Below are 72,089 nucleotides of genomic sequence, written 5' to 3'. Positions count from 1 at the left end.
TCCTTTGAGATATTTGTTTGACATGCCTGCTTTGGTCGGTCGCCTCATGAGATGGTTGGTACTTCTGACTGAGTTTGACATTCATTATGTCAATCAGAAGTCCATCAGAGGGAGCATTGTTGCAGATCACCTAGCTTCTTTACCAGTCTTCAATGGCAAAGCCATTGATGACGATTTCCCAGACGAGGATGTCGCTGTTGTGACTAGTCTATCAGGTTGGCGCATGTACTTTGATGGTGTAGCCAACCATTCTGGATACGGGATAGGCATTTTGTTGATATCCCCTCATGGTGATCACATTCCCAGATCTATTTGTTTGGCATTCTCGGATCGACATCCGGCCACGAACAACATTGTTGAGTATGAGGCATGTATCTTGGGATTAGAGACAACCCTTGAGCTCGGGATTAGACAGATGGAGGTGTTTGGTGACTCCAATCTAGTCTTGAGATAGATTCAGGGTGAGTGGAAGATTAGAGATGTGAAGCTTAGGCCATAACACGCATATTTAGAGCTACTGGTCGGGAGATTTGATGATTTGAGGTATACGCATCTGCCTAGAGCGCATAACCAGTTCGCTGATGCCTTAGCTACTCTAGCTTCCATGGTCGACATTCCTACTGATGCCACTATTCGCCCTTTATTGATCGAGTCAAGATCTATTCCTGCCTATTGTTGTTTGATTGATGATATAGAGTTAAATGATGGTTTGCCAAGGTATCATGACATATATCACTTTTTGAGACTTGGCGTATATCCTGAGGTTGCCATGGCCAAGGATAAGAGAGCATTGAGATAGTTGGGCGCACGATTCATGATTTGTGGCGAGACACTATATAGATGATCACCTAATGGGATGTTGCTATTATGCTTGGATTGTGTCTCTGTCGATTGAGTGATGAGAGAGGTTCATGCAGGAGTCTGCAAACCACATATGGGAGGACATATGTTGGCCCGTAAGATCATGAGGGCTGGCTATTTCTAGTTGACCATGGAGACGAATTGTTTCCTTGTTTAGAGATGTCCAGAGTGTCAGATACACAGAGACCTCATTCACGTGCCACCCTTCGAGTTACATGCATTGACTTCGCCATGGCCTTTTTCTGTATGGGGTATCGACATCATCGAGAAGATTTCACTGAGATCTTCTAGTGGTCATGAGTTTATCTTGGTCGCCATCGATTATTTCACTAAGTGGGTGGAGGCCACTTCGTATGCGAGATTGACATCAGCTGGGGTTGCTAGTTTCATCAGATTATACATTATTTGTCGCTATGGAGTCCCTCATGAGTTGATTTATGATAGAGGCGTACATTTCAAAGCAGAGGTTGACACCTTAGTATAGAGATACGACATCCGACATCATAGGTCGTCTACGTACAGGCCGTAGACGAATGGGGCAGTAGAGGCTGCAAACAAGAACATTAAGAGGATCTTGTGGAAGATGGTTGAGACTTCTCGGGATTGGTCAGAGAAGCTCCCTTTCGCATTGTGGGCATATCGGACTTCTTTTCGTAACTCTGCAGGAGCCACACCCTACTCATTGGTGTATGGCATGGAGGCAGTGCTACCGGTTGAGATTGAGATGGGTTCATTGAGAGTAGCACTAGAGTAGTAGATTTCAAAGGCAGATTGGGCTCAGACTCGATTTGATCAGCTCAATCTCCTAGATGAGAGGAGATTGAGGGCAACAGACCATGTTTGTGCATATCAGAGGAAGATGGCCCACGCTTTCAAAAAGCGAGTCAAGCCTAGACCATTACAGATAGGTGACTTAGTCTTGAGAGTCATCAGAGGGTTGATCAGAGATCCTAGAGGGAAGTTCAGACCTAGTTGGAGCGGATCTTATTTCATCAAGGAGTTGACCCTAGAGGACACTACATGGTTGATGGATTTAGATGCAAACCAATTCTCAAAGCCGACCAATGTGGATCAACTAAAGATGTATTATGTTTGAGACCATGGTTGCGGGATGGGTGGCCATCATTTTGGTTAGCCATTTACCCTTATTCCCTTTTGATATATAGACCGTTGCTAGCCCATTGAGCCTCACGTGCGTATTATAGCCTTTCTTTCTTATTACATTGCTCATACTTTCACTTCGGGATAGGGGCCTTTTAGTGTATGCATGCATTGTTTGGGAGTTTCATGAGCCTTGGACCTAGGGGCGTCTTCTTCTCATTATCCCTTCCTATCATTGCATCACTACATCCCATCTCATCTCATCTCATTGATTATGTTATTCGTTTCATCGTCTTTATCACATCTACTGCTCATTTTGCATCATTTTCTCCTACCCTGAGTGGGGATCCTCCTCAGTTTATCACATGGAGGGTAGTCATGTCATTTCCACTATCTATCCCACAGACATTGATCTAGGGATCCCTAGTTTGAGAGGGTCACTTCATCAGAGAGAGTTTATGCTACATTGGCATTTGAGAGTATGTTTATCCACATTTGACCTCATCTTTAGGGCTTCTTGCTTCGCGTTCAAAGCATGTACATTTTGCATATATGTATAAAAAATAAAATAAAAATAAAAATAAAAAATGGAAAAGAGAAAAAATAATAAATGCATATGTATGGTATTCTTTATCATTGTGTATATATCGATGTTTGAGGGTCATTTTATTGAGTATGTTTGTTGATGGGAGTTCGTATGTGAGCTTCCCGAGACCTTTCATTCTATGTATTCATTTTTTTTGTATGTTTTGAGAGTGAGACGAGTGACCTCCTCTTAGGAGCTCTGGGTCATTGTCCATCCCATCATTGCGTTCGTTATTGACGTGACTTCCCTTCATATTTGATTTGAGCAGATCATCCCTCATTCTCGTGTTCTGTGATTCGTCCCTAGCAGCGGCAGTGGCAATGGCACCATTTGATTCGGGGTTCGATCCCCGGCAACGGCGCCATTTGATTCGTCCCTAGCAGCGGCAGTGGCAATGACACCATTTGATTCGGGGTTCGATCCCCGGCAACGGCGCCATTTGATTCATGCCCAATTGGTGTCACAGCTGATTCATGTCCAACTGGTGCTCCTTGATTGAGGGAGTAATCAACAAAATTTATAACCTATTACACCATATACTAGGGTAGCAAAGACAAAGCTATTATAGCATAGTGGCTCTAGGATCGTTCACTGGGATGGGTTTTCACTTCACAAATGATGTTAATTCAAAGTTGAATTGGTGCCTTTTCATTTCAAGTTTAGCTTTAAAAGAAAACATAAAGATGTTTGAATGAAAAAGGATTGGTTTTAAGCTAACCAAAAATAGTAACTGATTTTACTTACAAAGAAAGATGTTTCTTGGAGTTCAGATCACTAGGCTCAGGTTCCTCATATAAAAAGGAGAGTTCCGGTCACTTGTTTCTTTTCCCCGCATTAGAGAATTAACATATAGTTCCTTCTCCAACCGGTATTGTACAGATGCTTCCCATTAATGGGTTCAAACACTAAATCCCTCTCACTAATGCAACTTGCAATGGTTCATGCCTCTCACGAGCACTTACCATTCAAGATGATCTTTAACCTTGAACTTCCCTTCAAAAGCTCGCAAGAGATAACTAATGGATGTCTCCTTGGAGTCCAAAAGCTTACCAAGTGTTGGCAATTCCAGAAAATCCTACCTACAAGTCACCTCCCAGAGGCTCGCAAGGGGTAAACTAGTGCATCTCTATGGTTGGAGATCACTTGCCTTACCAAGTGTTGGCCCAGGTGATTTAAAGGCGTTTTAAGTTAACTAAAAAGATAAAAACCATTAACGGGTCACACTTTCTCTTCATTAAAAACTAAAACAACAAAACTTCCAAATTATGCATGTGGAAACTTACCCGGCTTTCCTCACTCCAAGAGACAAAGAGCCTAGCCTCTCATCTTCTAAGGAAAAATCCTCAGAGAATGTTTGGCTAGCAAGAAAATGAAAATGAAAATGAAGGAAAAACAGAGCAAGGCTCTGTATATTCTATATATTTATCTATCTATTTCTATATTACATACTTCTCCGAGCGTCCTCTTTTTAGTGTTTACAAGAGAGTTTATATAGGAAGGTAATTTACCCTTCCTTGGATACTTCCTAGCTAAGGAATTACATGAGTGGTTGAATACAAGGAGAAAATGGAAATTTATACAAAAATATCTGAAGAAAAGATCTAAAAGAGTCGGTGCACAAATATCGGGAAGCACTAAGGACCATTTCGCAGGTGAAAACGAGGTCTGCGAGATTTCGCAGATGCACACAAAGGGCTGCGAAATCACTTCGCAGCAAAAGGCTATTCTCGCAGGGCTGCAAAGTTGGCTTCCACCTTGAGGTTCTGAGCTTCCAGCTTGCGGTATATATCGGGCAACTTCAGGAGGGAATCCTCAACACTGTACAAAAAGGCTGCGAAATCATTTCGCAACAAAAGGGTGATTCCGCAACACTTTTGCAAAATGCTTTCTTCAGCTTAGAGTGATTGACTTGCAGTGGCTGTAACTTCTTCGTTTCAACTCCAAATTGCACACCGCTTGAAGTATTGGATTCTTGACTTCCTGAGCTTTGAAATGGTATATAGCATGTACAAAATGGACTTCGGGAAGTGCTCCAAAAGTGTGCAAGAAGACTGCAGCTACTGTCCTCTGTTTTCTTCACTCTGTTTTTCCTTTCTCCAGTGCTCTTTCCTTGCATACTTTGAACGACTAAGGCAAAAGACTATGAGGCTCCAAAGCTTGGTTTCTTCATGAATTTGAGCTTCCATAAGCTTTGTCATAACTTGTCCAAGTAGCTCTTCCATCATTTGGCATGCTTGAATTGATTCATAAGCTGATAAAAACATGTAAACTTGCCACAAAATGGTTAAAACCAATTACTAAGGACCTTAATGAATTAATTGGGTTAAATGAATATGATTACTACTCAAAGGTGCTTAAAACCATTATAATTAGGTCTACAAAATAGCACTTTTTGGTAGTAATCATTCTGTGCTTCATCATCATCCTCATTTTCACTTCTGATTCATCATTTTCATTCCACCTCTTATTCTTTTCTTACAGTGACCTCGTTTCGGGTTTGATACCCTCTTTGCATCATCATTACACATCTCATTATCATTTTGGTTCTCCTCATTGACACCATGTTCACATTAGGCACTTTCAGGTCCATGGCTCACAGGATTTACTATACATGTTGCATTTTATACATGAGGGCATGGGTTTCTGTTCATTAGGTATTTGGGCCTAGTTTCCCTTCATTTCTATCACCCTATCACCCTAGCCTACGTTACGTCTCGTGTCTTAAGACCATCCTGAGGCCATGGGATCAGATGTCGTCTTCTATAACTTCTACTTGGATAGGTGCTTGAGATCTGGTTGATATTTGGATATAGTAATGCTTCTACTTCTGGGAGATGCCTCTCTGTGTTTAGATTCGTTTCAATTGTGTTTGGATTACCAGGATCACGCGTTTGATGAGGGATGATTCGATGTCGCTTGTTTTTCTAACCTATCATACATTCGATGCCATACTGGGGCATATTTCGTTTCGGATGATGTTTACGGATCTTCATGGAGTCACCTGATCATTCTTACTTGTGAGATGTGCACTGAGACAATGACCTATTCACAATTTTTATGATGATTCCTCAATAGAGACTCTTGGGAGCCATTTGATTAGGCCCGCACTTCTCGGCATTTTGATGTCACCATGATTTCCTCTATGAGATGTCTTTTGGACGCTTGGACCCGATTCTGTCATAAATTTGGATGACTGGGATCATACGTTTGATGAAAGATGATTTCATGTCACCTGTTCTTTTGACGTGTCACACATCTGATGCCATACTGAGGCATATTTCCGTTTCGGATTAGATTTACGGATCTTCACGGAGGTCACATGTTCATGATAAATGATTCCATATCACCCAATCTCCGACCTATCATACATTCAATGCCATACTGTGCCATATTTCCATTTTGGATGAGATTTATAGATTTTCACAGAGGTCACATGTTCGATGATAGATGATTTCATGTCGCTCGATCTTCGACCTATCATATATTCGATGCCATACTGGGGCATATTTCCATTTCGATTGAGATTTACCAATCTCGGTGGAGTTGCACGCTTATCCCCACTTGCGAGATGTATGACGAGACGATGATCTATTCGCTGTTTTATGATGATTCCTCGGTGGAGCCTCTCTTTGTGGGTCTGAGTCAATTACGGACATGGATGACTTGGGTCGCGCATTCGATGATGGATGATTTAAGCTCATCTAGTTTCCTGACCTATCACACATTTGATGCCACACTGGGGCATATTCCTCCATTTCGGTTGAGATTTGTAGATCCCCACTGATTTGCATGATCATTTCCAATTATGAGATACACGTCAGGTTGATATTTGATTTCATTTTGTCCTGATACTCTGGGGGAGCCTTTCTTGAGTCCTTTAACTGGACTCATACTTTCAGATATAGTAGTGATTCTTGGGCGGAGTTATCTCAGGTGCATTGCATCCCCATGGAGTTATTCTCGAGTTATCATGACAGATCGGATGCATATGATGTTATACTGGGGCATATTTCCCTCCTCTAGTTGTGGAGGTGATCGTTCTCTCATAGATCTGTTACAATTTTCATTACTCGGCCGAGAGATATTGTATTTGCTTTATTGGTCACTATTCCTGTGATTTTTGTCAAGATGAGCTTTCAATGGAGCATGATGTTCAGGTTTTGATCGCCCTACTAGCCATGAATTTTCAGTGGATTGTTACTTTGAGATTGTGGTATGTCTCTTAGCGGACTATTCCCTTAAGACTCTATTAGATTATTCATTTCAGATGACGATGGACTCTTCTAGCATAGTATATTGAGTTAGAGGCGTCTGACTCATTATGACATTTTGTTAAGCATCGTGATTTAGTTGGGCGAGTTTTGAGACTATGTTCACAATCGATCTGATCATTCTGACTTGCTAGTAGAGCATTTTTCGAGACTCGTAAAGTCTCTTTCAGACCTTTTCAGTGGATTGAGAGTTGTGGTGACATGTTACACTGGGGCATATTCCTCTTCTTCATCATTTCCTTGTAGTTTGGCGTTCAGATCCACTATTCATTCTTGGTTTACAACATTCAGAGTCACCCCTTTCTAGCTTGGCATTCAGAGCCACCATGTCTTTTCAGTCATGACGTCCAGAGTCGTCTTTCTCAGCTTGACATTCCTGGTTACCAGTTTAGCTGGGCATTCAAAGTCGTTGTTTCAGTTTGGCATTCATCGATGTTTTTTTTAGTTTGGCGCTTAGAGCCAGCGTCTTTTTTCATTTTGATGTTCAGATTCGTATTTTCATTTTGGCGTTCGATGACACCATCCTTCTTCAGTTTGGCGTTCAGAGCCGTTGTTTCATTTTGGTGTTCAGAGCCGTTGATCATTTTTTAGCTTGGCGTTCAGAGCCACCATGTCTTCTCATTTATGACGCTCAGGGTCATCTTTCTTAGCTTGACGCTCATAGTTATCAGTTTTAGTTTGGCTTTCAGAGCCGTTGTTTCTGCATGGCATTCACAAATATTATTTTCTTTTTGGCGTTCAAAGCCACATTTTCATTTTAGCGTTCAGAGCCTCTATTTTAGTTTGGCGTTCAGGTCGTTGTTTTCTTTTGGCGTTCAGAGCCATTGTTTAATTTTAGTTTAGTATTCATAGCCATCATTTTTTTCATTCAGAGCCGCATCTTCACCTTGACGTTCAGAGCCGTGTTTTCATTTTGGCGTTTAGAGCTGTTGTTTTAGTTTGGCATTCAGAGCCATGGTTTTGGGTCAACGTTTAGAGTTATTACATAGTTCATTTCCCGTTTGGTGTTTAGAGCCATTACTCGTCTTCGTTCCAGCGTTCAGAGCCATGTTTTGATTCATTTCGGTGTTCAGAGCCAGCACATCTTTGTCTTGGCGTTCAGAGCCACTACTTATCTTCATTCGGCGTTTAGAGCCACTACTTGCCTTCATTCGGCGTTCAGAGCCATGTTTTGCTTCGTTTTGGCTGTTAGAGCCACTACTTATCTTCGTTCGGCATCCAGAGCCATTACTGGCCTACAGTTTGGCATTCAGAGCCGTTTATTTAGTTTGACGTTTGGAGTTGATGTCTTTTATTTGGCATTCATAGCCACATTCTCAGTTCGACACTCGGAGTCCTCACGTTTATCTTTCGTTCGATCCATCACCATTTTCCTCCATTCTGGCGTTTAGAGCCATTGGGCACACTCCTTCAGGCCTTTTTGAGTCATTTCTTTCCTTTAGTTTTAGCGTTCAGAGTCGTTTTTCATACCCATTCATGCATCTTGAGTTATTTCTTTCCTTAGTTTTGCCGTTCAGAGCCACTGTTATGTTTGACATTCAGTGCCACTATCATCTTTTTCTTAGTTTTGGCGTTCAGAGCCGTTGTACAGACCTATTCAGGCATTCCGAGTCACCACTTTCTTTCCTCTTTTTGGCATTCAGAGTCATTTCTTCTCAGTCGTATCATTCAGAGTCACAATCCTTGACATTCATATTCACTGGCATTGCGTATATTGCCTTCATGGGTTTGCATTCACCCTCACTTACCTCACCTTGTTACCTTGTGCTTATCGCTTATTCATCATTGCTCGTCTAAATTCTTGTTCCACTGCACATGACACAGTCCCTTGAGTTCACGACACATACTTCGATCGTGTTGTTAGGCACCCTACACTTGTCATTTTCGTGTAGTTCAGATAGGGTAGTCTTCTTTGGGCGTAGTCTATTCCGTTCTTTAGAGTGGTTCGACTGTTACTCATATTTTATTTGGTCTTTCAAGTCACTTTTGGAAATGTCTTAGAGGGAGCTTAGGTCCTTAGTGCGGCTTCAGAGGCATTTTGAGACATCCTTTTCTTTCAAGATTAGAGCCTTTGTGTTCGTCTGTTAGTCTGAGTGAGTTCGTGTTTCATTAGTGTCCCTGTGGGGGTCTCCTTATTCTTTGGTAGAGTTCATTTCGTTCCACTTATTATTCACACTTACTTTTCACTCTAGTGTATATATTCCTTACACTCGTGAATTCTACCAAAGAGGGGCATATTTGTAGACCCCTATATGGGGCTCATTTTTTCTCACATTTCTGCAGTTCAAAGATGACAGGTGGTGGGCTCTCAAGGAGCCATGTGCTGTCTCCCGTCTGGCTGGTGAGGAATCAGATGGTGGTTTGCATACACCAATTAGAGAGCGACACCTGTAAAAATGATTTTGGAAAAAGTTGATTTCCGTTATGAAGGAGCGTATCATGCTGGCAGAGGTAGAGGTGGTTTTCATGTTTTACTGGAGATATTTCTGGAGGGATATCATTTTCTTGTAAGGGAAGCTAGACAAGCTATGAGGGGGGAAGTTTTGACAGAGGGGAGTGTGGGTATCTTTTCTTAGAGAGGAGAAAAATAGACGAGAGAGAGAGGATATTTTGGGAGAGATGGAGGTGCGTTTTGGGGATGTGTTGGCTGGAGATGTTTTTGGACTGAGGAGATCCTTTTCTTAAAAAAAAAGAAAAAAGAAAGCTACTATGAAGTTGAGGTTATAGAGCATGGTTTTGAGGGGAGAACCATAGATAATATAAGGAGGAGAGAAGTGAAGTTTTTGAACTTCGGGTGAGGAGCTTTTTTGGTTAGCTGGGGAGCAAGCTTAGGGGAGGAAGGAGTTTTACTGGTCTGAGAGGAAGAGAAAATACGGGAAGCTGAGTAAGCATTACCTGAGAAGCTCAGGTATGGCCAATATGGATTTCTTTACTTTGGATTTTTTCAATTTCCTTCTCTATTATTGTTGATTTTGAGTATAATTTGTTGTTGGTTTGGGTGTGGTTGATCATAGGCCATAGACTTGTTGATCTCTTGGTTGCTGTGATTTTGTTATAGTTGATTCTTGTCACATTTCCTTTAGTTCTGTTTGAGCATGATTTGTTTTTGCTGCAACTTTCCTATAAAATGTCTAAATCATACTTATGTTTTTGTTTAAAATCTGTTGATCTCACTCACCTAAATCTAAGCCCATTGATTGTAACATGAAACGTGGCTTTTTGATGGTTCATTTTATTTCGTTCTTTTGTGCTCTGTTTTCAATGTCTTCCTTTGTTTCTGGTATGTTCAGAGTGCTGAGTATCTCAGTTGGGTTGGCCATCTTGGTTGGGGTGTTTGTGGGAGAGCCCCATGTGTACAAGTTTTCATATAAACGAGAATTTTTGGATGCCTGTAAGACGTGTGAACCACATTCATGAAATGTTGAGAGATGCAAAAGGGAGAGCCTAGATGATGATGGAGAAGCTATTATTGATGCTCTATTCATAGATGAGGTCACCATGGAGGTTGGAGCTGTTGCGGTCATAAGGCGAACAATAAGTTACTGAGTCTTAAGAGGAATTGAATTTGCTCTTTGGAAAAGACATATAGAATATGGCCCAGTTCTTGGTAAATCTAAAATTCGGTGAACAAATTGCCAGGAATTGTCTCAAGTGATTTTGTGGTCCTATTTACGCAAAGGAAATGTTGTATCTCAGATTGCTGCAGCAGCCGTCATGGCAAGCTATAGTTCTATTTCAGAATAATTTTATGGCTTCCGAGATACTTCTCTTCATGGTGGAGAACGTAGTCATCATGTTATGAGACCCTTACAACACAACAAGTGGTACAAGGGGACATATGGTTTTCTTGTTACTGACATCTAGGGTCTAGAAGTTGGTAGTATGATTTTTGCCACTCCAACAGTTTTGCTGCAGTAGACAGATGAGAGAATGTATCTCTGTGTTTATCAGCATAAAAGCCTCACTTTCATTCTTCTCTTTCCCGTTAATTCAATTCTGAATGGGGAGCAAGGAATTTCCATGGTCAAGCAACAAATTATGGAAAACACATCACTAAAGATGTTGAAAATTGAAAAGAAACTATCAAAAGGACAGGACAACAAAGATTGAATATGTTGAGCAACGTATGACAACTCTGAATCTAGAGTTAAAGGTTGCTGAATAAAAAAATGAAGAGTTATGATGTGAAAATCTCATCCTTGAAGCTTGAAATCAAGGGATTGGGTGAGAAGTGAGAGGCATATTACAGATTTGGAGAGACAGAAAACTGAACCGAGTCATCATGGCACCTTCACCACAGCGCCCTTGCTGTTCATCAACAATCCACTTTCTCTCTTACCATCCTTCATATACATTTGTCAACAACCCATACCCATTCTTTTAAATATTCATACTCACTGCCAGTTGCCCATACCTCCTTCATTCACTCTCTATTCATTTCCTTTCTATTCTTCCATCTGCATGGAATTTACGTGCATGACTCCCTAACCCTTTTCCAACACCTGAAGATCCACTTTCCACCAAGCTCATTCCCCATTACCACCAACCATCCATGCTATCAATAATACCCACACTCATAATTCCATCATATCCAAGGCTATGCACCATTTATCAATACCTCGTGCATACCAAACCCATTTCCCTTCCACCACATTCCTTCATACCCACCTCTCTCTTTACATCTTCATACCCCCGCATGCCCATGTCTTCGCATCATGCACACCAAAACCATACCCGTGGCCATCTTTCTATGTTCATTAACCCCTCATCTCACTCAAATTGATCCATTCTCTTCCTCGTTTTCTATACCTAACATCATAGTTTCAGAGTTGGTTCGTGCTGTGGGTTGTTCGGGTTGTCTGGAAGTGGTAATGATGAACATGGAAGACCTGCATGAATGGCTCTGGAGTCAGCATAAACCTTTGATGACTGTCACTGTGTTTGATGCGTTTTCATTCTAGGTATTGAGAATAGATACTCAGAGAAGGCGATGATGGAAGGAGAGGAAGAAGCCTTTCTCTTATTCTCGCTTTAAGTCTGCATGGTGGAGTTATTCACTTCCTTATCTAAGATCATTGCAATTCCTTGGGAAATTAGGCGGCCGTAACAAACGTTTTCTCAAGGAGCCCTTTGCCCTTGAGTGTAAAGAGAACCCTGGATGGGAGGCTCAGTCTAAATCATGCTTTTGAGCCCTTTACCCCTCTTTTGGTGCCTCTGGGTCGTTGCATCAACCTTGCTTTAACAGTAGTCATGCCCAAAAATGGAAGTATGGATGTCTTCTACCGAAGAGGCATTTATACAGAGACGATTGTCAACTTCGTTAGCTTCCTCTGTGGATACTTCTTGGTGTTGGACCGACACATCAGATATAAAGGCTAACTTGAGTGTAAAGATAAAAACTCAGCTTATGGCGAAGAAATTTGTTTTCAAGATTCTTTTGATAACAATAATTGCTGCTAGTGCAGAACTAGCTCTCCTTTATCCTAAGGACAACTTTGTTGTGAAGGCATTTCGCCATTTTGCAATGGTATTTCATATAGATTATTCAGCTAATACTTCAATTCTGAGTGCTTCTGGCGGGGGTCCTGTGCATTCATCTAGTGCCAACAATCTCTTTTGTCCCTTGCTCGGTCAAAACGCGCTGATGCGTTAGTTGTCAAGAGGTGGTCCTGGCACTCCTATGATTGTCTCTAGTCCATCAATGAATCCCAAATATTTATCACCTCCAAGTGTTTGCATCCTTGTTTTTGAGCAGCTTTTGCCTCTGCCCCGTCTTCTACATTGTTGCTATGGAAGTACATGACAAGTACAAATAGGTGGTGTTATAGGACTCACCATGAGGTTGACTTAGGAAGAGTAGTGACTGATGATCTCTTTAAGATCGAATATGGCAATGTGGGGAACTATGTAATGAGGTCTAACCTATATGCAGCAGATGCTAGATGGGATGGCATCATGGAGATATGGAGGCTAATGTGGACCAGAGAGTTGAAAAAGCCTGTTGAATGCAGTTGGATTGAAGTGGAGAGGAGGAAGAATGTATTCTGCAGCTGGGGTATGAATGAAGACCGATGAGGAGAAAGTAGGATCCTTCAGAGTAGGATTCATCTGAAGAAGAAAGTGATGAGGAAGAGCCTTCCAAGACCCCAAAGAAGAATGATAATGATAGGAAAATGGTAGATGTTGAAGTAAACTGATTCAAAATCTAGGAAGAAAGCTCCCAATACCCCTGCCACTCCTCAGATGCAGACGAGAGGTCCAAGAGCTTTGGTCATGTTGAGTTTGCTACTCTAAAAGCAGCACAGAAAGCTCTCAACATGAATGACAAAGACTTGCTGGGTTATGCTGTCAGACTTTATTTGTCCTATGAAAGGGGGCATGTATACTCCATGTAGCGGAAGAGAAATCAATTCATTCCAGAAGATCAGGACCAAGGCAGCTAACTATTCTCTCGGGGTTTGAATCCAATAAAAACAACGGGGGTTAGATTTGGTTGGAATAATGCATGACCACCTTTGGCATGCAAATCTTGGTGGCCACGTGTCACTTTTCTTTTTTCTTTTCCGTTTCACCATCATTGGTTTTAAAAATAATTTCCTAAATCCCTTTATTCAAATCACTTTTGGATTTTTTTTTTAATAATCACAACTCCATATTTTTTTCATTCTTAGAGTTTTAGGTTCCCAAAATCTCATTTTCAATAAGTAGATTGCTATTTTCTCTTCGGCAAGTTTTTTACACATTTTTCTCGTTTTTAAAGCGTTTTGAAATAAGCATGAACTTAATCCTGTAATTTCGAATAATGGAGTTATTGGAATTGATTCATGCCAAATAAAACGGGCTTTGGTTGGGGCTCAACATCAAATAAATTTTCATCAAAATAAAAGTGAATTTGAATGAAATGCCATGTGTGCTATTGATGGTTTTTTATCTGTTTAGTGACAAGCGAGTTATATTTTGTATTCATTAATTGTGCACTAACCCCATTTCTTGATAGCGCATTGCGGTTCGTTGCCCAGGTACGTATTTACTCGCATCTTGATCATTCTCTTTGCATGTTCTGATTCTCATATGTGCATGATCATTCAAGGTATTCATTGATTTACTTATCAATTGCCATGTCAGTTTCATTTTATTAGTAGAGACCCGATTTTAGGGACTTAGAGGGGTGCTATGGTCTCTACCATACCTTCCCGATAAGTAACCTGACCCCCGAACCTGATCTGGTTTTTCATAGACTACCTTTTCCAAAATAAGGAGTCACACTTAGGGTTTTCTTTTTTATTTTGTTTACCCTTTAAAAATAAAACAAAAATAGGTGGCGACTCCAAGTCATTTTCTAATAAATAAAAATCAAGCTTGTCATCGAGTGAAAGCGCATGAGCCGAAATACAGGGTCCACAAATATATATTGTTATTATATGAAATAAAAAATCATGAAATTGTTTAAAAAATAATTTTAATATTTTCATTTTAAATTGTATTTTAAAAAATAATTTAAAATTATGTATTGAAATAAACTTTTCAAATCAAGATTTTACTTTGCCCGCTTTATTTATTTATTTTTATTGTTTTAAAAAAGAAATCATTAGATAATTAAAAACTTAAAGAAAAAAAAAACAAGTATGGTGCATTGTAAATGATACAACATAGTTGCACAATGTAAATTCATTTTATACAATTTTCATGTCTTTTGAGTATTTTTGACATTATAAGAAAATTATATCATTTTTAACTCAATTATAAATGTTTGTTAATCTTTAAACTAAATTTAACACCTTTTGCACGTTACGCCCAATATCGTTTATATATTCCTAAAGTATAATTGTCTGTTTCTTTTTCTCTCTGCTATAGAATAAAGTGTCAAGGCAATGAATAACAAGAAAGGAACAATAGGTCATTGATTTGTGAACTTTGCAAGGGGCTATATTGGGGCTGGTGGCCATCTGTTCCAAGCTTGGAATTTTTATTTCTCTCATGGAAGTATAGAATAAAGTGGTGTGACAAAGAACAAGAAGCAAGAAAAAAAGTTCATTGATTTGTGACCTTGCAGGAGCGATGTTGGGGGAGGTAGCCATGTGTTCCAAGCTGGAATGTGGGAGGTGTTGAGGAAGCAAACTGTCATTTTTGGCAGTTGCAGTGTTGAGTTCATTGGTTTGAGGGCCATGTTTGGGTAATTTCAGAAGATAGAAGCTTCGATACAATGGTCAGTCATCTGATATGAGCTAACGCAATCGTTGTTCACTGACCTTCTCAAAGGGGGCAAAAGAAGGAGAAATGGCGGAGATTGCAGTCATCATCGTCATGGACAAGTTGATCCCATTACTAGATCAAGAAGCCAGACTATTGGGAGGCGTCCACACACAAGTTGAAGACATTAAAACAGAGCTACTATATTTTCAAGCTTTCCTAAAGGATGCAGATGCAAAGGGGGAGAAAGTAGATGTCAGCCAAGGCCTTAAAACTTGGATTCAAGACTTAAGGGAGACTGCTTATTCCATAGAAGATGTCATCGATGAATACTTGCTTCACTTGGGAAATCCAAGTCGACAGCATGGTTTCATTGATTTCATCTACAAAGTTGCTCGCTTGATAAAAAAATTGAAACCACGCCATGAGATAGCCTCCAAGATCCATGATATCCAGAAAAAGGTTCATAAGCTCAGAGAAATAAGTTCAATTTATGGCTTTAATAAATCATTTGAATCAGGTTCAACCAGTTGCAAAGGAAGTGCTCCACGGCCTGATCTTCTAGTGACTTCTCTTTTCATCGAAGACTCCGAAATTGTTGGTGTCGAATCTCAAAAAAAAAGAACGGATAAGTTGGATGGTGGAGGGAACTCTAAAACGAACTGTGATTTCGGTTGTCGGAATGGGTGGACTTGGCAAAACCACTCTTGCCAAGAAGGTTTATGAAAATATGAGAGTGGTGAAACACTTTGATTGCCATGCTTGGATCACTGTGTCTCAATCTTTCTAGATGGAGGAGCTGCTGTGCAATATGATAGAGAAATTCTATCAAGCAAGGAAGGAAAAAGTTCCTGAGGATATCAACAAAATGGACAACGTGCGGCTGATTACCCGAGTCAGGGAATATTTACAAGATAAAAGGTACGTGGTTGTTTTTGACGATGTATGGGAAGTAGGATTTTGGGAACGTATTATAACAGAAAAGATAATGCTTAGCCACTAAGTGATAATGCCCATCTGTTAAGTGATAATATCTATCTGTTGTAAATGTTTATCCTTTTAGTTAAACTGGGAATAGGAGTGTTTATCCTTTTAGTTAAACTTGGAGTAGGACTCTTTATGTAAATATCCACCTCTCTTCCTATATAAATTGTACGTGTTTCACATTCTGAATAATAAGAAATTTTCAGCCTTTATTCCACAACTTCTGTCATGGTATCAGAGCCAGATACCTGAAGAAAATATATCATGGCAGAAAAACCTTCGACTTACACAAAGATGATAGAACCATCTTCACCTCTTTACCTACATCCATCTGATAATCCAGGGGCAACCATCACGACATGTGTGTTCAATGGTGAAAATTATGATATGTGGGAGAAGGCTGTTAAAAATGCATTGAGAGCGAAAAACAAGCTTGGGATCATTGATGGGACAGTAAACAAGCCAAAAGGAGAAAATGGAAACAAATTGAATGCATGGGAAGCATGTAACTCAATGATTATATCATGGATGTTTAATGTGATCGACAAGAGTTTACATTCGAGTGTAGCCTATGCGCAGACTGCAAAAGACATGTGGGAGGATCTTAAAGAAAGATATGCTGTTGGAAATGCTCCGAGGGTTCATCAACTCAGAAGTGAAATCGTGAACTTGAAACAAGAAGGAATGACAGTTGCTGCATATTATGCCAAAATAAAAGGCATGTGGGATGAATTAAATCAATACATTGAGATACTTGAGTGCACTTGTGGAGTAGCTCAAGCAATAGTGAAAAGCAGAGAAGATGAGAAGGCACATCAGTTTCTCATGGGTCTAGATGACACTACATTCGGGACTGTGAGATCGTCTATCTTAGCCCTTGATCCCTTACCTACTTTGGGAAAAATATATGCAATGGTTACACAAGAAGAACGCCATCGTAGCATGGCCAGAGGAGTTGATCGTGCTGAAATAACAGTTTTTGTAGCGAAGACAGAGAAACCTGGGGGACAAACAAATAAAAGTGGGAGCCGTACACATTGCGGAAAGATGGGACATGATGTTGCAGATTGCTTTCAACTAAAAGGATATCCTGATTGGTGGCCAACACGCCAGATGGGACGAGGAAGGGGACATGGACGTGGCCGCAACAGTTATGCTGGAAGAGGAGCAACTTCAGGACGCGTTCATTATACAAATGCAGTTGCTGAAGCAGATACGCAAGAAAAAGGACAGTACGTTGGACATGATGTGGAACGTAGTATAATCCCAGGACTGAATGATGACAACTTCCAAAAACTCATGGCTCTACTCAGAAATGGAAGCAGTAATGCAGAAAAACTGATCGGTAAGAATAAAATTGTGGAAGAATGGATATTGGATAGTGGTGCATCCATGCATATGACAGGAAGGAGAGATTTGTTCGATTGGCTACGTAAATGGGAGACAACATGCGTGGGACTACCTGATGGAACAAAAACAGTAGCAAATGAAATGGGATATGTGAAGCTCTCTAAATATTTATGCTTAAAAAATGTTTTATATGTCCCTTCCTTGAAATGCAATTTAATCTTTATAGGCCAATTATTAAAAGAAAAAGATTATATAGTCACATTTACTGATTCGTTTTGTGTGATACAGGACCGCACTTCGAGGGATCCGATTGGCGTGGGTGAGCTAAGGAATGGAGTGTACTACTACAAGCCATTACAAGGAGAGAAGGTGAACGTAGTGAAAGTAGAAGAAAAGTACGAATTGTGGCACAGGAGGTTAGGGCATCCTTCAGATCGTGTTTTAGCTTCCATTCATAGTTTAGGAAATAATGTGATGAAGGGAATTGAGGACTATGTTTGTGATTCATGTTGTCGTGGAAAACAAGTACGAAATTCTTTTCAGTTAAGTAATAAAAGAGCATTTGAAAATTTTAATCTCATGCATGTAGACATATGGGGTCCATATCGAACTCCCACTACTTCAGGGGCACATTATTTTCTTACCATTGTAGATGATCATAGTAGAGGAGTGTGGATATATCTCATGAAAGAAAAGAGCGAAACCAAAGATATTTTACAAAATTTTTGTTTTATGACCAAAACACAATTTGATAAACCGGTTAAATGCATCAGAAGTGATAATGGATTAGAATTTTTGATTGCTGTGTTGCTTGACTTCCCAGCCGGATCTTTTAATCAAAAACATTTATAAAACCTATGACCTTATACTGGCGTAGCAAAGCTACTATAGTATAGTGGTTCTAGGGTCGAACTCAGGGATGGGTTTTCACTCTACCAATGATAGACTCTAAATTAGAAATTGATTCTGATGATTTCCTTTAGCACAAACTTGAAATTTAAAAGAAAATAAAATTGTTTTGAAAGTGGTAATTTAAACTAAACTCACATAGAACTATGTAAAAAGGTAGAAGAAAGAAAGTCTCCCAGAGCTAAAGGTTGCTAGGTTTAAGTTCCAGATGCAAAGTGGAAAATTCCGGATTTTTCTCCTCGCATTGGGGATTTAACCTATAGTTATTTCCCGAACCGGTATAGGTTTGACAATGAAGTTTTAATCCATAAAAAGTCACTAGAGATGGTAGTCAAGGTCCATTAATGGCTTAAGACACTATGGGCTATCACCTTGAATCACTTTCCAATGGCTCGTACATGATAACTAATGGACTGATATGGATCTAGCAATAAGCATCCACAGAGACCTTAAGCTTACCATGTATTGGCCAGTCAAAGTGATCCTAAGGGATTTAAGGCAAAACCTTGGCTTTAAAAGCCATTTATGGACTCCAACCACCTGAATTCAATGCGCGGAAACTTTCCACCTTTTAATCTGGACTTTTCACCTAGCTTCCTTCACTCCAAGAAACTAAATGTTTAGCCTCTCATCCTCTGGGAAAACATCCTCAGAGGGTGTTTGGCTTGCAAGAAAATAGAAAATAGAAGAGAAAAGAAAGTAAAAGAGATCTCTGTATTTCACTAAGTAACAAATTTACAATAGTTGGTCTCCTGGAGAAAGCTCCCCGAAAGATATATTTTCAGTGATTACAAGAGAATTTATATAGGAAGGTAGTTTTACCCTTCCTTGGATACTTCCTAGCTAAGGAATTACATGGTTGGTTGAATACAAGGAGAAAATGGAACTTTAAACACAAAAATATCAGAAGAAAAAGAGTCGGCAAAAAATATCCAATTTTCGCACGCTGAGTTCCAATTTCGCATGTTGGTTTGAGGTGTGCGAAATTCTCGCACAGTGGACTGAGGATTTCGCACCTTAAACAGTGGTGTGCGAAATTGTCCCTCAGCTTGATGCTGTTGTCTTCCGAAGTCCATAACTTCCTCATTTCAGCTCCAAATCATACGTGGTTTGAACCATTGGATTCTTGACTTTCTGAGCTTCGAAATGGTATATAGAATGTAAAGAATGGACTTTGGGAAGTGCTCCAAAAGTGCACTAAAAGACTGCAGTTGTGTCCCCTGTTTTCATCCCCTGTTTTCTTCTTCTCCATTGTTTCTCCCTTGTAAACTTTGAACGATTAAGGCAAAGGATTATGAGGCTCCATAGCTTGATTTCTTCATAAATTTAAGCTTTCAAAAGCTTTGCCCTGAACTACAAATAGCTCTCCCTCATTCTTAAATTGCTTTGGTGAGCATAAAGCTATCAAAAAGCACCAAAACTTAACACAATTGTTAGAAACGATTGCAAGGGCTCCTAACATGCTAATTGGGTTAAAAGGTAATAATTACTACTCAATGGTGTTTAAAAGAGCTAATTACAAGCTACAAAATAGCATGTTTTGAGTAGTAATCAATTTTGCTCAGGACAAATGATGAGTTTCTATAAGAGAGAAGGAATATTAAGGGAGAGCAGCCTGGTAAACACCCCACAACAAAATTTGAGAGTGGAGAGAAAACACCAACACATATTAAATATTGCTAGGACATTGCGATTTCAAGCTTGTCTACTAATAGATTTTTGGGGAGAATGTGTTTTAACGGCAGCATACTTGATAAATCGAACACCCACACATATTTTAGATGGAAAGACACCTTATGAAATATTATTTGGCGAGAAACCGAATTATGAGCACATGAGAGTCTTTGGTAGTTTGTGTTATGCCCATAAAAAGTCACGTAGTAATGATAAGTTTGATGCTAGAAGCCGGCGATGTGTATTTGTAGGTTATCCCTATGGAAAGAAAGGATGGAAACTTCACGATCTAGAAACCAAAGAACAATTTGAGAGTAGGGATGTAATATTTCATGAAACAATTTTTCCTTTTTGTCAAAGCAGCAAGGGAGATAAGGAACAAAAATTCCAGAACAATGGGAACATAGAATCTTACATTGAAGATGATGATGTCATAGTAAAGAAAACATGTGAAAGAGAGAGTGAGAAAAATAGTGAAAGGGAGAAAGGGGAAGAAAATATGGAGACAGGAGAGGATCAAAGCCAGGGGGAGATGCTTGGTAGGGGACATAGACAACACAAAGAACCGAGACATCTCCAAGATTATATATGTTATTCGGCTAGAAGCTTAAGTACACTTTGTTCCAAGGCAAGCTCAATCCAAAAGGTACCCTTAGGTGAGCCTTATCCTATTACGAATTATGTGACTTATACAAAATTTTCTGTTGGCCATCGAGCTTTTCTTGCAGCAATAAATATTGAAAAGGAACCAAGAACTTACAAAGAAGCGGTTACAGACAACAGATGGAGAGAAGCCATGGCAAAGGAAATTGAAGCATTGGAGACCAATCAGACGTGGAAAGTAGTTGACCTACCGCCAGAAAAGAAAACAATAGGATGCAAGTGGATATACAAAATAAAATACAACGCAAATGGATCAATCGAGCGGTACAAAGCGAGGTTAGTGGCGCAGGGATTTACACAGATTGAAGGAATAGACTATCAAGAGACGTTTTCTCCAGTGGCAAAAATGACAAGTGTAAGGTGCTTTCTAGCTGTAGCAGTGGCGAAAAGATGGGAATTACACCAAATGGACGTAAACAACGCATTTCTACACGGAGACCTTGAAGAAGAAGTATATATGAAGCTGACAGAAGGGTTCAAGGCCACTGGAAAGAACAAAGTTTGCAAGTTACAAAAATCGTTGTATGGATTGAAACAGGCATCAAGACAATGGTTTGCAAAACTCACGACAGCTTTGAAAGAATATGGTTTTCAACAATCATTGGCTGATTATTCACTCTTTACTTATCGACGTGGAAACATAATGATGAACCTATTGGTATATGTGGGTGATTTAATATTGGCTGGGAATGACAACAAAGTATGCGAAGCTTTCAAAAACTTTCTTGACAGAAAATTTGGAATCAAGAATCTGGGACAATTGAAATACATTCTTGGAATCGAGGTGGCAAGAGGCAAGGATGGATTATTTTTATCACAACGAAAATATGCTTTAAACGTTATAGAGGAATGTGGGCTGTTAGGAGCGAGACCAGTGGAATTTCCAATGGAAGAAAACCACAAACTAGCACTTGCTAATGGGAGATTGCTAAATGACCCAGGAATGTACAGGCGACTCATGGGACGATTGATATACTTGACTGTAACAAGGCTAGACCTGACGTATGTTGTTCATGTTTTGTCACAATTCATGCAAAACCCACAGGTAGAACACCTAGATGCAGCTTATAGAGTTGTTCGATATCTGAAGAAAGGACCAGGTTAAGGAATAGTTTTGAAAGCAGAAAATGATCTTCAACTTTATTGTTATTTAGATTCGGACTGGGCAAGTTGTCTTTTAACAAGATGATCAATTAGCGGATGTTGCGTTAAACTTGGGACATCACCAATTTCGTGGAGGTGCAAAAATCAAGGAACTATGTCAAGATCTTCAGCAGAAGCAGAGTACCGTTCCATGGCAATGGCAGCAAGCGAGTTAACGTGGCTAAAATCACTTCTTGCATCATTGGGAGTGCTTCATGATAAGCCAATGAAATTATACTGTGATAATAAGGTTGCCACATTGCAGCAAATCCCGTATTCCATGAGAGGACCAAACACATCGAAATAGATTGTCATTTTGTTCGAGAGAAGGTGCAATCTGGTGAGATAGTGACAACATATCTTCCTTCAAAGCTGCAAGTAGCAGACATGTTCACCAAAGCCCTTGGAAGACAACAATTCCTTTTCTTATCAAGCAAGTTGGGCATTCGAGATCTTCATGCACCAACTTGAGGGGGAGTAACAGAAAAGATAATGCTTAGCCACTAAGTGATAATGCCCATCTGTTAAGTGATAATATCTATATGTTGTAAATGTTTATCCTTTTAGTTAAACTAGGAATAGGAATGTTTATCCTTTTAGTTAAACTTGGAGTAGGACTCTTTATGTAAATATCCACCTCTCTTCCTATATAAATTGTACGTGTTTCACATTCTGAATAATAAGAAATTTTCAGCCTTTATTCCACAACTTCTGTCATATTACACCTACGTTACCAGAAAATAAAAAAGGCAGCAGGATAATAATCACTACCCGTAATGATGACGTAGTCGCTGGTTGTAAGGATGATTACATCCACAGGCTGCCACATCTTTCACCTGATAGTTCCTGGGAACTCTTTTGCAAGAAGGCATTTCAGGGTAGTTGTCCCCCAGAATTAAAGAAATTATCTGATGATATTGTCAAAAGATGTGGAGGACTGCCACTAGCAATTGTAGCAATTGGTGGTCTTTTGTCAAGAAAAGAGAAGATTGTGTCAGAATGGAGAAAATTCAGTGACAGCCTTGGGTTTGAGTTGGAAAGTAATTCCCATCTTGAAAGTATCAATACCATTCTCTCTCTCAGTTATTATGATCTGCCTTACCAACTCAAGTCCTGTTTCTTGTATTTGGCAATCTTTCCAAAGGACTACACAATTAAATGTGGGATCCTTACTCGGCTGTGGATTGCTGAGGGCTTTGTAAAGGCGAAGAGAGGTGTGACGCTAGAAGACACTGCAGAAGAATTCTTGACTGAGCTCATACACAGGAGCTTAGTTCAAGTGTCACAGGTATATATTGATGGAAATATTAAAAGATGCCACATTCATGACTTGATGCGTGAGATTATTCTCAAAAAGGCTGAGGAGTTGAGTTTTTGTTCTGTAATGGCTGGAGAAGCCTCGTGTTTTGATGGAAGATTTAGGCGCCTATCAATTCAGAATAGCTCAAATAATGTTTTAGACATTACCAGTAAAAAGTCTCACATCCGCTCCATTTTTCTTTACAACTCTGAGATGTTTTCTCTGGAGACATTGGCTTCAAAATTTAAGCTTCTGAAAGTATTGGATCTTGGTGGTGCTCCTTTGGACAGAATTCCTGAAGATTTGGGAAATCTGTTTCATTTGAGATACTTAAGCCTGAGAAAGACAAAAGTCAAGATGCTTCCAAGGTCCATAGGTAAACTACAAAACCTACAGACTTTGGATTTGAAATATTCCTTTGTGGAAGATCTTCCTGTTGAGATCAATAGGCTTCAAAAACTGCGCAATATTCTATGCTTTGATTTTTCATATAATGCTGATTTGAGAGTGGATTTTGTTAGAGGAGTGCATGTAAAGGAGGGTATTGGGGGTTTGGAAGACTTACAGAAACTAGATTCTGTTGACGTAACTTATGGGGTGCCGATAATAACAGAGTTGGGAAAGCTGAGGCAGTTGAGGAAGCTGGGTATTACAAAACTTTCTAGAGGAAATGGGCAGCGTTTATGTGCCTCCATTTCAGACATGGTCCACATTAAATATTTGTCTGTTTGTTCGTTGAGTGAAGATGAGATTCTGGATTTACAGTATATATCAAATCCACCTCTGCTTCTTTCAACTGTCTACTTAATGGGGCGTTTGGAGAAGTTACCTGACTGGCACTACTACAAAAAATGTAATTTATGACGCTTTTTTTCTTGACGCTTATATAAAGTGCCATTATTTATTCTCAAAAATTGGTATTAATGACGCTTGCATTATCTTGGCGCTTTATTGGGAGAAATAATGACATTTTTAAATAATGGCGCTTTTTTAAGCGTCATTGTACAATGAATTTCAAATAATGACGCTTTTTTAAGTGCCATTGTAGGAGAACCTCAACCTTGGCGCTTTTAAAAGCGTTATTTTCTGTTCATTTTATAATTACTCACATTTTTCAATTAAAAAAAAAGAGATAAATGTAATAAAGACTTTTCCATACCCGATGCCCACACTCAAGTTTCATTACCAAATCTGTCTCTAACTGAACAAGCAAGCTCTAGCCAATTTCGATTGAGAAAATGAAGTTCTTACTCCAAATCAAGAAGATAGCATTCATGGATGTTCCACCGATTTGACTATTTGGGTGCTGGATTGAGAGAAAGGAAATGAATGGAGATATGGGAGAAAGCTAGGGTTTTTTTAGATTCATAGGTTGGGAGAGGCAAGAGGCAGCAAAGGCAGGTGCCTTTGGTTGAAGAGGTAAGCAAGGAGAAAAGGTCGAAGAACCAGAGGAATAGAGGAAAGAAAAGAAGGGAGAAGAAAAAACCCAGAAGAGAGAGTTGTCGGGTACGAGCCCGTATGTTCTCGTTTTCCCATGGATTCACATTCTTCACTATTGATTTCTGGGATTTGAGTGTGAATGCTTGTAAATCTGTTGTGATTTTTGTTTATTATCAGTTATTTTCTTGGTTTGCATCTCCGATAAAAAGATATTATACCTCTGTTTTTAGGCTCAGTTGTGTCTCTCCTCTGTTTTTGTTCTCTGGTTCTTATGTTCTCTGGAAGATTTGGAACTGGTTATGGTGTTGTTCCATTTGTGTACAATGGTTCATGCCGAAAGGAGCTTGCTTTCCATGGAGTTGTAAGTACTGCCTATAACTTGTTTGATGAAATGCCATTTCGAGATATGGGCTCTTGGAATGCATAGAAAGTTTTTCAACAATTTTTATTAAGGGATGTAGTGTCATGGAACTCAATAATTGCTGCCTATGAGCAGAATCATGTGGCTTTCGAATTAAATAAAAAAAATTTCTTTAGGGGGCACTACCCCCTTCAACCCCCGCAAGCTGACCGGGCAGCTCGACCCCCGACATCCCGAGAGAAGTGCAACATTTACTACTAATTTAAGCTTCACAATTTGACATAGGCTTCATTGCTTATGTTACAAAAGATGCTATTCAACTTCATTTTTAAATGGGTTACACAACATGTTATCTAATTAATAATAACATCATGTTTGGTTCATCTATTCAATAAACTAATTGAGATTTGACACCCCACTTATGACCACAAACTAGAATGGTCACCCCCAACATAAGTAGAACACATGTCAAGGTGCGGCTTAGCTTTACTTTAACCTTACTTGGGAAATCTACCCAAGTCTAAGCCTAAAAACAAAATGAAAAAAATATCATGATATTATATTAATACAAATTATATGTATCTATATTGATTATCTAATTAATCAAGACTCTAAAAAATGAGTAACTTTGATAAATCATTTTGGGGGTTGGAGATGAAACAATTTTAACATGAACTTTATGTAGTGGGCCTTTAATGGATTTAACCAAGTTTGTGAACTTAGGCCTAAAATGTGATGCTTACAAACAATATTTTCCTATTCTCACCATTGCAATTGATATGAATAATTTATAATACATAACTAGATGTAATATTTTAATAAGTATTTATGTTTTAGTTTTAATCAACTATGCATGCATGAAACCTTAGAATTCCCATTCAAGTATCATTGTGAGACAAAAGTTTCTCTTATTACATACTAAGACAATAAGTTGTCAAAATGTGAAATGTGGGTATATTTAAGCCAATTTCAAGTTGACAACTACTAAATTTGTCTTCCATGTGATAAAGATCTTTTCTCTGCAAATGATGTTTGAATTGTCCAGTTGGACAGTATAGGAAAACATGATATCTATGAAGTTAATTGCTTGTTCTTAATTCAATTTTTAGAAAATTTGGTAGTCTTTCTTCTTGTTCTCTGGGTGCATATTTGGACAAGGTCACATATTGTGCCTTATCCATTTTGTGTACTTGGAGAACTATAGGGAAATGCTGTCGAAATTTCTTTAAAATGAATTTAAGTATATTGGCAATTGACACATAGGGATTATGTATTCCTATATGGGATAGGAACCACCACCTAATTAAGGATGTTGGAGATGTTAGAATGCCTAAATCATGTATAAATCACTTGCTTCTATTCATTCGAATCTTAGTTCCATTCGTTAATTGTTTTTAGTTCATGGTATCATTGTCTCATGTGGTTATGTGTTTTTAAAATTTTCAAACTTGGTGTATTCAATAATATAAGAGAAAACGAAAAGTTAGATCTTGCTTTTCATTCCTATTCATGAATAAAGCAAACATCATGAATGAACTAAGATCCATTTTTTATGCTAATATTGAATAACCTAATATACTAATTATGCTTCTTGTCATATTGCTTATTGTTAGATGACTTGCACATTGTCGTTTTTTGGATTGGTCTAAGTTTTGTGACAATGTGGGAAATTTTAATTTGGTAGATTATATATTTTAAGCCTATTAATAGGATTTTATTAATAACTTTAGTTGTTGGTGGTATCTAGGAGTTGTGTTTATCTCTTGTACATCAAATGGATCATTCTTGGATGTCAAAGGATAGGAGATCAAAGGATTATGCAGATGGGGTAGAAAGCTTTATCGCATTTGCATTACAATATTCCACATATAAAAACTCCATTAAATGTCCATGCTTTCAGTGTGGTAATATGATATTCCACACTCCTCAAAAAATTAGAGAACATTTATTCTTCTATGGAATTGATCAGAGTTACCATACATGGTATTGGCATGGAGACGCTGCTCCAAGTGGACCACCAACTAGTAGGGCAGAATGGCATCATACAGTTGAATTTAACGATGTGGATAGTACAATAGAAATGGTTCAAGTTGCATATGATGATCGTAAGAATGACCCAAAATTGTTTGAAACATTACTTGAAGATGCTCAAAAACCTTTATATCCTGGTTGTAGAAACTTTACAAAGTTATCTGCATTGGTCAAATTATACAACCTGAAAGCACGATATGGATGGTCTGATAAAAGCTTTTCAGAGCTTTTAAGTATTCTTGGAGATATGTTGCCTCTAAACAATGAGTTGCCTCTGTCTATGTATGAAGCAAAAAAAACATTGAATACATTGGGAATGGAATATGAGAAAATACATGCATGTCCCAATGATTGCATATTGTATAGAAATGAGTTGAAGGATGCAACTTCTTGTCCTACTTGTGGAACTTCAAGGTGGAAGTTAGATGGAACAGGTACTAAAAAGAGGAAGGGAGTCCCTGCAAAAGTAATGTGGTATTTTCCTCCTATTCCAAGATTTAGAAGATTGTTTCAGTCCCCAAAAATTGCAAAAGACCTCATATGGTATGCTCAAGAAAGAGAATTTGATGGTAAAATGCGTCATCCATCTGACTCCCCATCATGGAAGCTAGTTGATCACAGATGGCTTGATTTTGCTTCAGAACCTAGAAACGTTAGACTTGCCATTTCAGTAGATGGTATAAATCCTCATAGTTCAATGAGCAGTAGACATAGTTGTTAGCCTATTATAGTGGTCATTTACAACCTTCCTCCTTGGTTGTGCATGAAAAGGAAGTTTATGATGCTATCTTTATTAATATAAGGTCCACGACAACCTGGAAATGACATTGATGTTTATTTAGCACCATTATTGGATGACTTAAAAATGTTGTGGGATATAGGGGTTGAATGTTATGATGTGCATCAGCAAGAGGTCTTTACATTAAGAGCTGTTCTACTATGGACAATCAATGATTTTCCTGCATATGGAAACTTATCTAGTTGTGTAGTTAAAGGATATTTTGCATGTCCCATATGTGGGGAAGATACATTCTCTCACAGATTGAAGCATGGGAAAAAGAACTCATATACAGGTCACAGAAGATTTCTTCCTTGCAACCATCCTTTTAGGAAACAAAAGAAGGCATTTAATGGTAAACAAGAGTTTAGCTCACCTCCGCAACCATTGAGTGGAGAGGAAATCCTAAGGAAAATTGATGTCATTTCTAATTCATGGGGAAAAAAATAAAACTCTCGAGGCAAGTTGAATGTCAATACTACAAATTGTTGGAAAAAGAAGTCCATATTCTTTGATCTTGAGTATTGGAAATACCTACATGTTCGTCATAGCTTGGATGTAATGCACATAGAGAAGAATGTTTGTGAAAGCATCATTGGTACCTTACTCAACATTCCAGGTAAGACGAAAGATGGACTTAATTCTCGCCTAGACCTGCTAGAGATGGGCTTAAGGTGTGAATTGGGGCCAAGGTTTGAATCAAATCGAACTTATCTCCCACCTTCATGTTATACGTTATCTAAAGTGGAGAAAAAGGTTTTTTGCCAAACTTTATCACAATTAAAGGTTCCTGAAGGTTATTGCTCTAACATGAGAAACCTTGTGTCAATGGAAGACTTGAAGCTTTATGGTCTTAAATCGCATGACTATCATACATTAATGCAATAGTTATTGCCAATGTCATTACGATCCCTTTTGCCAAAGCATGTAAGGCATGATATTTGCAGATTGAGTTTTTTTTTCAATGCTCTGTGTAGCAAAGTGGTTGATGTGTCTGCATTGGATAAGTTACAAAATGATTTGGTGGTGACATTATGCTTGCTTGAGAAGTACTTTCCACCTTCCTTATTTGATATCATGCTTCATCTTACTATACATCTTGTAAGGGAGGTGAGACTTTGTTGACCAGTTTACCTAAGGTGGATGTACCCATTTGAAAGATTCATGAAAGTTTTGAAAGGGTATGTACGAAATCGTAATCGGCCCGAAGGTTGTATCGTTGAATACTATATTGCAGAGGAAGCTATTGAATTTTGTACAGAGTATTTATCAAATGTAGATGCGATTGGGATTCCTATTAGTGCAAACATTGACCAAAAAGTTGGGGCACCAATACCAGGAGGTCAAGTTGTGACAATTGATTCCAATTTGTGGTTACATGCACATCATTATGTTTTAGAGAATACAACTATTGTTCAACCTTATATTGAGTAAGAACCACTAACACTTAATATTTGTGTCTGATACTTAAAATAACTTTAAGACATTAACTTTGAATTTCTTATAAATAATTACATAGAGAGCACATGGAATGGTTGAAATTGAAAAATCCTCGTCAATCAAAAAGACAAAAGTGGCTCCAGGATGAACACCTGCGGACTTTTACTTATTGGTTGAGAAAAAAGGTATTGGAATGGTGTTAAAATGTGAAGTATTCTTTTTACTAATGTTTAACATACATAATAACTATTATTTATAATTACAGATTGAAGCTGCAATTGGTAATAATGAACCTATATCTGAAACCCTTAAGTGGATAGCTCATGGTCCTAGCCATTATGTCTCTAAATATCATGGATATGTCATTAATGGGTGTCGATACCATACCAAGGAACGAGATGACTTACGAGATACCCAAAATAGTGGAGTTAGTATTGTAGCTTCAACAATGCAAATCGCAAGTGCAAAGGATCAAAATCCAGTGTTTGGTGAGCTTTGTTTCTATGGCATTATTATTGAGATCTAGGACCTTGATTATACCATGTTTAGGATACCGGTTTTCAAGTGTGATTGGGTTGATAATAAAAATGGCATAAAAGTTGATGATCTTGGCTTTACATTAGTTGACTTTAGCAAAATTGCTCATAAATCAGATCCTTTCATTTTGGCATCCCAAGCTAAGCAAGTATTTTATGTGCAAGACCAACTTGATCCAAGATGGCCGGTTGTTTTGTCAACTCCTCAAAAAGGTTTCTTGGATATGGAAGGAGGTGAAGACTTTGTTGACAATTCGATTGAACACCATCCCTTTATAGGGGCATTGCCACAAATTGAAGCGTTTGATGTAATGGATGACTCAGATGCAACATGTATGCGAGGCGATTGTGAGGGGATTTGGATTGAGAACAAATCCTCTATGTAGCTGTATTTTAATGCTAATGTATGAATAAAGGCCATGGAATGGGTTGCAACAGCCACAAAATAGGTAATTTTTATCATTTCTTTATTTTTTTGCACAAAATATTGACCATTCTTTAACATCTCCCAATAACATATTTACTAGAACCTTTTCCCTAAATTGTGCATGGAAGATACTAAATTAGTTATGTTTGTGAGTAAAAAAATTATGAAATTTTTTATTATCAATATGCATGTTGTGTTTTCCAAACTTAATGTAACACAAACCGATAGTCCAAAAGCTTTCATAAGTTCTTATGGAATTGATGAACTTGTTGAAACCACGTGCTCCTTCCATGTTGATTCTTATAGGAAATTCCTACTGCAAATTTAGCTTTCTTATACAAAGGCCCTTGGGTTGCTTAAAATAAATGAAATGTTAAACAAAGCGGGACAAAAAAAAGTTTAAATGAAGTGTTATCCTTGTTATATGATGAACAATTTTAAAAAGATCTATTGAATTCATGATCTATTTCATTTCATTATGCAATGATTATGGATTTGTTTCTTTGAAAAGTTATGTTTTACAATTATTCTTTGACTAGGTTATATGCAATATAATTTTAACTAATCTTTATCATTTTTTATTTTTTTTGTTATAAGAATGGAGACAAAGGAAGGAGAAAACCCCATAAAAAGGAAGTACAGAGGGATGACACAGAAGCATATGATTATAAAAAATAGAAGCAAGAGGGTTAAGTTGCCGGTTAAGTACAATCTTGATGGCATTTTCATAGGAGAATCAGCAGTTCATCTAACAAGCTACTTAGGCGTGTTAGCACGCACTATGGTGCCAATAAGATATAAAACTTGGCATGTTGTACCTAAACAGTTGAAGGATAAGTTATGGGACAGCATTGAGGTAACCATTTCTTATTTAAATCACTTTGATGCAAAATGTCTATCATTCTTAACCTCTTGAAATTACTAAAGTTTGGTATTAATGTGCAGACTGTTTTTTCATTAAATCATAAAAGCAGGAGGAATTGTATGTTAACAATGGGAAAATGCTTTCGGTCCTTTAAGAACTTGCTAACAGTGAAGTACATTCTTCCTTTCGAAGACCAACCGGAGCTCCTCAAAAGACCACCAATTCAATATACTTTTATTGAGGATGAAGATTGGACAATATTTGTCAAAGATAGATTGTCTGACAACTTTAAGGTATAATTAAGACTCTTTACATACCTCTTATTCACATTCATTAATTATAAAATTTTAATTTATAGGAATATCGAGAAATTCAAAAAGAAAGAAGAAAGAGAAACATTTATAATCACCATCTAAGTAGGAAAGGATATGCCGGTCTTGAGGAAGAGATGGTAAGTGTAAGCTTATTAATTGTTTTTTATTTATTTTATGCATAATACATAATAGGGTTATATGATAATTATATTATACATTGTCCTATTTTGAAAGATGGTTGCAAGTGGATCAACTGAAACTATTGATCGAAGCATATTGTGGAAGAAAGCAAGGGAAAAAAAGGACGACACCTTTGATGAAGTGGCCATACCAGTAATTGAGAAAATAGTAAGTGAATATTTTTCAATTTTAATTACATATATTTATAATAAGTTATTTACAATAACAAATTTGCAATTTAACTTTATAATTAATATTTTTTAAGGACAAACTATTGAAAGAGTCTCAAGAGAATGGTAGAAGTGTTAGTGGAAGTAATGATATACTTGTGGAAGCATTGGGTACTCCTGAGTATAGTGGTCGAGTTAGGGCCAAAGGGAAGCACTACACACCTCGCCAATATTTCAATAGTGCTGCAGATCGTGCTGTCAGGGATTTCATAGCAGCATCTAAAGAAGAACAAAGAATATTTCAGGCAGAAGTGCTAGTAAAACTGTCTCAAGTAGGAGTTGTTACTCCCCAATCTGATGTTAGCAGTTTAAACATGAAGCAAAAACAACTTCTCCTACCAGAAGCAGTGGATAAGCCAATCCGTAAAGTTGAAGATGTGACCCCACCAGAAGCAATAGAACCACAGAAGAAGGTATTTATTCAGTTAAGCTAATTTGATGACAAAGTTTCCTCTAATACGAGAAATAATTTAATTTAATTTTGTTGTTTGAATTGACTTCAAATGTTGGTGGCAACATATATGGTCTTCTTTGATGTGACAACATATAATAGGATATGTCTAAATTATGGGTTGAGTTATATGCAATGGACTGAAATGTTATCATGCAAGTTTGTTGCAATTGAATGTAAATGAAATTGCATTTATCATTGTAATAGGAGCTATAAGGTGATTGATGATGATAATGCATTTATGTTAGTTTTGTATAAACCCACTAATATTGAAGTGATTATTGTGAATTGAGTTTTGTAGGTTAGAAAATGTGAGCTGGCCATAGGCACCAAGGAAAATATAGTGGCAGGTGGAACAATTATACTTGAATGTGGTCCCAACTATTTAGTAGTTGTTGATGCTCCTTATGATTCAAGTGCACCCCTTCCCATTCCTATTCCTGGACAAACTACTACTGTTGGGGCTGCAATTGGTTACCAAGTTTTGTGGCCAACTGATTTGGTCATCATCCGTACTCCCATCTTAGTAAGTAAATTTAATTACCAAACTTTATAGTGACTTTCTATATATATATATATATATATATATATATAAACTAGTTAATTTGATTTGTACCATGGTTCTTAATTGTAAAGGCATCTAAGAAAGCAAAGAAACAAAAAGTAAATGAAGTTGAAGTCAAATCCAAGGGTGAAAAACCACAAGATATGAAAATTTTTGAGACATTGGTTGGCCTCATGCTGAGTACATCAAGAACACACCCTATAAACTTCCCAGATGATGTTTTTGGTGAGAGTTTCAAGACCTTCATGATGAAAGAAGATATGGAAATGATAATATCATCAAAAGAAGTGTCCTCCAATTGTATTTTATACTACATCTGGTAAGGGATTTTATAATTTTTGAATGACTTTTCACAAGATTATGAGATAGAAGGTTATTTTCTAATGACCTATAATGATTGTTGATAACTTGTCATGTGGGTTATAATCAAGCATTTGCATAGAAAGTTGATTGATGCAAAGCAGGCCGAACGATATGTTTTTGTCAATCCAACATTGGTCTCAAAAGCTGGAATGGGAGAGGGAAGCAAGGAAAACAGGTCAAGGGTTATTGCAGATCGACTAAAGAATACAAAGCATGCTGAATATATGCTTATTCCATACAACCCAGAGTAACCTTTTATCCTAAATATCAATATGGTGTTTGTAAGTTAGTTTGTGATGTTTGAATTTGTGGATACTATATTACAATTTTCATTTCTTTTCTTTAGTTTCCATTGGGTGTTAGTGGCATTGGAGATGAAGAAAATGATTGCATCTTACCTTGATCCAATGGCCTGTCAACCATGTGATGATCTTAAGGACATAGTTAACATGTAAGTATATATTTTCTCCTATTTTAATACAATTGATAGTGTCTAAATAACATCTTTTTAATTCTTTTTGTAGGGCAATGAAAATCAACCCACCCGAAAAACAGAAAACATCAAAGAGGGAGCCAACTTGGGTGAAAGTGGTTGTAAGTACTTATTTGTTTAGATTAAAATATATTGCTTCACCACTTAATTTATGACAAAATTAGAAAATGGATGGTTATTAATATGATCATCAATAAGATGCTAAAGAAGTAAGAACATCATTCTAGTGTTTATTGCACTTGTTGATACTTTTCCCATAGTGCCCAAGACAACCAGGTAGTATGGAATGTGGGTATTACGTGGTGAGATATATGAAGGAAATCATTGCTAATCCAAACCAACTAACATCAAAGGTTTGCACTCAATTCAATTCATATGGTTGGTCATTTTACTATAGCATTTTTTTTTTTTTGGTCAATTGAACATAGTGAATTGTATATGTCACTCCAATTCAGTTTTGCAGGAAGAAATCATATAGTGAAATGGAAATTAATGAAGTTCGATTAGATTGGGTTATGTTAGTGACTCAGTTAATCATTACTCATGTTTGAAGGTACCTCTTATAACTTATAGTCTAATACAACTTCATTTTCTTTTAAAGATGTAGTCAATATTTTGTTAATGTTAATTTTATAATGGATTTATTCACAATGATAATTTGTTAATGTATATCTTTGTACTCCTAGTTGGCAGTGTTTCCAATATGGATCATTTTGGGGGTTGCTCTATTATGATTGATGTATAGTTGGCATATTGAGAGGTGAAGCCAAGTAGACATGGTAGGTGTAACAAATTTTGTATATTTCCTCTACAAATTATTATCAGTTAGATTTGGAGAAATCCTACAATAGCATAGCTACAAAAATTCCTGCATGTCCAAGCTTATTTTCGTAGAGCCTTTAGTTTCATTACATGTGCATGAATTAGGAATTTGTCTATTCTCTACAAAAGCATTTTTGGTGTTTAAGATTACTAGCTTTATAAACTTCTTTAATCTAAATTTATAAAGGTCTCCTACTATACTAATGGGCTTAAAGTCTATAATATCTTGTACTTCCATTTTCTTTTGCATAAAAAATAAGAAGTTAGTTTAAGACTTCTTACAAATAAGCCTATGGAAGGAAATAACACCTCTTACTAATTGGTTGTTAAATTATTTATTATATATTCTTCAGGTTGTACAAAAAGGCATAGGTCATTCTATTAACAACGTCACTACTGCTCTTGATGAAGGACACCCACAAACAATTCAAAATATATCATCAAAAGAATTTTGAGGTAACATGTTGTGGTTATTGTAAGTTTTATGAATCAATTCCATGTTTAGAGATCATTTCATGCAAGTTCCATATTTAGATAATAGATATCCTCATATGATTAAATGTTGATATACTAATACAATAAGAAGAACATAGATATTTTAACACAATTTTATAATTTTACATAAATATGTTAATTTACAATTTTATAATTTTTCGGACTACTAGTTTTTTTTGTTTTTTTTTTTTCATTCCTTAGTTCATTCTCATGCAAAACATCTAATGTCTTGTACAACCTATAAGAAGAATGAGAAGATGTTAATGGTTGAAGTTTCATAAATAAGATAAAAATCATACCAAAATAGTCAATGAGATAAAAACTTTTTTTTTTTCTGTTTTTAAAAAAAAAAATAGAATAAGAGTTCTAAAATATTTAGAAATTTGGTGTAATAAAATTATTGGAGTTTGTTGAGTTCTTTTGATATTTTGAAATTTATTGCAATGGAAGAAAGATATTTTGGAAATTTAAAAATTGGCATATACACATTTCATTTACAAAGTTGCTTCTTAACTATTTGTTAATACTAATAAATATGTAACCCTCTCAATTATTTTGCAGATTGAGCATCTAGAAAGTGAGTTACAACCATCCTTTTGCACTTGGAAGAAAAATGATGTAAAACTAGATGTAGTGAAGGTTATGAAGAATTCAAAGTTGAAGAAGAAGCTGTAAAATTGTTGGTTTTAGTTGTTGATTATGTATGATGTTTATGGATAAATTGTAATAGTGAAAAAGGAAGACCATATTTGATACTTTTTGTCAATGGAGATTCTTAAATTAAGTTTTCATTATTAATTTAATTGTTGATAGAAAATTATAAAACAGGGCATAATTAGGACATTTTAATTTATGGGCTATTAAAATTTTATATGAGATAAGATGACGTTTTTTTAAAGCGTCATGCTTTACTTGAATAAACAGAAGATGACACTTCTCAAAAGCGTCAAGGTTGATGTAAAAAAAACATGGCATTTTTTTTAGTGTCAAGGTATAAAATGCTATACGATGACACTTATTATGAGTGTCAATGTTGCTCCTACAAATAAAAAAGACTATAAGATGACACTTATATTTAGTGTCAATGTTGCTTCTACTTATACAATGACGCTTTATTAAGTGTCAACGTTGCTCCTACAAATAAAAAGTTATAAGATGACACTTATATTGAGTGTCAATGTTGCTTCTACCTATACAATGACGCTTCATTGAATGTCAATATTGACATGAATGAAATTATTAACATATGATGACACTTATAAAGCGTCAATGTTTCAAATAATGACACTTACTATGAGCGTCATGGTTGACGTGCAAAGAAGATGATGCTTCTAAAAAGTGTCAACGTATGCAATTTAAAAAGATGATAGTCTAATATATGACGCTTTTAAAAAGCGTCATCTTTTGACATTTTCCTTGTAGTGTGGATTTCTAAACTTCCGAATTTAGTAAGAGTAGGCTTAGCTCATTCTAACTTAGCGAATGATCCAATGCAAGTCTTTCAAGCCCTGCCTAGCCTGCAGGATCTTTCCCTATTTGTAACCTCTGTCGTTGAGCAATTGTGTTTTGGGGCAACAGGGTTTCAGAAACTTAAGAGGCTCCGTCTCATTGACTTGATAGGACTGAAGAGGGTGAAAATAGAAGATGGAACATTGCCCCTTCTGGAGGAGCTTATGATTGGGCTTTGCCCACAACTGGAGGAGCTGCCCTCTGGCATCCGCCACCTTAGTAAGCTCACAACTCTTACATTTATTGATTTGCAGGAAGAATTGAAACTTAGTATGATACCCGACCAAGGCCGAAATTTTGAGATTGTTAAGCATATTCCATACATCCATTTCTTGGAGAGCTAGCTAATGAAATCTTTCCAAGCAGAGGTAAGTCTTTAACATGTATTTCTAGGGCTATCACTCCTAATAAGTTCAGTTCATTTTAGATCAAGGAAAGGGCAAATTTCGGTGGAAATAGAAAAAAAAGGGAGCAGAAGTCATCCAAAATTGAGTTCAACCTAAATTTGATTTCTATACACACATATATTATTATTTTATATATGTGAGACTGAATTACCTAATTTTCTAGAATGTAAAATTGCAATTATTTTAGTTACACATTTATAGCAAGATTTTCCCCCCATTATTTCTATGACTTATTACAATCTCCATCCATATATTTTAGTTAAATATTTGTGCAATTTATTTATTTATTTATTTTTGTTGGTTTCTACAACTCAAGTCTAGTAGTGTCCATTGATTTAGGTTTTGTAAAACCCACAGCTCACATTTGGTTCACATTTGTTGGTCTGAACCATTTCTTTGTTTCTCCTTCTTGGGAGATGTGAATGTTTTACAATAATGCTCAACCAATGCTTTGTGTGTATCATTAAGAATTTATGTGAATCATTTAAGAACTAATTATCATATGTATTAAGATGGAGAATTATTCAAAATTGATGGCCTGTAGGCGATAAGTCTTTTTCATGGTCACCAAATCTATAATTTTAATTTCTTAAAAGCCCATAACTAATATTTTTAAAATTTGACCATCCCACAATTCCAAATATAAATATCTCTACTTTTCTTTTCCTCCTTATCTCATTTAATTTTACTTTTCTAATTTTTTTTTTGTCTTTTATGTTTTATATACTATATTAAGACTAATTATATTATTATTATTAAATATTAATAATGTTAAAATAGTATATTTATGATATTAGTATATATATATTATATTATTCATATTATTAATAAAAATAATATTATTATGATTATTACTAACATTATTATTCATATTATTAATATTAATATTGTTTTATTTTTATTTTTATTATTATGATGCCATCTCCTATAAACTACAATTTTTTTTTTTTAATTATTAAGGCTTGTAAGCTTTATTATTAAAATCATGCTTTTATTTATTTATTTTTCTTTTTTGCCTTTAATGCATTATATACTCCAATAAGACTAATTGTATTATTATTATTATTATATTATAGTCATTATTAATAATAACACATTCTTAATATTATTGTTAGAATATTAGTGTTATATTATTCATATTATTAGTAGAAATAATATTATTTTTATTAATATTATACCAATTGTAATGATTATTGTTAACATTATTATTCATATTTTTATTGTTAGTATAAACTGATCCTAAAAGACTTTTTTTTTTCTACTTCATAAGGTGTCATCTATTATAAACCAAATCAATTGTTGTTCAATGAGGTAGACTAAGCCTATAATGGCAATGGACTACCATCATTTGAGGCATCATTGCATCCCAATAATCCCAAACAACCCCTTCACCAACATGATGTGCTTGTGGTTCAATTCATGATCTTTGGGTCGGATACTAATTCTTGGATTAGGCATTGACTATCTCATCTAAAACTCAATTAATGTCCAATGAGGGTAAGCTAAGTCTTTTATGGTATTTGACCACCAATATCATTTGGGTGACCCATCTCGGGCTTAAGAACAACATCGTTTCTCCCCAATAGTTTTATTATAAAAATTATTTATACTTTTAATTCACAAAGTATAAAATGCTAATGCACCAATATTATACATTAATATAGAAGCCAATGTATAGGTATAACAAAAATATATTGATCTTACGACACTAACAAACCTTCTTCTTAGCTGAAAACCTTGTAAAGAATTATAAACATGATCAGTGACCTTGGAATCTATCCACCTTGAGTTGGTGAAATCCACTACCACTAAACAAAATTCAACAACAAGAAAATGATTTGTACCTTCCTTTTTCTTTAGGTATTTAGGGCACTCTTTTCTAAGTGATCCTTCTTACCACAAAGGAAACACTTACCCTTTCCTAACTATTTTCATTCCTAGACTTGGACTTTCCTAGGTGTTACCCTCTTTATTGTTCTTCTACTTCTTGTTAGAAGAACTTAAAGAACGTTTAACTACTATGTGAAGACCTTTCTCTAATATTTGAGAACCCCCTCAACCATTTGGAGTTCCTTCATCAAGTCTACCTAGTTTAACAATATCTTATTCATACCATAGTTGAGCTTAAACTACTTGAAGAAATCTGATAAGTCTCTAAAATAATGTTCTCACCATCAATTTTGGCTCCAAGGATCTTCATCTCATTAAAGAGTTTGATCATACAAACCATATGATTTCTAATGAGAGTTCCTTTTGTCATCTTAGTGTTCATAATAGTCCTAAGGGTAGTTTGTTTAGGTAGCCTACCCTTATCACCAAACATCTCTTATAAGTTAAAAAGAATATCATCAGTGGTGGCATAAGACATGTGCTACTATTGCAACACATTATCCAAAGACTTAAGTATGGTATACTTAGCCTTTTCATGCGCCTTATGCCTCCTTTGATGAGCTTCTCTATCCTCTTGCAAGGAAAATGAGTATATTTCTATGTCACCCACTTTAACTCTTTTAATGTGAGTACTATATCCAAATTTATTTTCTAGTCCACATAATTAGACACACTTAATTTATTTGATGAGAGAATGAGAATGATAGGATTGTGAGATAAATTTCATGTAACAATAAAATTGATATGCATTAATAAATTGCTAAGTTAGTAAGGATATAGTGCTCTTGAATTACTAAATTTATTCCATGCAAGATATCTTAGTATCATAAGAATCAAACCTACTTTAAGTAGATCATGATCTTATTACTAGGTAGAGACCTTCTTTAATAAATTTTTTTGCCTTATAATTGGAGAATTTCTAAGGCAAGATTAATATACATTTTTCATTTAGCCCTTAGACTATGGAAGTGAGACCATTTTAGGTGATTCTACCACTTTCCATCTTTAGGATTGGTCACTTGCACTATTAACACATATAGTTTAGTACTTAAAAAGAAATTCATATCCTTTGATTCATCAGCTTAACTCATCTTTAGGATGAGGATGGATTAAAATTAAGATAATTTTGATCTTAGAACCTATAGGCTTGCTAAGGGTCCTTTTTGCTCCATTTTTCTTTACAACTCTCAGAAGTTTTTTCTAAGGTCACTGGCTTCAAAATTTAGGCTTCTAAAAGTATTGGATTTTACTTGTGCTAGCTTAGATAGTGTTCCTGAAGATTTGGGAAATTTGTTGCATTTGAGGTATTTAAGCCTGAGAAAGACAAGAGTGAGGATGCTTTGAAGGTCCATAGGTAAACTACAAAACCTATAGACTTCAGATCTAAAATATTCCCTTGTGGAAGACCTTATTGAGATCAATAAACTTCAAAAGTTGCGCAATATGTTGATTTGAGTTGGGGTTATATTAGAGGAGTGCATGTAAAGGAGGGTATTGAGGTTTTGGATGACCTGCAGAAGCTAACTTCTGTGGACATTAACTCATGGGATTATGTATTACAAAAATTAAGAAAGCTTGTATTACAAAAATTTCTAAAGAAAATGGGCAGTCTTTATGTTCCTCCATTACTAACATGAAGCATCTTAAATATTTGTCTATTTGTTCATTGAGTGAATATGAGAGTTGGATTTACAATACATGTCTCATCCACCTTCATTTCTTTCAACTCTCTACTTGCATGGGTGTTTGGAGGAGTTGTTTAACTAGATTTCTAAACTTCAAAATTTAGTCGAAGTAGCCTTACTTGGTTCAAAATTAATGAGTAATCCAATGCAAGTTCTTGAAGCCTTACCTAGCTTGTAGAAGCCTTCCCTATCCCAAACCTCTATCGATGAGCAAATATGCTTTGTTGCAATGGTTTCAAAAACTTAAGAGGCTCAATCTCAATTATTGGATGGGATTGAAGAAGGTGAAAATAGAGGATGGAACATTGCCCCTATTGGAGAAGCTTATGATTGGGCTTTGTGATTACTACTCAAAACTTGCTATTTTGTAGCTTGTAATTAGCTCTTTTAAACACCCTTGAGTAGTAATTATTACCATTTAACTTAATTAACATGTTAGGGACCCTTGCAATCGTTTCTAACAATTGTGTTAAGTTTTGGTGCTTTTTGATAGCTATATGCTCACCAAAGCAATTTAAGAATGAGGGAGAGCTATGTATAGTTCATGGCAAAGCTTTTGAAGAGCTCAAATTTATGAAGAAACCAAGCTTTGGAGTCTCATAATCCTTTGCCTTAGTCGTTTAAAGTTTACAAGGAAAGAACAATGGAGAAGAAGAAAAACAGGGTAAGGAAAATAGGGGACACAGCTGCAGTCTTCCTTCGCATTTTTGGAGCACTTCCCGAAGTCCATTTTCTACATTCTATATACCATTTCAAAGCTCAGAAAGTCAAGAATTCAACGATTCAAACCATGTACGATTTGGAGCTGAAATGATGAAGATATGGCCTTCGGAAGACAACTGCATCAAGCTGAGGAACAATTTCGTACGATGAAAATCAAGGTGCGAATTCCTCAGTCCAAAGTGTGGGAATTTCGCACACCTCAGAACCAAGTGCGAAATTGGAACTCCAACGTGCGAAAATTGGATATTTTTGCCGACTCTTTTCTTCTAATATTTTTGTGTCTAAATTTCCATTTTCTCCTTGTATTCAGCCACTCATATATTTCCTTAGCTAGGAAGTATCGAAGGAAGGGTAAAATTACCTTCCTATATAAATTCTCCTGTAAACACTGAAAAAAACCACTCTCGGGGAGCTTTCTCCAGGAGACCAACTGATGTAAATTCTACACTTAGTGAAATACAGAGATTTCTTTTGCTTTCTTTTTCTCTCTACTATTTTCTATTTTCTTGGAAGCCAAACAGCCTCTGAGGATGTTTTCCCAGAGGATGAGAGGCTAAACGTATAGTTTCTTGGAGTGAAGGAAGCTAGGTGTAAAGTCCAGATTAAAAGGTGGAAAGTTTCCGTGCATTAAATTCAGGTAGTTGGAGTCCATAAATGGCTTCTAAATCCAAAGTTTTGCTTTAAATCCCTTAGAATAACTTTGACTGGCCAATACATGGTAAGCTTCAGGTCTCTGTGGATGCTTATTGCTAGATCCATATCAGTCCATTAGTTATCATGTACGAGCCATTGGAAAGTGATTCAAGGTGATAACCCATAGTGTCTTAAGCCATTAATGGACCTTGACTACCATCTCTATTGACTTTTTATGGATTAAATCTTCATTGTCAAACCTATACCGGTTCGGGAAATAACTATAGGTTAAATCCCCAATGCGAGGAGAAAAATCCGGAATTTTCCACTTTGCATTCTGAACTTGAACCTAGCAACCTTTAGCTCCGGGAGACTTTCTTTCTTCTATTTTTACTTAGTTCTATGTGAGTTTAGTTTTAATCACCACTTTCAAAACAATTTTATTTTCTTTTAAACTTCAAGTTTGTGTTAAAGGAAATCATCAGAATCAATTTCGAATTTAGAGTCTGTCACTGATAGAGTGAAAACCCATCCCTGAGTTCGACCCTAGAACTGCTATACTATAGTAGCTTTGCTACGCCAGTATAAGGTCATAGGATTTATAAATATTTTTGATTAAAAAACCGGCTGGGCACGAATCAAAATGGCACCGTTGCCGGGGACGGTGCCACAATACAGTGATGCAACTTTTTAGAGGCTACTTGTGAATTCATCACAAGTTTGGTGAATTCCTTTTTCATTAACTTCTTTTCCTTTCATTTAATTTTTGTTGGTTTATTTTCATTTTTTTTTTCTAACCTTAACTTTTTTCTAGGTTTCTTTTGTTTTTGTTGTTTTTGTTTTGTTTCAGGTATTGTAACTTGTGCATGCCCTATTGGATTAGGGACCAAGAGGGAAAATTAGTAAGGATTGAGAATCCTCAAGACACAGAGTTGGATATCTGTGTAAACATCATAGACCCTCCACCAGAGGATCAGAATTCTCAACAAGGTCAAGGGGGTAATCCCAATGCATATCTATCCATGAGGGATAGAATGCATCCACCAAGGATGAGTGCACTCTCATGCATCCTACCCCCTCTTGAGTAGTTGGTTATAAGGCCCCATATTGTGCCCCTCCTACCAAATTTCCATGGAATGGAGAGTGAGAATCCATATGCTCACATCAAGGAGTTTGAGGAGGTGTGTAATACCTTTAGAGAGGAAGGAGCTTCAATAAACTTGATGAGACTCAAGCTATTCCCTTTTACTTTGAAGGACAAGGCAAAAATATGGCTTAATTCTTTAAGGCCAAGGAGCATAAGGAATTGGGTTGATCTTCAGGCTGAATTTTTGAAAAAAATTTTCCCCACCCATAGGACCAATGGGTTGAAGAGACAAATCTCAAACTTTTCTGCAAAAGAAAATGAGAAGTTCCATGAGTGTTGGGAAAGGTATATGGAGGCCATCAATGCTTGTCCTCATCATGGTTTTGATACATGGCTCTTAGTGAGCTATTTTTATGATGGAATGTCTTCTTCCATGAAGCAAATTCTTGAAACCATGTGTGGGGGAGATTTTATGAGTAAGAATCTTGAAGAAGCCATGGACTTTTTAAGTTATGTGACTGAGGTGTCAAGAGGATGGGATGAGCCCAACTCAAGAGAGAAAGGAAAGTTTCCCTCTCAACAAACCCAAAATCCAAAGGCTGGAATGTACATGTTGAGTGAAGACGTGGACATGAAAGCTAAAGTGGCAACATTAGCAAGGAGGTTGGAAGAACTTGAGTTGAAAAAGATGCATGAAGTCCAAGCCATTTCCGATACCCAAGTCCATGTCATGCCTTGCACCATTTGCCAATCATGTGATCATGTGGTAGATGAGTGCCCAACCATGCCAGCAGTGAGAGAAATGTTAGGTGATCAAGTTAATGTTGTGGGGCAATTTAGGCCCAACAACAGTGCATCCTATGGTAACACCTATAATTCAAGCTGGAGAAACCACCCAAATTTTTCTTGGAAACCAAGGCCACCTCCATACCAACCACAAGGCCAAACCCAAGCACCTCAACAACCATCTTCAGTGGAGCAAGCCATTGTGAACCTAAGTAAAGTCATGGGTGACTTTGTGGGTGAACAAAAGGCAATCAACTCCCAATTGCATCAAAAGATTGAAAACGTTGAGAGTTCTCAAATTAAGAGAATGGAGGGAATGCAAAATGATCTATCTCAGAAGATAGATAATATTCAGTACTCCATCTCTAGACTTACCAACCTCAACACAATGAATGAGAAGGGAAAGTTTCCCTCTCAACCAAGTCAAAATCCCAAGGGTGTTCATGAAGTTGAAACCCAAGATGATGAGTCTTCAAATTTGAGAGAGGTCAAAGCTGTAATCACTTTGAGGAGTGGGAAGGAGGTTGATCAACCCTTGCCTAACGTGGGGCATGATGAAGAACTCGTGTCAAAGAGACCCTTGATTAAAGAGAGCAATAGCCAAGAAGAGAAGAGTGGGAAGAAAAGTGCATCCAAATCAAGCATTGAAGAAGAACCAAGGATAGTGACTAAGGAGGATATGATGAAAAAACATATGCCTCCCCCTTTTCCTCAAGCTTTACATGGAAAGAAAGAAATCAAGAATTCATAAGAAATTCTTGAGGTTCTGAGACAAGTGAAGGTGAATATACCCTTACTTGATATGATCAAGCAAGTCCCCACATATGCAAAGTTTCTAAAGGACTTGTGCACAGTCAAGAGAGGGTTACAGGTGACAAAGAATGCATTCCTCACTGAGCAAGTGAGTGCTATCATTCATAGTAAGTCCCCAGTTAAGTATAAAGATCCGGGATGTCCCACCATATCAGTCAACATTGGAGGGACACATGTGGAAAAAGCTTTACTAGACTTGGGAGCAAGTGTGAATTTGCTCCCATACTCTGTGTATAAGCAACTGGGACTTAGAGGATTGAAGCCCACAACCATGACCCTCTCCTTAGCTGATAGGTCGGTCAAAATCCCAAGAGGGGTGATAGAGGATGTTCTAGTTCAAGTGGACAAATTCTACTATCCTGTGGATTTTGTGGTACTTGACATTGATTCCACTGTTAAGGAAGAAAATTATGTGCCAATCATCCTAGGGAGGCCTTTCCTAGCTACCTCCAATGCTATCATTAATTGTAGGAATGGGGTGATGCAGCTCACATTTGGAAACATGACATTGGAATTAAACATATTCCACCTATGTAAGAGGCATCTTCACCCTGAAGAGGAGGAAGGATTTGAGGAGGTGTGTTTGATCAACACTTTGGTTGAAGAGCACTGTGACAAGAATTTAGAAGAGAGCTTGAATGAAAGCCTTGAAGTGCTTGAAGAAGGGTTACCTGAACCCTCTGATGTTCTAGCCATCATGTCTCCTTGGAGGAGACGGGAAGAGATCTTACCCTTGTTCAATGAGGAGGACTCACAAGGAGCAACTATGGAGGACCCTCCAAAGCTAGTTTTGAAGCCACTTCCTGTTGATTTAAATGCAAACTTCATATGGGATCCGGGCAAGCTAAATCCGGATCCAATTTTTTTATGGACTTAGTCTTTCTAAAGACTAGCTAGTCCATATCTTTTTGTTTTATTTTAAAACTTGTTTTAATTTTGATTTCTCGCTTTAATTTTATTTTGGTTTGATTTAACTTAAGTTTTTTTGATGATCATGCTATGGGGGCTGTTTTGGGACAAAGAGTCTTGCTTTATGACTCTAAACTTCATCTCTTTCCAGGAAAATTGAAATCCAGGTGGACGAGTCCTTTCATAATTCATAAAGTACATCCCAACGGAGTGGTGGAAGTATTCAATCCCACAGGCAATCAAACCTTCAAAGTCAATGCCCATCGTCTCAAGCCATTCATAGAGCCTTACAGTATAGACAAGCAGGAGATCAACCTCCTTGAACCACAGCAACTCTGAGGGAAAGCAGGGTCTCATGGACTATATAAGTCCATGAATTTTTTGTTTTAGTTTTATAGTTATATCATTATTTTTATTTCTTTTGATTATAATTCATGCTCAAACTTAGTTTATTTTGTCTTAATTCAAGTCAATTTTGATGTTAAATTTCAGAAAAAAATCAAGAAAAATGAGGAGAACTCTTCAAAAGCAAGACAGGGGAGCAAAACCAAGGAAACAGAGCATTGCATTTCAAGGTGCGAAATTTTCGCACGATGGAAATCAAGGTGCGAATTCCTCAGTCAAAGGGGTGCAATTTTCGCACACCTCAGAAACAAGGTGCGAAATTTAATTCAAGGTGCGAAATCCCCTGTTCAAAGTGCGAATTCCCTAAATGCCATTTTCGCACACCACTGTTCAAGGTTCGGAAATTTTCGCACCGTGCAAAATCCCCTCCTGGCACACGAGTGCCATTTTCGCACACCTCAAGCCAATTTTCGCACCGTGCGAAACAAGGTGCGAAATTTTCGCACAGTGCAAATTTGAGTGCGAAATTGATTCCAAGGTGCGAATTCCTCAGTCCAAGGGGTGGGATTTTCGCACACCCAAATTCAAGGTGCGAAATTTTAAGTCCAAGGTGCGAAAATTTCGCACGGTAAAATTTTAAGCTCCAAAAATTTTAAACTGACTTTTAAATTAAAATTTTACCCCCGAAATTGTGCCTAACGTCCAAAAACGACTTTTCGGTTGCCTTGGAAATTTTTAAACATCAAAACCCCCCCAAACCCCATTCCTATATAAACCCTTGAAGCCCAGAAACTCAAAAGACTCCTCCGCGCACTAGCTGAGAAGCCTCTGGAATCCCGAACAGCCACCTCCCTTCATTTCGGCCATGCCAAAGACTAGAGGAGGCCTTTCCGCCTCCCCATCATCACCGACGCCTCGGCCACAGCAATCCACCATGGGAGGCGCCGCTTCGCCACCTGTTCAGGACCCGGCCATTCCCCCATCTGAGGGGGGAACCCCTTCTCAGCGCCGATACCACACCAGGAGGCCGCCCACTGAACCTGTGCCACCTGTCGACCAAGCTAAGAGGCCAGCTTCTCGGCCCCTTGCAAAGAGAACCAAGTGATTCGATGCCCAGCCGAGTCTTTTAATCAAAAACATTTATAAAACCTATGACCTTATACTGGCGTAGCAAAGCTACTATAGTATAGCAGTTCTAGGGTCGAACTCAGGGATGGGTTTTCACTCTATCAGTGACAGACTCTAAATTAGAAATTGATTCTGATGATTTCCTTTAGCACAAACTTGAAATTTAAAAGAAAATAAAATTGTTTTGAAAGTGGTGATTTAAACTAAACTCACATAGAACTAAGTAAAAAGTGGAAGAAAGAAAGTCTCCAGGAGCTAAAGGTTGCTAGGTTCAAGTTCCAGATGCAAAGTGGAAAATTCCGGATTTTTCTCCTCGCATTGGGGATTTAACCTATAGTTATTTCCCGAACCGGTATAGGTTTGACAATGAAGTTTTAATCCATAAAAAGTCACTAGAGATGGTAGTCAAGGTCCATTAATGGCTTAAGACACTATGGGCTATCACCTTGAATCACTTTCCAATGGCTCGTACATGATAACTAATGGACTGATATGGATCTAGCAATAAGCATCCACAGAGACCTTAAGCTTACCATGTATTGGCCAGTCAAAGTGATTCTAAGGGATTTAAGGCAAAACCTTGGCTTTATAAACCATTTATGGACTCCAACTACCTGAATTTAATGCACGGAAACTTTCCATGTTTTAATCTGGACTTTTCACCTAGCTTCCTTTACTCCAAGAAACTAAATGTTTAGCCTCTCATCCTCTGGGAAAACATCCTCAGAGGGTGTTTCGCTTGCAAGAAAATAGAAAATAGAAGAGAGAAAAAAAAAAGCAAAAGAGATCTCTGTATTTCACTAAGTAACAAATTTACATAAGTTGGTCTCCTGGAGAAAGCTCCCCGAAAAGATTATTTTTCAGTGATTACAAGAGAATTTATATAGGAAGGTAATTTTACCCTTCCTTGGATACTTCCTAGCTAAGGAATTACATGAGTGGCTGAATACAAGGAGAAAATGGAAATTTAAACACAAAAATATCAGAAGAAAAAGAGTCGGCAAAAATATCCAATTTTCGCACGTTGCAGTTCCAATTTCGCACATTGGTTTCAGGTGTGCGAAATTCCCACACTTTGGACTGTGGAATTCGCACCTTGATTTCCATCATGCGAAATTGTCCCTCAGTTTGATGCAGTTGTCTTCCGAAGGCCCTATATTCCTCATTTCAGCTCCAAATCGTACATGGTTTGAATCGTTGGATTCTTGACTTTCTGAGCTTTGAAATGGTATATAGAACGTAAAAAATGGACTTCGGTAAGTGCTCCAAAAGTGCAATGAAAGACTGCAGCTGTATCCCTTGTTTTCATCACCCTGTTTTCCTCTTCTCCATTGTTCTCTCCTTGCATACTTTAAACTACTAAGGCAAAGGATTATGAGGCTCCAAAGCTTGGTTTCTTCATAAATTTAAGCTTTCCAAAAGCTTTGCCATGAACCATATATAGCTCTCCCTCATTCATAAATTGCTTTGGTGAGCATAAAGCTATCAAAAAGCACCAAAACTTAACACAATTGTTAGAAACGATTGCAAGGGTCCCTAACATGTTAATTGAGTTAAAAGGTAATAATTACTACTCAAGGGTGTTTAAAAGAGATAATTACAAGCTACTAAATAGCATGTTTTGAGTAGTAATCACTCCCCCCAACCGACATATTGCTAGTCCCTTAGCAATTAAGGAGAGAAAAACTAAGCAAATGTAATAATATACGTAAAAGAAGTCATGCAAATCATTCCAAAAAATAATTGAGTGGCATGACTGATATCAAAACACATCTCACATGGTGAACTAAAGATATGAAGATTCAAAATGCAATAGGAGTTGTCAAAGCTAAAACTTAAACAAAAAGTACAAAGAGTGGAGATTATGCAATTAAGTATCAAAAGAATCTCTACTCTCAAGGTTCCAAATCAAACTCTTCCATAATAAGCTAAGTGTTAATGAGATTAGCTTCCGGATATAGTATGTACAACTATCCTCTCTTCCCAACTTAAGCTTTTCTCAAACATTGGCAAAATTATCCAACTCTTAATAGGTTAGGAACGCACCTTCTTATTCACAATTCTTTTTACTCACTAATCTTAACCAATTCACCTATGTAGCAAGCAGAGGATCGATGACTCCCAACCAATCAAGGTTTAGGGCATCGGGTTTTAAAGGCTTTCGCCACCCCTTCGGATCATGCTTAGGTTTCAAGGAAAGAATAGAAGCTTATTCTCTTTTTTTTTTTTTTTTTTCAAAGACTCATTGGTCTTTATGAGGTGTCCCAACACTATTAAAGAGAGGTTATGTAATGAACCAAGTCAAAATTTTCCTAAGCTTAGAAGGTGGGAAAGTTTTACATCATATATCCGGGATCTAATGTGCATAGTGTGTGTAAAGCTTGAAATGGAAGAAATAAGTTTGAAATCAAAGAGGGCTTCAATAGATTATTAACTTTGAAAACATAAAACAAACTCTAAGACTTAAATAATTAAGTTAAAACTCGACTTATCCTATTTTATTTTTGAGAAATTATCTTTAACAACCATAGAGAATGATTCAAAAAACTTTTAAAAATTTTAAATTTTAAGCAAAAATCAACTAAAAAACCAAAATAACTTAGTATTAACAACAAAACTTCCTTTCTCAACTCTCCCCCCAACCAAGTTGAACATTGTCCCTAATGTTTCAAAAACGATTGAAAATAAAGGGAGGAAGTGGTACCTCCTGAGTGAGACAAAGTCTGAGTGTATAGGAGGTATGGAATATCTTAAACCACATGTTCCAAAGAGAAAAGAGTAATGAGAAAAGGGAATATAATAAAAAAGGATATATATATATATATATTACTTGGAAAAGAAATATACAATGTATGATTTCAAGTAATACTTCCAATCCCAGTTTATAAAACATGCAAAAGATGGGATTTACAAGTCTAACATAAAAAACAAGTAAAACAAAAAGATAAAAAACAAGTAAAACAAAAAGATAAAAAGATCAGATAGTAGTGGGATCATGTGATGGCTCTGCTCTGATCTCCTCCTCTAGTATGGGCTGCTCAACTGGTAAGCTCTCCTTATCTGGCACTAGAGGCTCGGATGGTGCAGACCTATCATGCCCAAAAGGTGTCTGCATACTCAAATGCTGCTGAATCTGATGAAGGATCATGGTATGCTGGGCCTGAGTAGCAATGATCTGATCCTGGTGTGCCCGAATAGTGGCCATCTGGTGGATAATAGAATCCTGAGCAGTGCTCAGTGTCCGCAATGAACGCTCTAAGCCTCTGAATTCCGTAAGAGAAACGGTGACAGTGGGCTCAGATGAAGGAGGAGGTGCTGGGGTAGCTGGCATGACTGGTGGAGCACCCGAAGTGATAGGAGAAATAGGATGTATAGGCTCAAGAATATGCTCTGAGGGGTGTGCTGCAGGGGCAGGAGGTGTGGTCTCTGTGAGAATCTCATCCTGCTGGGCCTGAGGCATCTGCTCATCTTGGGGTAGCTCTGGAGGTGCAGGCACAGCTGGGGCTCCCTGGGGTGCAAAGTAGGCTACCAAGTGATGCCATTTGTCGAGAAAGAAGTCCTCTCGGCAATGGCGGCGCCTCTCAAGACGGGGCTGTTCAGGATAGCCCAGGTGCTCTAAAATCTGGCAGAGGAGCCTCGGAAATAGTAATGGGATGCCATCGACCCTTTGAAGCTTCTTCTGATGGACTTTCTCTTCAAAATGAAGAAGAGAAGTCATAATCAAATGATAAGGGCCGAAGAAATAGCCCTCAGAAATCCTAAATAATGCCTCAAGAATAGCTCATCTCCTCTGAACCTTGTGCTGAAGTGGGAAGATGTTGGCACGCAGGAGGACATCAATAAAGAGCATCCCAGATGGAAACTCTCTCCTAGTCAACACTGAGGCTGTAGAAGTCCCCCTGGACAAAATACGGACCATGTCGCTCTGAGAGAATGAGGACCACTCCCTGAAATCTGCCTGAATCACAGGCTCATAAGGTATACGGAGGACCTCAGCAATGTGACGAGCTCCAATGGCACCTTGGCGTCCGTCTATGGTAAATTGGATGAGAGTAGGATTGCGGAGGCCTCGAGTAGTCATAGATTGATAAAAATCTAGAACTACTCTGGGATAGTAGAATTGCCTAGGAGTGAGAAGATCCTCCATGTGATACCTCTGCAGCAGTCGGAATGAATCTCTGAGCTCTGGCTGCTGTCTGAGGGCCTCTATATCAAAGTAGGTCTTGGAGTGGAAGGATCGATCTCTGCAATCCAGGTTGCCCTCTATCGGTGGTCCAGCTATCATGGGACGCCTGATAACGGTCTCGGGAGGAATCCCCACAGGAATCCGAGGTTCCTCTGTAGGCGGCTCTGCCTGAGGCGCATGGGATGGCTCTCCAGGACCCGAGAACTTGGTTCTCTTCGCAGGGGGTCGAGAAGCAGGTCTTGTGGCTTGATCTGCTGGTTGCACAGGGTGCGTGGGTGGCCTGCTGGTGGGGTATCGGCGCTGAAAAGGGGCTCCCCCCTCAAATAGGGGAATAGCCGGGACCTGAACAGGGGGCAAAGCTGCGGCTCCCATGGCAGCTTGATGTGGTCGCGGTGTCGGTGAGGATGGGGAGGCGGAAAGGCCTCCTCTGGTCTTTGCCATGGCCGAAATGAAGGGTGGCTGTTCGGGATTTCAGAGGCTTCTCAGCTGGTGCGCGTGGTAGACTGTTGAGTTCCTGGGCTTCAAGGGCTTATATAGGAATGGGGTGTGGGGGGGTTTTATGTTTAAAAATTTTCCAAGGCAACCGAAAAGTCGTTTTTAGACGTTAGGCACAATTTCAGGGGTAAAATTTTAATTTAAAAGTCAGTTTAAAATTTTTAAAGCTGAAAATTTTACCGTGCGAAATTTTCGCACCTTGGACTGGAAATTTCGCACCTTGGATTTAGGTGTGCGAAAATGGCCCCCTTTGGACAGTGGAATTCGCACCTTGAAATGAGGTGTGCGAAATTTTCGCACCTTGTTTCGCACGGTGCGAAAATTGGCCTGAGGTGTGCGAAAATGGCACTCGTGTGCTAGGAGGGGATTTCGCATAGTGCGAAAATTTTCGCACCTTGAACAGTGGTGTGCGAAAATGGCTTTTAGGGAATTTCGCACCTTGAAATCAGTTTTCGCACCTTGAGATAAATTTCGCACCTTGTTTTTGGGGTGTGCGAAAATGGCTCCCTTTGGACCAAGGATTTCGCACCTTGAAATAAGGTGTGCGAAATTTTCGCACCTTGAAATCAGGTGCTCTGTTTCCTTGGTTTTGCTCCCCTGTTTTGCTTTTGAAGAGCTCTCCACATTTTTCTTGATTTTTTTTTTTAAATTTATCATCAAAATTGACTTAAATTAAGACAAAATAAACTAAGCTTGAGCAAGAATTAAAATCAAAAGAAATAAAAATAATGATATAACTATAAAACTATAACAAAAAATTCATGGACTTATTTAGCCCATGATACCCTGTTTTCACTCAGAGTTGTGGTGGTTCAAGGAGGTTGATCTCCTCCTTGTCTGTACTGTAAGGCTCTATGAATGGCTTGAGATGATGGCCATTTACTTTGAAGGTTTGATTGCCTGTGGAATTGAATACTTCCACCACTCCGTTGGGATGCACTTCATGAATTATGAAAGGACTCGTCCACCTAGATTTCAATTTTCCTAGAAAGAGATGAAGTTTAGAATCATAAAGCAAAACTCTTTGTCCCTTGATAAAATTCTCTTGATTTACCAATTGATCATGCCATTTTTTTAATCTTGCTTTTGCAATTTTTGAATTGAGGTATGCGTCATTCCTCATTTCCTCCAATTCATTCAAATCCAAACATCTCTTTAATCCGGCTCTTGTCAAATCCATGTTGAGCTTTTTGATTGCCCACCATGCTTTATACTCAATCTCCACTGGAAGATGACACGCTTTGCCATAAACAAGGCGATAGGGAGACATTCCTAGAATGGTCTTGTAAGCGGTCCTATAAGCCCATAAGGAATCCAGGAGCTTGATAGACCAATCCTTCCTATTCACATTGACCACCTTCATCAATATATTCTTGATCTCACGGTTGGCTAACTCAACTTGGCCACTTGTTTGAGGGTGATAAGGTGTAGCTACCTTGTGCTTAACCCCATACTTGGCTAGAAGAGTCTCAAAAGGTTTATTGCAAAAGTGGGTTCCCCCATCACTTATAATGGCCTTTGGCACTCCAAATCTTGCAAAGATATTGTCCTTGAGGAATTTAAGAACCACATTATGATCATTACTCCTACATGGGATTGCTTCTACCCACTTGGAGACATAATCCACTCCCACCAAAATGTAGGAATGCCCAAACGACATTGGAAATGGTCCCATAAAGTCTATCCCCCAAACATCAAAGATATCCACTATTAAGATGGGGTTCAAGGGCATCATATTTCGGCGTGTTAGCTTACCAAGCCTTTGACACCGATCACATCCCTTGCACATAGAGTGGGCATCCTTGAAAAAAGAGGGCCACCAGAAGCCTGATTGGATCACTTTCATGGCTGTTTTCTGGGAGGCAAAATGACCTCCACATGCGCTATCATGGCAATGGGAAAGAATTCCCGATTGCTCTTGCTCAGGAACACATTTCCTTATGATTTGATCCGCACAATATTTAAAAAGAAAAGGCTTCTCCCAATAATAGGCATGGATCTTAGCAAAGAAATGCCTCTTATCTTGGGCACTCCACTCAGTTGGCACTTCTCCAGTAACTAAAAAGTTTGCAATGTGAGAATACCATGGAGCTACATCTACTAACATGAGAGACTCCTCAGGGAAGTCATCATTGATAGGCAGACCATGTGAGTCATGTGCTATCACAAGTCTGGACAAGTGATCAGCTACCACATTTTCTACCCCCTTTTTATCCTGGATTTGGAGATTGAATTCTTGGAGCAAAAGAATCCATCTTATCAATCTTGCCTTGGCATCTTGCTTGGTTAGCAAGTACTTCAAAGCAGAATGGTCAATGAACACCACTATAGAGGACCCTACCAAATAAGCACGAAACTTATCCAAGGCAAAAACTACTGCCAACAACTCCTTCTCAGTAGTTGTGTAGTTTCTTTGAGCCTCATTCAATGTTTTGCTTACATAATAAATCACATAGGGCTTTCCATCTTCTCTTTGCCCTAAAACAGCCCCCATAGCAAGATCACTTGAATCACACATTACCTCAAAAGGTAATTTCCAATTTGGGGCTCTGACTATTGGTGCAGTTGTGAGGAATTGTTTCAATTCCTCAAAACTCCTCTGACACTTCTCATCCCACACAAACTTGGCATCCTTTACCAAGAGCTCACACAGAGGTTTTGAGATTTTTGAGAAATCCTTAATGAACCTCCTATAGAACCCGACATGTCCAAGGAATTGCCTAATTCCTTTTACATTTGTGGGAGGTGGCAACTTAACAATTAGCTCCACCTTTGCTTTATCTACCTCAATGCCATTTTTGGAGATGATATGTCCTAAGACAATTCCTTTTTGTACCATAAAATGGCACTTCTCCCAATTTAGCACTAGGTCTTTCTCAATACATCTATGGAGAACAGCTTCTAAATGCAATAAACACTCCTCATAAGAACTTCCATATACAGTGATGTCATCCATGAAAACTTCCATGATGCGTTCCACCATATCACTGAAGATGCTTAGCATACATCTTTGGAAAGTTGCAGGAGCATTACATAGACCAAAGGGCATTCTCCTATAAGCAAAGGTACCAAAGGGGCAAGTGAAGGTTGTCTTTTCTTGATCTTCCAAATCAATTTCTAGTTGGAAGTACCCTGAATAACCATCTAGAAAACAATAGAAAGGATGTCCTGAGACTCTCTCAAGGACTTGGTCCATGAAAGGCAATGGAAAATGGTCCTTCCTAGTTACTGAATTCAACCTCCTATAGTCTATACACACCCTCCATCCTGAGGTAGGACGTGTAGAGACTTCCTCCCCTTTCTCATTCTGGACCACAGTGATTCCAGATTTCTTTGCGACTACTTGGGTGGGACTCACCCACAAGCTGTCTGAAATGGGATATATGATCCCAGCTTGAAGTAGCTTCAAAACTTCATTCCTCACCACTTCTTGCATGTGAGGATTCAGTCTCCTTTGGGGTTGCCTCACTGGTTTTGCATCTTCCTCCATATAAATATGGTGGGTGCACACCAAATGGCTAATCCCTTTCAGATCATAAATTTGCCATCCAATGGCTTTCTTACATTTTCTGAGGACTCCTAAAAGACTATCCTCTTGATCACTAGTGAGGGTTGAGGAAACTACCACTGGACATTTCTCATCATCCTCCAAGTATGCATACTTCAGACCCACAGGAAGTGGCTTTAAAATAAGCTTTTGAGGGTCCTCCACAGGAACTCCTTGTGAGTCTTCCTGGTTGAACAGTGGTAAGATCTCTTCCCGTCTCCTCCAAGGAGACATAATGGCTAGCACATCAGAGGGTTCAGGGAACCCATCTTCAAGCACTTCCAGGTTTTCATTCAAGCTCTCCTCTAAACTCTTGTCACAGTGCTCTTCAACCAAAGTGTTGATCAAGCATACCTCCTCAAATCCTTCCTCCTCTTCAGGGTGAAGATGTCTCTTACATAGGTGGAATATGTTTAATTCCAATGTCATGTTTCCAAATGTGAGCTGCATCACCCCATTCCTACAATTAATGATAGCATTAGAGGTAGCTAGGAAAGGTCTCCCTAGGATGATTGGCACATAATTCTCTTCCTTGACAATGGAATCAGTGTCAAGGACCACAAAATCCACAGGATAGTAGAATTTGTCCACTTGAACTAGAATTTGTCCACAGGATAGGAGGTGTGGTCTCTGTGAGAATCTCATCCTGCTGGGCCTGAGGCATCTGCTCATCTTGGGGTAGCTCTGGAGGTGCAGGCACAGCTGGGGCTCCCTGGGGTGCAAAGTAGGCTACCAAGTGATGCCATTTGTCGAGAGAGAAGTCCTCTCGGCAATGGCGGCGCCTCTCAAGACGGGGCTGTTCAGGATAGCCTAGGTGCTCTAAAATCTGGCAGAGGAGCCTCGAAAATAGTAATGGGATGCTATCTGCCCTTTGAAGCTTCTTCTGATGGACTTTCTCTTCAAAATGAAGAAGAGAAGTCATAATCAAATGATGAGGGCCGAAGAAATAGCCCTCAGAAATCCTAAATAATGCCTCAAGAATAGCTCCTCTCCTCTGAACCTTGTGCTGAAGTGGGAAGATGTTGGCACGCAGGAGGACATCAATAAGGAGCATCCCAGATGGAAGCTCTCTCCTAGTCAACACTGAGGCTGTAGAAGTCCCCCTGGACAAAATACGGACCATGTCGCTCTGAGAGAATGAGGACCACTCCTTGAAATCTGCCTGAATCACAGGCTCATAAGGTATACGGAGGGCCTCAGCAATGTGGCGAGCTCCAATGGCACCCTGGCGTCCGTCTATGGCAAATTGGATGAGAGTAGGATTGCGGAGGCCTCGAGTAGTCATAGATTGATAAAAATCTAGAACTACTCTGGGATAATAGAATTGCCTAGGAGTGAGAAGATCCTCCATGTGATACCTCTGCAGCAGTCGGAATGAATCTCTGAGCTCTGGCTGCTGTCTGAGGGCCTCTATATCAAAGTAGGTCTTGGAGTGGAAGGATCGATCTCTGCAATCCAGGTTGCCCTCTATCGGTGGTGCAGCTATCATGGGATGCCTGATAACGGTCTCGGGAGGAATCCCCACAGGAATCCGAGGTTCCTCTGTAGGCGGCTCTGCCTGAGGCGCATGGGATGGCTCTCCAGGACCCGAGAACTTGGTTCTCTTCGCAGGGGGTCGAGAAGCAGGTCTTGTGGCTTGATCTGCTGGTTGCACAGGGTGCGTGGGTGGCCTCCTGGTGGGGTATCGGCGCTGAGAAGGGGTTCCCCCCTCAAATGGGGTAATAGCCGGGGCCTGAACAGGGGGCGAAGCTACGGTTCCCATGGCAGCTTGATGTGGTCGCGGTGTCGGTGAGGATGGGGAGGCGGAAAGGCCTCCTCTGGTCTTTGCCATGGCCGAAATGAAGGGAGGTGGCTGTTCGGGATTTTAGAGGCTTCTCAGCTGGTGCGCGGGGTAGACTGTTGAGTTCCTGGGCTTCAAGGGCTTATATAGGAATGGGGTTTGGGGGGGGGGGGGGGGGGGGGGGGTTTATGTTTAAAAATTTTCCAAGGCAACCGAAAAGTCGTTTTTAGACGTTAGGCACAATTTCGGGGGTAAAATTTTAATTTAAAAGTCAGTTTAAAATTTTTAGAGCTGAAAATATTACCGTGCGAAATTTTCGCACCTTGGACTGGAAATTTCGCACCTTGGATTTAGGTGTGCGAAAATGGCCCCCTTTGGACAGTGGAATTCGCACCTTGAAATGAGGTGTGCGAAATTTTCGCACCTTGAAATCAGGTGTGCGAAATTTTCGCACCTTGTTTCGCACGGTGCGAAAATTGGCATGAGGTGTGCGAAAATGGCACTCGTGTGCCAGGAGGGGATTTCGCATAGTGCGAAAATTTTCGCACCTTGAACAGTGGTGTGCGAAAATGGCTTTTAGGGAATTTCGCACCTTGAAATCAGTTTTCGCACCTTGAGATAAATTTCGCACCTTGTTTTTGGGGTGTGCGAAAATGGCTCCCTTTGGACCGAGGATTTCGCACCTTGAAATAAGGTGTGCGAAATTTTCGCACCTTGAAATCAGGTGTGCGAAATTCTCGCATCTTGAAATCCAGTGCTCTGTTTCCTTGGTTTTGCTCCCCTGTTTTGCTTTTGAAGAGCTCTCCACATTTTTCTTGATTTTTTTCTGAAATTTATCATCAAAATTGACTTAAATTAAGACAAAATAAACTAAGCTTGAGCAAGAATTAAAATCAAAAGAAATAAAAATAATGATATAACTATAAAACTATAACAAAAAATTCATGGACTTATTTAGCCCATGATACCCTGCTTTCACTCAGAGTTGTGGTGGTTCAAGGAGGTTGATCTCCTCATTGTCTGTACTGTAAGGCGCTATGAATGGCTTGAGACGATGGCCATTTACTTTGAAGGTTTGATTGCCTGTGGGATTGAATACTTCCACCACTCCGTTGGGATGCACTTCATGAATTATGAAAGGACCCGTCCACCTGGATTTCAATTTTCCTGGAAAGAGATGAAGTTTAGAATCATAAAGCAAAACTCTTTGTCCCTTGATCAAATTCTTTTGATTTACCAATTGATCATGCCATTTTTTTAATCTTGCTTTTGCAATTTTTGAATTGAGGTATGCGTCATTCCTCATTTCCTCCAATTCATTCAAATCCAAACATCTCTTTAATCCGGCTCTTGTCAAATCCATGTTGAGCTTTTTGATTGCCCACCATGCTTTATACTCAATCTCCACTGGAAGATGACACGCTTTGCCATAAACAAGGCGATAGGGAGACATTCCTAGAATGGTCTTGTAAGCGGTCCTATAAGCCCATAAGGAATCCAGGAGCTTGATAGACCAATCCTTCCTATTCACATTGACCACCTTCATCAATATATTTTTGATCTCACGGTTGGCTAACTCAACTTGGCCACTTGTTTGAGGGTGATAAGGTGTAGCTACCTTATGCTTAACCCCATACTTAGCTAGAAGAGTCTCAAAAGGTTTATTGCAAAAGTGGGTTCCCCCATCACTTATAATGGCCTTTGGCACTCCAAATCTTGCAAAGATATTGTCCTTGAGGAATTTAAGAACCACTTTATGATCATTACTCCTACATGGGATTGCTTCTACCCACTTGGAGACATAATCCACTCCCACCAAAATGTAGGAATGCCCAAACGACATTGGAAATGGTCCCATAAAGTCTATCCCCCAAACATCAAAGATATCCACTATTAAGATGGGGTTCAAGGGCATCATATTTCGGCGTGTTAGCTTACCAAGCCTTTGACACCGATCACATCCGTTGCACATAGAGTGGGCATCCTTGAAAAGAGAGGGCCACCAGAAGCCTGATTGGATCACTTTCATGGTTGTTTTCTAGGAGGCAAAATGACCTCCACATGCACTATCATGGCAATGGGAAAGAATTCTCGATTGCTCTTGCTCAGGAACACATTTCCTTATGATTTGATCCGCACAATATTTAAAAAGAAAAGGCTTCTCCCAATAATAGGCATGGATCTTAGCAAATAAATGCCTCTTATCTTGGGCACTCCACTCAGTTGGCACTTCTCCAGTAACTAAAAAGTTTGCAATGTGAGAATACCATGGAGCTACATCTACTGACATGAGAGACTCCTCAGGGAAGTCATCATTGATAGGCAGACCATGTGAGTCATGTGCTATCACAAGTCTGGACAAGTGGTCAGCTACCACATTTTCTACCCCCTTTTTATCCTGGATTTGGAGATTGAATTCTTGGAGCAAAAGAATCCATCTTATCAATCTTGCCTTGGCATCTTGCTTGGTTAGCAAGTACTTCAAAGCAGAATGGTCAGTGAACACCACTATAGAGGACCCTACCAAATAAGCACGAAACTTATCCAAGGCAAAAACTACTGCCAACAACTCCTTCTCAGTAGTTGTGTAGTTTCTTTGAGCCTCATTCAAAGTTTTGCTTGCATAATAAATCACATAGGGCTTTCCATCTTCTCTTTGCCCTAAAACAGCCCCCATAGCAAGATCACTTGAATCACACATTACCTCAAAAGGTAATTTCCAATTTGGGGCTCTGACTATTGGTGCAGTTGTGAGGAATTGTTTTAATTCCTCAAAACTCCTCTGACACTTCTCATCCCACACAAACTTGGCATCCTTTACCAAGAGCTCACACAGAGGTTTTGAGATTTTTGAGAAATCCTTAATGAACCTCCTATAGAACCCGGCATGTCCAAGGAATTGCCTAATTCCTTTTACATTTGTGGGAGGTGGCAACTTAACAATTAGCTCCACCTTTGCTTTATCTACCTCAATGCCATTTTTGGAGATGATATGTCCTAAGACAATTCCTTTTTGTACCATAAAATGGCACTTCTCCCAATTTAGCACTAGGTCTTTCTCAATACATCTATGGAGAACAGCTTCTAAATGCATCAAACACTCCTCATAAGAACTTCCATATACAGTGATGTCATCCATGAAAACTTCCATGATGCGTTCCACCATATCACTGAAGATGCTTAGCATGCATCTTTGGAAAGTTGCAGGAGCATTACATAGACCAAAGGGCATTCTCATATATGCAAAAGTACCAAAGGGGCAAGTGAAGGTTGTCTTTTCTTGATCTTCCAAATCAATTTCTATTTGGAAGTACCCTGAATAACCATCTAGAAAACAATAGAAAGGATGTCCTGAGACTCTCTCAAGGACTTGGTCCATGAAAGGCAATGGAAAATGGTCCTTCCTAGTTACTGAATTCAACCTCCTATAGTCTATACACACCCTCCATCCTGAGGTAGGACGTGTAGAGACTTCCTCCCCTTTCTCATTCTGGACCACAGTGATTCCAGATTTCTTTGGGACTACGTGGGTAGGACTCACCCACAAGCTGTCTGAAATGGGATAAATGATCCCAGCTTGAAGTAGCTTAAGAACTTCACTCCTCACCACCTCTTGCATGTGAGGATTCAGTCTCCTTTGGGGTTGCCTCACTGGTTTTGCATCTTCTTCCATATAAATATGGTGGGTGCACACCAAAGGGCTAATCCATTTCAAATTAGAAATTTGCCATCCAATGGCTTTCTTACATTTTCTAAGGACTCCTAAAAGACTATCCTCTTGATCATTAGTGAGAGTTGAGGAAATCACCACTGGACATTTCTCTTCATCCTCCAAGTATGCATACTTCAGACCCACAGGAAGTGGCTTTAAAATAAGCTTTGGAGGGTCCTCCACAGGAACTCCTTGTGAGTCTTCCTGGTTGAACAGTGGTAAGATCTCTTCCCGTCTCCTCCAAGGAGACATAATGGCTAGCACATCAGAGGGTTCAGGGAACCCATCTTCAAGAACTTCCAATTTTTCATTCAAGCTCTCCTTTAAACTCTTGTCACAGTGCTCTTCAACCAAAGTGTTGATCAAGCATACCTCTTTAAATCCTTCCTCCTCTTCAGGGTGAAGATGTCTCTTACATAGGTGGAATATGTTTAATTCCAATGTCATGTTTCCAAATGTGAGCTGCATCACCCCATTCCTACAATTAATGATAGCATTGGAGGTAGCTAGGAAAGGTCTCCCTAGGATGATTGGCACATAATTCTCTTCCTTGACAGTGGAATCAGTATCAAGCACCACAAAATCCACAGGATAGTAGAATTTGTCCACTTGAACTAGAACATCCTCTATCACTCCCCTTGGGGTTTTGACCGACCTATCAGCTAAGGAGAGGGTCATGGTTGTGGGCTTTAATCCTCCTAGTCCCAATTGTTTATACACAGAGTATGGGAGCAAATTCACACTTGCTCCCAAGTCTAGTAAAGCTTTTTCCACATGTGTCCCTCCAATGTTGACTGATATGGTGGGACATCCCGGATCTTTATACTTAACTGGGGACTTACTCTGAATGATAGCACTCACTTGCTCAGTGAGGAATGCATTCTTTGTTACCTGTAAACCTCTCTTGACTGTGCACAAGTCCTTTAGAAACTTTGCATATGTGGGGACTTGCTTGATCATATCAAGTAAGGGTATATTCACCTTCACTTGTCTCAGAACCTCAAGAATTTCTGATGAATTCTTGATTTCTTTCTTTCCATGTAAAGCTTGAGGAAAAGGGGGAGGCATATGTTTCTTCATCATATCCTCCTTAATCACTATCCTTGGTTCTTCTTCAATGCTTGATTTGAATGCACTTTTCTTCCCACTCTGCTTTTCTTGGCTATTGCCCTCTTTAATCAAGGGTCTCTTTGACATGAGTTCTTCATCATGCCCCACCTTAGGCAGGGGTTGATCAACCTCTTTTCCACTCCTTAAAGTGATCATAGCTTTAACCTCCCTCAACTTTGAAGAATCCCCCTCTTGGGTTTCAACTTCATGAACACCCTTAGGATTTTGGCTTGGTTGAGAGGGAAACTTTCCCTTCTCATTCACTGTGTTTAGGTTGGTAAGCCTAGAGATGGAGTACTGAATATTATCTATCTTCTGAGATAGATCATTTTGCATCCCCTTCATCCTCTTAATTTGAGAACTCTCAACATTTTCAATCTTTTAATGCAATTGGGAGTTGATTGCCTTTTGTTCACCCACAAAGTCACCCATGACTTTACTCAGGTTTACAATGGCTTGCTCTACTGAAGAGGGTTGTTGAGGTGCTTGGGTTTGGCCTTGTGGTTGATATGGAGGTGGCCTTTGTCTCCAATAAAAATTTGGGTGGTTTCTCCAGCTTGAATTATAGGTGTTACCATAGGATGCACTGTTGTTGGGCCTAAATTGCCCCACAACATTTACTTGATCACCTAACATTTCTCTCACAGCTGGCATGGTTGGACACTCATCTACCATATGATCACATGATTGGCAGATGGTGCATGGCATGACATGGACTTGGGTATCGGAAATGGCTTGGACTTCATGTATCTTTTTCAACTCAAGTTCTTCCAACCTCCTTGCTATTGTTGCCACCTTAGCTTTCATGTCCACGTCTTCACTCAACATGTACATTCCAGCCTTTGGATTTTGGGTTTGTTGAGAGGGAAACTTTCCCTTCTCTCTTGAGTTGGGCTCATCCCAGCCTCTTGACACCTCAGCCACATAACTTAAAAAGTCCATGGCTTCTTCAGGATTCTTACTCATAAAATCTCCCCCACACATGGTTTCAAGAATTTGCTTCATGGAAGAAGACATTCCATCATAAAAATAGCTCACTAAGAGCCATGTATCAAAACCATGATGAGGACAAGCATTGATGGCCTCCATATACCTTTCCCAACATTCATGGAACTTCTCATTTTCTTTTGCAGAAAAGTTTGAGATTTGTCTCTTCAACCCATTGGTCCTATGGGTGGGAAAATTTTTTTTCAAAAATTCAGCTTGAAGATCAACCCAATTCCTTATGCTCCTTGGCCTTAAAGAATTAAGCCATATTTTTGCCTTGTCCTTCAAAGTAAAAGGGAATAGCTTGAGTCTCATCAAGTCTATTGAAGCTCCTCCCTCTCTAAAGGTATTACACACCTCCTCAAACTCCTTGATGTGAGCATATGGATTCTCACTCTCCATTCCATGGAAATTTGGTAGGAGGGGCACAATATGGGGCCTTATAACCAACTGCTCAAGAGGGGGTAGGATGCATGAGGGTGCACTCATCCTTGGTGGATGCATTCTATCCCTCATTGATAGATATGCATTGGGATTACCCCCTTGACCTTGTTGAGAATTCTGATCCTCTGGTGGAGGGTCCATGATGTTTACACAGATATCCAACTCTGTGTCTTGAGGATTCTCAATCCTTCCTAATCTTCCCTCTTGGTCCCTAATCCAATAGGGCATGCACAAGTTACAATATCTGTAATAATAAAAAAAACAAAAAACAACAAGGAAACTAGAAAAAAGGTTAAAGTTAGGAAGAAAACGAAAATAAACTTAACAAAAGGAAAATGAAAGGAAATGAAGTTAATGAAAAAGGAATTCACCCAACTTGTGATGAATTCACAAGTTGCCTCTAAAAGGTTGCATCACTGTATTGTGGCACCATCCCCGGCAACGACGCCATTTGATTCGATGCCCAGCCGGGTCTTTTAATCAAAAACATTTATAAAACCTATGACCTTATACTGGCGTAGCAAAGCTACTATAGTATAGCAGTTCTAGGGTCGAACTCAGGGATGGGTTTTCACTCTATCAGTGACAGACTCTAAATTAGAAATTGATTCTGATGATTTCCTTTAGCACAAACTTGAAATTTAAAAGAAAATAAAATTGTTTTGAAAGTGGTGATTTAAACTAAACTCACATAGAACTAAGTAAAAAGTGGAAGAAAGAAAGTCTCCCGGAGCTAAAGGTTGCTAGGTTCAAGTTCCAGATGCAAAGTGGAAAATTCCGGATTTTTCTCCTCGCATTGGGGATTTAACCTATAGTTATTTCCCGAACTGGTATAGGTTTGACAATGAAGTTTTAATCCATAAAAAGTCACTAGAGATGGTAGTCAAGGTCCATTAATGGCTTAAGACACTATGGGCTATCACCTTGAATCACTTTCCAATGGCTCGTACATGATAACTAATGGACTGATATGGATCTAGCAATAAGTATCCACAGAGACCTTAAGCTTACCATGTATTGGCCAGTCAAAGTGATTCTAAGGGATTTAAGGCAAAACCTTGGCTTTATAAACCATTTATGGACTCCAACTACCTGAATTTAATGCACGGAAACTTTTCATGTTTTAATCTGGACTTTTCACCTAGCTTCCTTTACTCCAAGAAACTAAATGTTTAGCCTCTCATCCTCTGGGAAAACATCCTCAGAGGGTGTTTGGCTTGGAAGAAAATAGAAAATAGAAGAGAGAAAAAAAAAAGCAAAAGAGATCTCTGTATTTCACTAAGTAACAAATTTACATAAGTTGGTCTCCTAGAGAAAGCTCCCCGAAAAGATTATTTTTCAGTGATTACAAGAGAATTTATATAGGAAGGTAATTTTACCCTTCCTTGGATACTTCCTAGCTAAGGAATTACATGAGTGGCTGAATACAAGGAGAAAATGGAAATTTAAACACAAAAATATCAGAAGAAAAAGAGTCGGCAAAAATATCCAATTTTCGCACGTTGCAGTTCCAATTTCGCACTTTGGTTTCAGGTGTGCGAAATTCCCACACTTTGGACTGTGGAATTCGCACCTTGATTTCCATCGTGCGAAATTGTCCCTCAGTTTGATGCAGTTGTCTTCCAAAGGCCCTATATTCCTCATTTCAGCTCCAAATCGTACATGGTTTGAATCGTTGGATTCTTGACTTTCTGAGCTTTGAAATGGTATATAGAACGTAAAAAATGGACTTCGGAAAGTGCTCCAAAAGTGCAATGAAAGACTGCAGTTGTGTCCCCTGTTTTCATCACCCTGTTTTCCTCTTCTCCATTGTTCTCTCCTTGCATACTTTAAACTACTAAGGCAAAGGATTATGAGGCTCCAAAGCTTGGTTTCTTCATAAATTTAAGCTTTCCAAAAGCTTTGCCATGAACCATATATAGCTCTCCCTCATTCATAAATTGCTTTGGTGAGCATAAAGCTATCAAAAAGCACCAAAACTTAACACAATTGTTAGAAACGATTGCAAGGGTCCCTAACATGTTAATTGGGTTAAAAGGTAATAATTACTACTCAAGGGTGTTTAAAAGAGCTAATTACAAGCTACAAAATAGCATGTTTTGAGTAGTAATCAATGTGCTCCTGCGTGCCAACATCTTCCCACTTCAGCATAAAGTTCAGAGGAGAGGAGCTATACTTGAGGCATTATTTAGGATTTCTAAGGGCTATTACTTCGGCCCTCCTCATTTGATTATGACTTCTCTTCTTCATTTTGAAGAAAAAGTCCATCAGAAGAAGCTTCAAAGGGCAGATGGCATCCCATTATTATTTCCGAGGCTCCTCTGCCAGATTTTAGAGCACCTGGGCTATCCTGAAGAGCCCCGCCTTGAGAGGCGCCGCCATTGCCGAGAGGACTTCTCTCTCGACAAATGGCATCACTTGGCAGCCTACTTTGCACCTCAGGGAGCCTCAGCTGTGCCTGCACCTCCAGAGCTACCCCGAGATGAGCAACTACCTCAGGCCCAGCAGGATGAGATTCTCACAGACACCACACCTCCTGCCCCTGCAGCACACACCTCAGTGCATATGCCTGAGGCTATACATCCTACTTCTCCTCTCACTCAGGCTGCTCCACCAGTCATGCCAGCTACCCCAGCACCTCCTCCTTCATCTGAGCCCACTGTCACCGTTTCTCTTACGGAATTCAGAGGCTTAGTGCGTTCATTGTAGACACTGAGCACTACTCAGGATTCTATTATCCACCAGATGGCCACTATTCGTGCACACCAGGATCAGATCATTGCTACTCAAGCCCAGCATACCACGATCCTTCATCAGATCCAACAACATCTGAGTATGCAGACACCTCTTGGGCATGATAGGTCTGCACCATCCGAGCCTCTAGTGCCAGATGAGGAGATCATACCAGCTGAGCAACCCATATCAGCTGGGGAGATCAGAGCAGAGCCATCACATGATCCCACTACTATTTGATCTTTTTATGTTTTTTTGTTTTACTTGTTTTTTATGTTAGACTTGTCAATCCCATCTTTTTCATGTTTATAAAATGGGATTGGATATATTACTTGAACATCATGCATTGTATATTTCTTTTCCAAGTAATATATATATATATATCCTTTTTTATTATATTCCCTTTTCTCATTACTCTTTTGTCTTTGGAACATGTGGTTTAAGGTATTCCATACCTCCTATACACTCAGACTTTGAACCTCAGGAGGTACCATTTCCTCCCTTTTCTTTTAAATCGCTCTTTAAACATTGAGGACAATGTTTAGCTTGGTTGGGGGGAGAGTTGAGAAAGGAAGTTTTGTACTAATGCTAAGTTATTTTTGTAATTTAGTTGATTTTTGCTTAATTTTTAAAATTTCTAAAAGTTTTTTGAATCATTCTCTATGGTTGTTAAAGATAATTTCTCAAAAATAAGATAGGATAAGTCAAGTTTTAACTTAATTACTTAAGTCTTAGAGTTTGTTTTATGCTTTCAAAGTTAATAATCTATTGAAGCCCTCTTTGATTTCAAACTTATTTCTTCCATTTCAAGCTTTACACACACTGTGCACATTAGATCCCGGATATATGATGTAAAACTTTCCCACCTTCTAAGCTTAGGAAAATTTTGACTTGGTTCATTACTTAACCTCTCTTTAATAGTGTTGGGACACCTCATAAAGACCAATGAGTTTTTGAAAAAAAAAAAAAAAAAGAATAAGCTTCTATTCTTTCTTTGAAACCTAAGCATGATCTGAAGGAGTGGCGAAAGCCTTTAAAACCCGATGCCCTAAACCTTGATTGGTTGGGAGTCATCGATCCTCTGCTTGCTACATAGGTGAATTGGTTAAGTTTAGTGAGTAAAAAGAATTGTGAATAAAAAGGTGTGTTCCTAACCTATTAAGAGTTGGATAATTTTGCCAATGTTCGAGAAAAGCTTAGGTTGGGAGGAGAGGATAGTTGTACATACTATATCCGGAAAGCTAATCTCATTAACACTTAGCTTATTATGGAAGAGTTTGATTTGGAACCTGGAGAGTAGAGATTCTTTTGATACTTAATTGCATAATCTCCACTCTTTGTACTTTTTGTTTAAGTTTTAGCTTTGACAACTCCTATTGCATTTTGAATCTTCATATCTTTAGTTCACCATGTGAGATGTGTTTTGATATCAGTCATGTCACTCAATTATTTTTTGGAATGATTTGCATGACCTCTTTTATGTATATTATTACGTTTGCTTAATTTTTCTCTCCTTAATTGCTAAGGGACTAGCAATATGTCGGTTGGGGGGAGTGATTACTACTCAAAACATGCTATTTTGTAGCTTGTAATTAGCTCTTTTAAACACCCTTGAGTAGTAATTATTACCATTTAACTTAATTAACATGTTAGGGACCCTTGCAATCGTTTCTAACAATTGTGTTAAGTTTTGGTGCTTTTTGATAGCTATATGCTCACCAAAGCAATTTAAGAATGAGGGAGAGCTATGTATAGTTCATGGCAAAGCTTTTGAAGAGCTCAAATTTATGAAGAAACCAAGCTTTGGAGTCTCATAATCCTTTGCCTTAGTCGTTTAAAGTTTACAAGGAAAGAACAATGGAGAAGAAGAAAAACAGGGTAAGGAAAACAGGGGACACAGCTGCAGTCTTCCTTCGCATTTTTGGAGCACTTCCCGAAGTCCATTTTCTACATTCTATATACCATTTCAAATCTCATAAAGTCAAGAATTCAACGATTCAAACCATGTACGATTTGGAGCTGAAATGATGAAGATATGGCCTTTGGAAGACAACTGCATCAAGCTGAGGGACAATTTCGCACGATGAAAATCAAGGTGCGAATTCCTCAGTCCAAAGTGTGGGAATTTCGCACACCTCAGAACCAAGTGCGAAATTGGAACTCCAACGTGCGAAAATTGGATATTTTTGTCGACTCTTTTCTTCTGATATTTTTGTGTCTAAATTTCCATTTTCTCCTTGTATTCAGCCACTCATGTATTTCCTTAGCTAGGAAGTATCGAAGGAAGGGTAAAATTACCTTCCTATATAAATTCTCCTGTAAACACTGAAAAAAACCACTCTCGGGGAGCTTTCTCCAGGAGACCAACTGATGTAAATTCTACACTTAGTGAAATACAAAGATTTCTTTTGCTTTCTTTTTCTCTCTACTATTTTCTATTTTCTTGGAAGCCAAACAGCCTCTGAGGATGTTTTCCCAGAGGATGAGAGGCTAAACGTATAGTTTCTTGGAGTGAAGGAAGCTAGGTGAAAAGTCCAGATTAAAAGGTGGAAAGTTTCCGTGCATTAAATTCAGGTAGTTGGAGTCCATAAATGGCTTCTAAATCCAAAGTTTTGCTTTAAATCCCTTAGAATCACTTTGACTGGCCAATACATGGTAAGCTTCAGGTCTCTGTGGATGCTTATTGCTAGATCCATATCAGTCCATTAGTTATCATGTACGAGCCATTGGAAAGTGATTCAAGGTGATAACCCATAGTGTCTTAAGCCATTAATGGACCTTGACTACCATCTCTATTGACTTTTTATGGATTCAATCTTCATTGTCAAACCTATATCGGTTCGGGAAATAACTATAGGTTAAATCCCCAATGCGAGGAGAAAAATCCGAAATTTTCCACTTTGCATTCTGAACTTGAACCTAGCAACCTTTAGCTCCGGGAGACTTTCTTTCTTCTATTTTTACTTAGTTCTATGTGAGTTTAGTTTCAATCACCACTTTCAAAACAATTTTATTTTCTTTTAAAGTTCAAGTTTGTGTTAAAGGAAATCATCAGAATCAATTTCTAATTTAGAGTTTGTCACTGATAGAGTGAAAACCCATCCCTGAGTTCGACCCTAGAACTGCTATACTATAGTAGCTTTGCTACGCCAGTATAAGGTCATAGGATTTATAAATATTTTTTATTAAAAAACCGGCTGGGCATGAATCACTTTGCCCACAATTGGAGGAGCTACCCCCTAGCATTCACCACCTTAGTAAGCTCACAACTCTTGGATTTGTTAATTTATAGGAAGAATTAAAACTTAGTATACGACCCCACATAGGTAAAAATTATAACATTGTTGAGCATATTCCCAAGGTCACCTTTTATGGAATTGGACCTCATACCCTGTGACAGCTAGTGAGCTAAAATCTTTCCCAAAAAAGGTCACTTCTTTGACATGCATTAATTTGATAATCATGAACATGATAAGACACCCTAATTCAAACTTAAATGACTATTTTTTTAATCATATAAAATTGCAATTATCTTGGTTAGATATTTATGGTTGGTTTTTGCATTTTCTAAGACTTATAGGAGCTTCCTTCCATGGATTTACTATAGAGATCAAATTAATTATGGAGAAAATTAGATTCATGTGTTTGGAAATTATAGAAATTCATGATAACAAATGTTGATTTAAATTAAAAATAATTAATTTTATGATACAAAATCTGTAATTATTTTAGTTACACATTTTTAACAAGTTTGAGCCTATTTGGTTGTATGATTTAAAAATAGTTTTATGTTTTTAAACAGAAAACTATTTTTTAAAATTCTTATTACTGTTTGGTTGTTGTTCCCTAAAAACAATTTTTAAAAACAAATTAAAATCGAGAACAATTTTTAGAAAATAAGTATAAGTTTTTTTCACAAGTTTTAAAAAACAAAAGGAAGTTAAAACATAAATTTAAAAAAAAAACCAAAAAAAAAAATGAACATGATTGCATTCCCTTTCTCTCTCCAGAATCTAATACTAATATTGAAAATCTTAAAATATAACATTTCTTTAAATTACAAGTACTTTTCTTAATTTCTTTTAACGTCTTCAAAATTTTTCATTAAACAAATAAATTTCAAATGAAATTGTACTTGATACATAAAATTTACTAATTTTCAAAAATAATTTGAAACTTAAAAATCATTTAATTAATAATAAAAAGTCATGAAACTTAATAATATTAGTAAGTCATAGACAAAAATTATTTTAAATGTTTGGGTTAGCTTATTCTTTATATATATATATCATAATTTTATAAAAATATTTATTCGACAAATAAATTTCAAATTAAGTAAGACTTAATATTTTGGATTCATTAACGAGTTTAATAATTTCTAAAAATAATTTAAAACTCAATGAATGAACCAATTAATACAAAAAATGTCAAAAATACAAAGTTTGTGAGGAGAATACTACAAAAGTTTTCTCTATTACTGGCTGGGCATAAATAGCCACTATACAAAGCTTTAGATCCTATAGTTTAGGACTGATTGACTAACAATAAGGAAACTATAGCTATCGAGATACAATCACATATATACAAGAATTCTAGTAATTCTAGTCTATCTATACAACTAGCAGTAGAGGAAAATTAGGGGCTTGAATGTTGGAGAATCAATTTGGAGATAATTACTCTTGATTGTTAACACTCTCCCTCAAGTTGGTGCATAGATGTCGCTTATGCCTAGTTTGTTGAGACAACCATTAAATGCTTGGTTTAACATTGCCTTGGTCAGCACATCAGCAAGCTAGTCTTGAGACCAAACATGAGGAACTTTAATCATTTTTGCTTCCAATTTCTCCTTGACAAAATGCCTATCAACCTTAACATGTTTGGTTCAATCATGTTGGACAAGATTATGGGCAATATCACACGTTGCCTTGTTATCACAATATAACTTCATAGGGCTAACTTGCTTAATATGTAAATCTTGCATTAGATTTTTTATCCACAACAATTCGCATATTGCCTTAGCCATTCCTCTGTATTCAAATTCAATGCTAGATCTAACAACTACCTCTTGTTTTTTACTTCGCCAAGTAACTAAATTTCCTCCTACAAATGTAAAATAGCCAGATGTAGGACGTCTATCTTGAATTGACCTAGCCCAATCAACATCTGTATAGCCGGTAATATCCAAATATTTGTCTCATTTTGTGAATAAAATTCCCTTTCTTGGAGATGACTTCATTTAGCGTAAGATATGGATGATAGCATTCATATGTTCTTTTCTTGGGGAGTGCATGAATTGACTAACCACACTCAACGCATAAGATAAATCAGGTCGAGTATGTGCAAGATACATTAATATTTCAACTAGTCTCTAATAAGCATTCCTTGTTAGCAGGAAATTGATTTGAATGCACACATAGTTTCAGATTTTCTTCCATAGGAGTGTTTGTTGGACTACATGCTATCATACCAGTTTCATTTAGTAAGTCTAAGGCATATTTTCTTTGATATAGAAAAATACCTTTCTTCGATCTTGACACTTCCAATTTCGAGGAAATATTTCAATTCACCGAGGTCTTTCATCTCAAACTCAAAAGCAAGATGCTCTTATAGTGTTTTCCTTTCTTTGGGATCATTTCCAATCACTATCATAGCATCAACGTACATAATAAGAGCTGTGATTTGTTCGTTATTATGCTTCAAGAATAGAGTATGATTTGAGTTACTTTGCTTGTAACCAATAGACTTCATGAAACTTGTGAACCTTCTAAACAATGCTATAGGAGACTGTTTCAAACCATATAAGGATTTTCTCAACCTACAAACCTATTTATTACCTTCAGTTTGCCGATTATAGCTAGGGGGCAACTCCATATACACTTATTCTACAAGATTTCTATGTAGAAATGCATTCTTTGCATCAAACTGGTGTAAAGGCTAGTCAAGATTCACTTCCAGAGATAATAGAATACAAATAGTATTAATTTTAGCCACTAGTGTGAATGTCTCCATATAATCAATTCCATATGTTTGAGTATATCCCTTGGCGACAAGTCTTGCTTTACATTGTTCAATAGTTCCAAAGTATTTAATGGTGAAGACCCACCTATATCCAATAGGTATCTTTCCTTTAGGCAAGTCAACAACTTCCCACGTTGAGTTTTTTTTAATGGCCTTCATTTCTTCCATCATTGATTCCCTCCATTTAGGATCTTTCAAGACTTCTTGCACATTGTTAGGAATAGATACAATGGATAATTGATTCACAAATGTCATACTTTCCTTTGACAATCTATGGTAGGATACATAGTTATTTATGGGATATTTAGATTTAGAGTTGAGGAGAGGTTCATAGCTAAC

General features: G+C 38.1%; 4 protein-coding genes and 1 long non-coding RNA gene across 5 annotated transcripts; 3 read left to right on the top strand and 2 right to left on the bottom strand.

The window, feature by feature from the left end:
- Positions 1-15,660: 15,660 nt before the first annotated feature.
- On the top strand, positions 15,661-24,899 carry LOC100258573 (disease resistance protein RPM1). The gene is given in 3 exon segments (XM_059737696.1): positions 15,661-15,974; positions 22,446-23,796; positions 24,758-24,899. Coding segments are annotated over 3 exon segments (1,776 nt in total). The 5' UTR covers positions 15,661-15,691.
- A 6,102-nt stretch (positions 24,900-31,001) lies between these two features.
- On the top strand, positions 31,002-33,070 carry LOC104879870 (uncharacterized). Its single transcript, XM_010654276.3, has 6 exons — positions 31,002-31,203; positions 31,269-31,361; positions 31,459-31,572; positions 31,670-32,047; positions 32,387-32,611; positions 32,722-33,070. Exons 1-6 carry the CDS (start codon positions 31,030-31,032, stop codon positions 32,971-32,973), a joined length of 1,236 nt encoding a protein of 411 aa, XP_010652578.3. The 5' UTR covers positions 31,002-31,029; the 3' UTR covers positions 32,974-33,070.
- Positions 33,071-34,205: 1,135 nt separating this feature from the next.
- On the top strand, positions 34,206-35,480 carry LOC104879830 (uncharacterized). Its single transcript, XR_786255.3, has 3 exons — positions 34,206-34,285; positions 34,682-34,784; positions 35,385-35,480. It is a non-coding gene; the product is annotated as an uncharacterized LOC104879830 (long non-coding RNA).
- Positions 35,481-49,715: 14,235 nt separating this feature from the next.
- Positions 49,716-51,365, bottom strand: LOC104879869 (extensin-like). Its single transcript, XM_010654275.1, has 2 exons — positions 50,943-51,365; positions 49,716-49,871 (listed from the first exon to the last, which is right to left on the bottom strand). Exons 1-2 carry the CDS (start codon positions 51,363-51,365, stop codon positions 49,716-49,718), a joined length of 579 nt encoding a protein of 192 aa, XP_010652577.1.
- A 4,151-nt stretch (positions 51,366-55,516) lies between these two features.
- LOC109122883 (proline-rich extensin-like protein EPR1) lies at positions 55,517-56,797 on the bottom strand. The gene is made up of 2 exons (XM_019220991.2): positions 56,431-56,797; positions 55,517-55,650 (listed from the first exon to the last, which is right to left on the bottom strand). Exons 1-2 carry the CDS (start codon positions 56,795-56,797, stop codon positions 55,517-55,519), a joined length of 501 nt encoding a protein of 166 aa, XP_019076536.2.
- Between the last annotated feature and the right edge of the window lie 15,292 nt (positions 56,798-72,089).

The sequence above is a fragment of the Vitis vinifera genome, chromosome 7 (genome assembly GCF_030704535.1).
Source record: "Vitis vinifera cultivar Pinot Noir 40024 chromosome 7, ASM3070453v1".
Lineage (NCBI taxonomy): Eukaryota > Viridiplantae > Streptophyta > Magnoliopsida > Vitales > Vitaceae > Vitis > Vitis vinifera.
The sequence above is the reverse complement of the archived record's forward strand: the minus strand, read 5'-3'. Positions and strand labels throughout refer to the sequence as shown.

Excerpts from the sequence above, each read along its gene's own strand:
- LOC104879870 (XM_010654276.3), top strand. The coding sequence starts at position 31,030 with ATGTTAACAATGGGAAAATGCTTTCGGTCCTTTAAGAACTTGCTAACA. Across the intron at positions 31,204-31,268 it reads GATTGTCTGACAACTTTAAG|GAATATCGAGAAATTCAAAA; the intron begins GTATAATTAAGA and ends TTTAATTTATAG. Across the intron at positions 32,612-32,721 it reads TCATCCGTACTCCCATCTTA|GCATCTAAGAAAGCAAAGAA; the intron begins GTAAGTAAATTT and ends TTAATTGTAAAG.
- LOC109122883 (XM_019220991.2), bottom strand. The coding sequence starts at position 56,797 with ATGGCAAAGACCAGAGGAGGCCTTTCCGCCTCCCCATCCTCACCGACA. Across the intron at positions 55,651-56,430 it reads AGCTGCACCACCGATAGAGG|AGCTACCCCAAGATGAGCAG; the intron begins GCAACCTGGATT and ends CTGCACCTCCAG.
- LOC104879869 (XM_010654275.1), bottom strand. The coding sequence starts at position 51,365 with ATGGCAAAGACCAGAGGAGGCCTTTCCGCCTCCCCATCCTCACCGACA. Across the intron at positions 49,872-50,942 it reads AGACCTACTTTGATATAGAG|ATTCAGCAGCATTTGAGTAT; the intron begins GCCCTCAGACAG and ends ATCCTTCATCAG.